The 72089-nt window shown below is 41.6% G+C and overlaps 1 protein-coding gene across 1 annotated transcript; it reads right to left on the bottom strand.

Annotated features, from left to right (window-relative positions):
* Positions 1-33416: 33416 nt before the first annotated feature.
* UBXN2B (UBX domain protein 2B) lies at positions 33417-52389 on the bottom strand. Its single transcript, XM_081111723.1, has 8 exons — positions 52296-52389; positions 48894-48997; positions 47220-47370; positions 45095-45178; positions 44177-44286; positions 41725-41862; positions 38353-38514; positions 33417-35538 (listed from the first exon to the last, which is right to left on the bottom strand). The coding sequence occupies exons 1-8, from the start codon at positions 52374-52376 to the stop codon at positions 35376-35378; spliced, it is 993 nt and encodes a 330-aa protein (XP_080967849.1). The 5' UTR covers positions 52377-52389; the 3' UTR covers positions 33417-35375.
* Between the last annotated feature and the right edge of the window lie 19700 nt (positions 52390-72089).

Raw genomic sequence — 72089 nt, 5'->3', positions numbered from 1 at the left:
CACAGCTTGGGAGGGGATGTAGTGGGGCGGGGTCTCAGCGAGTTCCCAGGGCAGGGCAAACAGCAATGGTGTCGTCAGAAACCCCCCCCCCCACCCCCAACTCCGACACTCCCCGAGTGCTGTGCTCCCCTACAGCAACACTGATCCCTGCGAGCAGCTCTGTGAGAAAGTCACCTTCGCTTTCCGACCCGCTGCAAGACAGTCCCATTTCTCCCCATAGGAGCCTGGACCCCAGTGTCTCGCCGTATATGAGTTCAGAGCTTGTCCCCTTCTGATTGAAAAAAACTGTGCACCCAGGTGCAGCAGCCTCGAGCACTCCCCGTACCTCTGTTCTTGGCGCCTCTCCCCTCCTACTCGGTCTCAATGCGCTGTTTTCTTTCCTTCTAGTTGTAGAACTTCCACTCAATCAGCTTTCCCGTGGTTCTGGATGATAGCTGTTTTGTCTTATAGTTGTGGTTTTAATGTTGTTGTGGGGGGCAGCACGTACAGGTTTGTACCTTATGCCACCATCTTGGTTCTCACAAGCTCACCCATTTGTTTGTGCTCTTGTCTAGGGCTGTTCTTGCAATGCAATCACAGTGGAGACCATGAGGTTGCAAAGCCTTTTAAAATATTTACTATCTGGCCCTTTACAGGAAATGTTTGCCAACCCCCGTGGTATAGCAATCTCAAAGCCTATTTGATGCTATAATTTTATCAACTTAAAAAAATGCATCAGTGTGTGAGATCTCTTTTCCACCTTTTAAAAACACATGTGAGAAAATGACATTAAAAAAGTACAACACATGATTTTCTTGTAAACAACTTAGAACTTTACTGAAGGCTGACCCATTTTGTTTAGGCAAGAGATCTCCATTTGAAACCAGGTCCTAAAATTAAGAAAAAATGGTAATAACCTGTTGTAGGGTCAACTAGGCCTCAAAGATCATATATATATATAAATAAATTTACTCAGGGTTACTGTGATCCAGGCCCAGGCTTACTAGTAAACGTTTTGCATGTGTCATCTCATTTGCTCCTTATGAGTCCTTGGTGGTGCCTGTCACTATTATCACATATTACTGAGGGGCGAGAGGGAACGCCAGAAAGGTTAAGTCAGTCACTGACCTAAGGTTACAGTGTTGGCAAGTGGCAGAGCTGGGAGTATTGGGATCCAGGCTGTTCTGATTCCAGAGCCAGCATTCTTCACTCTGTAGAAAGTCCAAGTGACACACTATCTTGACTCCCGTCAATGAGATAAAAATCCATGATGTCATTTCTGTCCTATAGTCTCCACTGCTTGGGAGCGTCATCTGGCCAGAGGGCGAGGACACCATAGCTGCCACACTCAGCTGCTCCCAGTTGCCAAGAAGCTGAGGACTCCTGCCTTGCAATGACTGTGAGCCGGTGAGGAACGAATGCATAATCAAATACAATATTGCAATGTTAAACTATAATCCACCCCTGCACACACACACACAGGAAGATACTCCTCTAACTCACCAATAATTTGGACTTGTAACTGTGGAATTAATAAGTCTTGTCCTTCTAGGATCAGTGTTTGATGTTTTGTTTTGTTTTTAAATATATTTTTATTTATTTCAGAGAGGAAGGGAGAGAGAGAGAGATACAGAAACATGAATGAGAGAGAATCATTGATCAGCTGTCTCCTGCATGCCTCCAACTGTGGATCTAGTCTACAACATGGGCATGTGCCCTTGACTGGAATTGAACCTGGGACCCTTCAGTCCACAGTCGAATGCTCTATCCACTGAGCCAAACCAGTTAGGGCAGTGTTGGATGTGTTTGAGATAGTTGGGATTATGGCTCATTGGGATTGGTCTCATTAACAGATAACAGAACACAAATACCATCCTCACCAGCCCCTTCCCCACACCACCTTGGCTGATACCAATTCAGACACTTGGATGTAGAGAGTGACATCAAGTTACCCCACAGCACTGAGGCTTCATGGAGGATCATAGGTCACTCAAAGTCATCTAGTCTAAGCCGTCATTTGAATTACAAACTGACATTTGGTGAAAGAGAAATGATTGTGTTAGAAAGGTTGCACAGCAAGTTCCAGGACAGGCCTGGCTCTAGAAACTTCCTATTTGCATGGCAAATACTATAACCACTGAATGAACTGGGGTACATTTAACGTTAAGAACTTCATCTTCCAAGCCAGGGGCATTAGATTTCACAGATTCCAGGAAGCCCATATCTTTATCTATAAGGTTATGTTGCAGGAGGAATTAATGGGCCAGATTTGCCAGACAGAAGTAGGAATGTGGTTCTCGCATGACCACAGAAATAGACACTTTTAGAAGCCCCCACGGGAGGGTGGGATGTAGAAAAAGGCTTTCTTTGCATGAAGTTACATTTTTGTGTTCCAAGCCAATCCTGAAAGAGGGGCAGCTGGGAGTTTAGCAAAGTCAAAAGCAAGGTCAGTGTCCAGAGTTTCTGTCTCATGTTGCAGCCAGGTATAGTTCAACATCCAAGCCAATGCAAGTCCATTAGTTCATATGTGGAGCTCCACAGGACCGTGAGCCATGTGGGCACTGCAGAGCGCATCCCCTGCAACAGGAGTCCCAAGAGGGCCTGGTGCATGTGAGAGAGAGAGTGTTGGTGGGAGTGTGGTTACAGAGAAGTTCCAGGGAGCCTGGTGAAAACGCGCACCGAGGCACTCAGCACTCCAAGTAACACAGTGTGTCTGCCAAGCTGGCTGTCCTGGAGATACCTGAGTAATCTGAGGCGTGAGAGCAGGTGTCCCTGGGTGTGCTTTGGCCACGAAAACATGACAATCAAGCAGAGTCAGCAGTCAGTTTCTCAGAAATTTGGCTGGAAGTGCTTTTACTTCATCACTTTCCTGGAGCGATTCCAGGGAATGTCAGCTCCAAAAGCAGATTGTTAGTGGTTTAGTCAATGCTATGGCCCACCAAAGCTCCTAATCGGTGTCTTACACATAGTAGGAGCTCAGACGCCTGAAGACAGCAATGAAGTAAATCAATGATCTGTGTGGAGGCGTTTTGCACTCTGGGGTCTCTGTTTTTCTTAGTCCAAGCTCCAACAAGTTGTCCATGTTTTATTTGGCTGCTTTGCTAGCAAACCTTTTTTGCTTCTCTCTATTGATCTCCCACGCTATTAAAATATTGAGAAAGAGTTACACTCAGAATTGAGAACACAGCTAGCCGGAGCCCAGGCCCACATTGCGTGATAGGGCAGTTTACTATTTGCTAAAATAAAGTGGAGGTGCAGAGGGTCTCAGCTCGGAGCACAGCTGAGCAAACTGCTAACAGATCTCAGAGAGACCAGTGAGGTGGGCAGTGTCAGACACAGGAAATGGAGCTGAGGCTAAGCAAGCTTCCGACAGAACTCTTTGTCCTTCTGTTCAGTCGTTAATTTACTGAATATCCTATATTTACACTCTATTTGGTTATGAAGTAAATTTCAGAAATGTTCAGCCTGCTGAGGGTCTAGGCCTATTTTTGGTTATAATCAAGCCTTGGCCTGTGGCATGATGAAGTCACCGATTCATAGTACAGTTTTCTAGGGCTAGAGGATGGAGCTGTGATGTCAGCCACCTCTTAGATTTCTGCTCCTATTATAATTAGATCAAGCTAGTTGTCTCATAATAACTAAAGCTGATTGCCAAATAGCATCAAGATTTATGACTTCTTTCAATTATACCATGTTTAGAAAGTCCCAATTTATAAGTAATAGTAGAGGCCCGGTGCACGAAGTCCTGCACATTAAAAAGAAATTAATTAGAAGAAATATTTTAGAGGCCAGGGAGGGACCACAGGAGATTGGCTCCAGGGAGTGTCCAGCCCATCTTGCCCAGTCCGGATTGTCTCACCCAGTCCCAATCGGCCAGACCCCAGCAACAAGCTAACATACCAGTTGGAGCGTCTGCCTCCTGGTGGTCAGTGTGCATCATAGTGACTGGTAGAACCGTCAACCGAATGGTCAGACACTTAGCATATTAGGCTTTTATATATATAGATGCTCCAAAGATTCTCTTGTGAATAAAATATTTAGAACTCAGAACATATTTTACTTAAGAAACTACATTTTATAAGTGGGATTTAAATGTCCAGAGAAACAAACAAAAGCTAATTTAATCTATAAGATCACATGGTGGAATATGAATATTTTAAATCAACTAAGAAATAATTCACCTTGAAAACAGATGTCTCAAAAGAGATGGAAGATGGAACATAAAGATTCTGGGGTTATCTAGGTACTTTCAAAGGAGATGGCTTAGAATCCTAGAGTCTCCAAGTTATGAATACTTACTTATTTTGCAGCTGAGAAAAAACAAGCAGCAGGTTATTTCTAATTGTACCTTAAAGCTTATTCATTTTATTTACTTTTCTCACAGCTGTGTCACTCACTAAAGGTGAGATGCTGCCAGGGAGAAGGCTAATGGCATGTAGAGAAGAATTTGAGAAAATGGGACAGATCCGAGTATTGGTTTTTTAGGGCTAAATACCACAGTCTGGGTGACTTCAACCATAGAAATTTACTGTTCAAGATCAAGGTGTGGGCAGGCCCGGTGTTTCCTCAGGCCTCCCTCAGCTTGCTGATAGCCATCTTCACAATGAGTCCTCACATGGTCCTCCTCTGTGCATGTATGTCCCTGATGTCTCTCCCTTTTCTTATAATGAATCAGTCAAATAGGATCATGGCCCAACCATATGACTTCATTTAAGCTTAATTACCTCTCTAAAGTCCCTATTTCAAATATAACCACATTCTGAGGTGCTGGGGGTTAGGGTTTCAACACAGGAGTTGGGGTGGGGCACAATTTGGTCTATACAAGTGAAAGGAAATCAGAAGAACGTTAAGGAGGCTGCAGTCCTGCCAATGAGCCAAGCAAACAAGGCAGAGTGCACAGAGCGATGGTTGGGAAGAAGAGAACTGGGAGCTTATGCATGGGGTAGATGGTGGAGTGGGGTATGGAACTTGGCCTTCTGTGTGTGTGTCGGTGGGGGGTGACTAAAGAGGCTCAATTTTCATTGCCATGAATTTTACTTTTTCTAGGGCCGAGGGCCCTAAATCCCAATGCCATCACACGCAGGCTCCGTGAAGCACACTTTTATCCTATTTTTTCACAAGCATTAAACAGGAAGCTAGCTGAGATGGCTGTGCAGCCCCCAGTGAGGGCACACTTCCTAGTGCCCATTTCAGACACGGCAAGCAGAGAGCAATGGTCAAGGGATTCCCTCCCAGACAGTGTGACCCAGGACCAGTCAAAGGGCTTCCCCAACCTACAGAAGGTCTTCCCTGTGTCTCACAGAGAATTTCAGAATGGCGGCAGGGCAGTGATCACTGAGTGTCTCCCAGTCTTTCGTGTTCTAAACGGGAGTATTTTCTTGCCTTATCCTACCCCTACTCCACCCTGGTTCATCAGCTGAACCAGTGTGTTCCTGTATCTCCAGATCAAGAGCAGGTGCTTCTGACTTGATGGAGTCTATGCCAGGGAGCCCCCATACTTTCTGCAGGATATGGGACAGATGGCCCCCAGGGGTGTCCCTTGGAAAGGGGTGTGTTCTGTCATTGAGAAGAAAGGAATCATTGTGAGGCGATGAGAGAGTGGATTGTTGTAGAGACAATGCTGTGGGTTCAGTGAATTCCATCTCTACATCCTCTTTCTAGAAACCTGGGAAAACTACGGTCCTGGCTTATTGTGCAGTTAGGTTGCAGCCAAATGACTGGGTTCTGCCTAACAGGATGAGGTCACAAGTGCTAGAAGCCACTCCCAGTGGGCCTTTATTTATTTATTTTAATATGTTTTTATTGATTTCAGAGAGAGAAAGGGAGAGGGAGAGAGAGATAGAAACATTGATGGACTGCCTCCCGCACACCCCCTACCAGTGACCGAGCCTGCAACTTGGTCATGTGCCCTAACTGGCAATCAAACTGGTGATCTCCTGGTGCCGGGGATGATGCTCAATCAGCCTAGCCACACCAGCGAGGCCCCCAGCTTGCCTCTAAAAACCTCCTTCTAGATCCGCCAGTTCTCTTTTCCCTTGCCATGATCACCTTAGATCATATATTGGAGACAAGCAGAAGGGCCTTCTGACTCGCACCGGATGTTGCATCAATGAGACACAAATCTGCACTATGTTGTCACTGAAATGTTAGCATACCCCAGCCTTTTTCTAATATTGAAACTGCCTCACTTTTTAAATGATTCTTTCCTTCTCTATTTCTTTTCTGATTGTCCTTGACATTTACTTTCATAAAGATTTTTTTTTTTTTACATCCTAGCAGGTTCCATGTGCTAACTCAACCCCAATAGTCCACTACATAGCTCGTTCTCCAAAACTTTGGAGCAACTTCAGAAGTGGATTACCTAAGGTTTGCTTCCCAGCCTCCTTCTCCGTGTTGTACTCCAGCACCATTGGAATAAAAATCAAAGTCAAACCGGTAGCCAGTCCATGAGAGTCACCCCAAACACTGAAATGCAACAACGTGAGGACAAGTGCATTTACCAAAATCCATCTCCGGCATTCTTTGATCAATTGTTTGTGGTGGAGGTAGGAGTGAGGCCCTCAGGGGCACATTCCAGGAATGGCTGGTGTTCGCTCAGAACTAGGAAGGAGAGGCTAAGAGCCCTTTCTCCCACTCAGTGCTTAGCTCTCCTATGAGAACATAGGCAACAACTTGGTTTGGTCTGATCCTGACCCTTGTTGCTTTGTGGTCAACTTACTCATTTGTTCACTCTAATCCAAGAATAAGATAGCGTAAATATCTATACATATCTACCCCACTCCTGTTTTCCACCGAGTAAGCAGGTGAGTGCAGGGCTATAGGGACCACAGAGCAAATCTCAGCTTCCTTTGGTACTTTGTATTTACATGTAGCAGTGGGTCCCTTAGAACCTAACAGGTAAATGCTGTAACTCCCCAGATCCTAAAGCGTTCACGCATCCAGTACGACCCCCACTGAACTGCAGGACTAACCCAACATCATTTTAGTCTGACTCCAGAGCAAGGCAAGGCACAATCATGAAGTGAGGCTTATTTTTGGTGGCCCCTTCCTCATCCCACAGTGTCCATCTTTCTTTCTTTTTCCTTTTTTAATCCTTACCCGAAGAGGATATTTTTCCATTGATTTTTAGAGAGTGGAAGGGAGGGGGAGAGACACACAGAAAGAAACATCAATGCGAGAGAGACACATTGAATGGCTGCCTTCTGCACACATCCTGCACACACCCCGACCAGGGCCAGGATTGAGCCTGAAACCATGGTATGTGCCCTTGATTGGAATCTAACCTGCAACCCTTCAGTCCACAGGCCAACAATATCCAATGAGTGAAACAGGCTAGGGCACAGTGTCCATCCTTCATTCACAAAGGAGTTAAGGGCTGCTGAGTGCTCAGGCTGCACTAGCCATGGTACATGGTGATTTATATAGACGAAAGTTCAGATTCAAGTTCAACAATTTGAAATCCCGGGAAGATCTAATTCCAATACCTCACATATCGAAGGGCAGATCTAAATAACATGATACCTTTTTGTGGGGTGGGGTGGGTATTCAAAATGTAAACTCTAAGTGCAGAATAAACAGACGTCATCCTGTATTAGAGGATTTCAAGTGGCAGGTGGTGATAGAGGGTGAGGATGTCTTCCTAAGACCCTGCAGTCAGGTCTGAGGACAAACGCACTTTAGAGGCTGCCCCTTCTACCTGACTGCTCACCTACAAAACACCAAGGATTGTTTTTCTGAAACTGTTTGCCTTATTTTCAAAACTCTTGCCCTCTTCAACCCTTGTGTGCCATATGAATCCTGCAAAACAACCCTAGTGCTCAGTGCTCCAAGCTATAAACTCGCATTGGATGTCTTCCAATGCTGTCTCACGGTGTTTGAAATTTTGGCAGGAGAATCAGAGTCAATAGTTGTTTGCAAAGCATTCACCTTGGTACCTTGGTTACCTCTGGTGAAATGGTGTACCCATCAGTGTGTCTCTGTAAGTCAGGTAGTCTTTGAATCTAAAGTCACTTAAGGGCAGTGGTAAGGCTAATCAGTAAGAATGTAAAAAAACCCACAAATCCTGATGTGACTGCCCAAATGTGGCATGTTTAACACACACACACTCACACACACACACACACACACACACACACACTCACACAATACTTTGCATTCATCTATAATAATAAAAGTGTAATATGCTAATTAGGCCAGATGCACTTCTGGACAAACTTCTGGATGAAGTCACAGCGGCAGGGGCCGAGGCAGAGGCGGCAGAGGCGGGTCGGGGCTGAGGCAAAGGCAGCAGAGGCGGGCAGGGGCCAAGGCAAAGGTGGCAGTGGTGGGCGGGGGCCGTGGCGGGGGGCCGAGCCCCCTGCACCAATTTCGTGCATTGGGCCTCTAGCATAAAATAAGAGGGGAAAAGTATTTTCAAATAATGAAAAATCTTCAGACTAGTTGGCAAACTAAAAAATGATGCAAGTCAAAGGACTCTGAGAAGAAGTAACAAGAGGGCAATAACAGCAAAAGATTAAGTAGCCCTGGGCACTTAAGAGATAAATACAACCGTAACATATAATTCCTCTACAAAATACACTTGCCACAAATAATTAAGATGTTGATGTTGGGCTGATGGCCTGGTGTTAACTCACTAGGTAAATGCCATGCTCCTGTACACAACTGTCAGTTGGCAAATCCACAGAGTACTAAGTGTTATGCATGGTGGGGAGACCTTTCAAAACGTCCAAAATTGTGCTGGCAAATCCTTAAAGGAGGATTCTATGGGTCCTCTCATGATTATGGGGCAAATACTTGAGGAAGAAAGGGTGATGACTCAGAATAAATAGCACCCTTGACCTCTATTTTTATTGAAGAAGATGTTAAAGAGGTTCCTATGCTCAAATTTATTCATAAAATGTACAAATTAGATGGACAAGATCATATACTAGCAGTTCAGTATTTCTAAGCTAAACTGATAAGTATTTGAAAAAAATGACTGAACCCAGATGAAAAGAATTTTGTATTTTTATAGAAATCTAGGGGAAAAAATAATCATGGTCAGAACAAGTTCATTTGTGCCAGATGAGAAGACTACAAAAGGATTTCCTATACAAGACACACACAGAAATACTCATGCACTTACACACTCACACACAGATAAAGAAGAAGTTAAAGTAAAAAGAGAGTGAAATAAAGATAGTGAAAGGACCAATTAGGGAAGGTAGGAGGGTAATTATGGCTAATACTTCCATACTGTCCACGCTGGGGTGTAGGTGGGAGCCTATGCTATAGGGCATGATTGCTCCCCATTAAACACGAGTTGTCCACATAATTGCAGTAAGGTATGCATGACACATGGATTTTTTTTGGAGAGGAAACAGATAAGAGAAGCAGTAAAGAGATTTAGAATTTCAGAAAGTCTTTGATAAGTTTAAAAAAATTAACCATCAGGAAATTGTTACAGAAATAATTCTGCTTGAACATAAAGAACTTGCTTGAAGTAAGCAATCAGCACACGTACCACGAACAGCGAAGTACCCTCACAAACTATAGGCCTTCTTAAGAAATGCAACTTTTCACTGTAATATAATGCATACTTTAAAACAAATAAACAGAAACCTAGCGGTATAGTTTAGTGGTTGTACTGTTGCTTTATAAGAAAATACCCGAAAACTTAGTGGCTTAAAAGGAAAAACATTAACTTGTGGTTTCTGTGGGCCAGGCATCCGGACATACTGAGCTGGTTCCTGTGGCCCCAGGTCTCTCCTGGGGCTGCAGTCATCTCAAGGCCAGATTGGGGCTGAGAACTCTGCTTCCAGGCTCACTCTGCAGTTGTTGGCAGACCTTGGAAATCTGCAAGATCAGCTGGGTGGGCATCTGCTCCGGGCTGCTTCACACCATGGCCACCAGCTACCCCCAGGTGAGTCATCCTGGACACAGCAAGAGGGAGTTTCCAAAATGGACCCTGCAGTCTTTTTATAACCTAACCTCAGAAGTACTATCCCATCACTCCTGCTGTATTCGAGTTGTTAGAAGCAAGTCAACAGTTTCAGCTCCTGCACGAGGCCATGAGCACCAGAAGGCAGGGACCATAGGGGGTCATCTTAGAGACTGCCTAACACACTGGCTAGGAGTCTGGATTCTGGAACTGAAATGCTAGCACTCACTTCTCTGCTCGCCCACATATGAGCCTCATGATCTTGATTTCTCTGTGCCTTGATTTCCTTACCTTTAAAAAGGTAATATTAAAGCACTGACCTCATGGAGCTGTTAGGAGTAAATGAGTGTTTAAAATGTTGCATAATATTAAGTTATCTTTATAGAAGTTTTAGTTATGATTACAAGTGTTTACTTTATGCTTTAGATTTCAGAATGTTATGGGGATAAAGATGAGAACTTTCAGTTCTAGTTTACATAGTTGGCAATATGTTTGTTAAATGCATTATCCATGGAGAGTTAGGACTGAAGGAAAAAGGAAATGGTTCAACATCAAGAGTGACAGAACTGCCCTAGCCCTGTGGTCGGCAAACTGCGGCTCGCGAGCCACATGCGGCTCTTTGGCCCCTTGAGTGTGGCTCTTCCACAAAATACCACATGCGGGCACGCATGTACAGTGCGATCGAAACTTCATGGCCCATGCGCAGAAGTCAGTATTTTGTGGAAGAGCTGGTATTTTGTGAAAGAGCCACACTCAAGGGGCCAAAGAGCTGCATGTGGCTCGTGAGCCGTGGTTTGCCGAGCCGCAGTTTGCCGACCACTGCCCTAGCCAGTATGACTCAGTTGGATGAGCATCATCCAGTACACCAAAAGGTCACCAGTTTGATTCCTGGTTAGGACACAAACCCAGATTTCAAATTGATCCCTGATTGGGGTGTATGTGGGAGGCAACCAATTGATCTCTCTCTCTTTTTCTCTCTCTCTCAAACCAATAAAAACATTAGAAAATAAAAATGATTGAGATAGCTTTCCTCAAAAAAAAAAAAAAAAAAAAAAGAAAATAAGGAAAGAATGGCAGAACTCTAAATCGCTGCCCAAGCAGAGCGCAGTCAGAGTTCCTCTTATGGCAGAGGCCTCAGATGAAGGAAACACTGGACTGGATGAACCAACAATCTCACTGTGCAAAGTCCTTCAGGTTTACCTTCTTAGAAACTGAGAAGCAGACGCTTTGTCCTGTTTCTGATGGTTCTGCCTCTCTTCCTAAGGAGAAAATAGGGGGTGGGGAACCTCTTGACTTTGCCCTTCAGAAAAAATATATTTGAGAACTGTCCATTTTAGCCCAAGGTTACAGAATTCTGCTAGAACTGAAGCCAAAGTAAATATATCTTTGCAAGTCATTATTGACTTTAGGGTACGGCTATGCCTCCCTCCCAGCCAGAAAACCATGCAATTGCCAGCAAAGAAAACATGGAGAGCGCCCTCATGATTTACCTGTGAGGCTGGACAGTGTAGGAAGAGAAGAAGCCAGAGACCCACCTCCAGCTTCTTAAAGACAATCATCCCAGAAGGCACAGAGGTACAGTTCCCAAAATACGACTTCTTCAAATCATTGCAGTATGAGAATGTTAAAGACTTTAAGACCTTCACTTCATCCATCAATCCATGTGTTCTGGAGAATCCTATATAATAAAAGCTTAATATGCAAATTGTCCCCTTGACTGGGAGTTTGACAGCTCACTATGATGTGCGCTGACCACCAGGGGGCGGTGCGGAACATGGTGGGCATTGGCCACGCGGCACTGGCAGCGGGCAGCAGTGGAGGCGCTCCCGGCCCCGATGGGCCCTTACGAGAGCGGGACTGCAGTGGGATGGTGGAGCAGGTGAGCAGGTGGCACCAGGTCAAGGCAGGCGCGAGCACCCCACCGACTGCCCCACAGACAGCGACCAGCAGTGGTGGCAGGGGATGGGGCCGTTGCCTGGCTCTCAGGCACTGAGGGAGCTGGGTTGGGTCCCAGTGGCTCAGGTGGAGGGGGGTGCCCAAGTGCTGCCAGAGCCCAAAGGTCAGCTGGGACCTGCCCTTCCAGGCCAGATGCTCATGCTTCGATCCCCGTCCAGGCACAGGGACTGCACCTGTGCATGAATTTCATGCACCAGGCCTCTAGTGTATATATAAATCACCTAGAAGTTATTGTAATTAATGAAGTTTTGTGATGGCAAGTGACACAGGAATTCTGCTGATTTTCATAGATTAGACCTCTTGATTTATTAAATCAGATGGAAGCCTCAGGTGTCTAATCCCATTTAATATTTTGAACTGTGACTACTAATAGTAGTAAACTGATTGCATGCTTGTTGTGTGTTAGACACTGTGTTGAGGGTTTTCATGTTTTGTCTCATTTCATCCTCATAACCACCTTATAACATTTGAGGAAACTGAGACTTAGAGAAGTTAAGTAACTCATGGCCAAGTAATGACCTGAACCCTGCAGGCCCCAATGCTAAGCCCTAAACACCTTCTATTGTTGTTGGTTTGAAAGGGAGAGCAGAAGCTGTTTAGTAACAGTTGGTTGTGGGATGGGAGCAGTTTTCTCTCCGAGGCAGGGCCTGTGTTGAAGACATACTATTAATTTTGGAATGTGTGGAGTCTCAGCAGGACCAGATGCCTAAAGACCAGCATTAATATGCTAAAGATATTGGAAAGCCAAAGGCTACACCTCAAGTCACTAGCCATTGATTAAATGAAGGAATTCTTTCTGAGGAAAGATCTGAGGTGTACACCAGCTGGCTTGACAAAACATACAGGAAGAAAGGGGGGAATGCTGTCTTTTGTTCCTGTCCTAAGCCATCCATGAAAACAACTGGGGAAGAAGGACAGGGGAGGGAGATTGGGACAAAGGGGTCAATGCAGATGGTCCCCCACTTACAGTGGTTCACTGTATGACTTTAGGATGGTGGGAAAGTAATATGCAGTCAGTGTAAACCTTACTTTAAATTTTGAATTTTGATTTTCACCTGAGATAGCGATAGTCGATATTCGGTAAGGTATGCTCTGGTGATGTTGGACATCGGCAGTTGCTGCAGCTCCTAGTCAGCCAAGTGATTACACAGTAACCAACCCACACTCTAGCAGGGGTAGGGAACAGCTTCCAGCCTATGGGCTCTTTAAGGCTCTCAAAATCATTTGGTCTGGCCCTATTTTCTGCCAAGGCATTAGGGGTGAGTTCATTGTTTGACCAAATATAGAAGGCAAATTTTTTAAGTTGATAATTTTGTATGGCCCATGAATGATGTTATAAATATCCAAGTGGCCCTTGGCAGAAAAAAGGTTCCCACCCCTGCTACAGTGTATCTGTTATGTTGGATGATTTTGCCCAACTGTACGCTAATGTGTGCTCTGAGCATGATTAAGGTAGGCTAGGCTAAGCCATGCTGTTTGGTAGGTTAATTAAATGCATATTCAACTTACGATATTTTAAACTTACGATGTGTTTATTGCAGCGGTTCTCAACCTGTGGGTCGCAACCCCTTTGGGGGTCGAACGACCCTTTCACAGGGGTCACCTAAGACCATCGGAAAACACATATATAATTACATATTGTTTTTGTGATTAATCACTATGCTTTAATTATGTTCAATTTATAACAACGAAATTGGGGGTCACCACAACATGAGGAACTGTATGAAAGGGTCGGGGCATTAGGAAGGTTGAGAACCACTGGTTTATTGGGACACATTGTAAGTGTCCCAATTTAAGCCAAGGAGCATCTTGTGTAGAGCTGCATGATTAAAGACACATAAGAAGTTGAGACCACGCAGAGGTTCTGCTTGTGTTAACTTCCTGCTGAGGACATGGTGAAACAAGGCTTGGGGATGATTGCAATAAAAACTCCCATTCAGAAAAGAGGAAGCCCAGCAGCCACTGCTCCACAGTGAAGATGGAATCACACAGTAGCAGGTACTATACACATAGAGAGAAGGCTGAGGCTGACAGAGAAGAGACAAATAGATATGAGAGAGAAAATCCTGATGACATTTGAGCTCACAGGTCCAGCTATTCATATGGTTCTAATAAATCCTCCCTCCTACTCCTTAGATTCTCTTTAGATGCTATAAGATACCAATTGAATCCTTGGCAACTTAGAGCCTTCACTAATCTAATCCTGTACTGAATCCAACCATCAAAGGTATTTCATTCACAGGCACTCAAGTGCTTTGGCCTGGACTAGAGTTCTAATAACTTTTGCCCCTTTTCAGTATATGACATCCATTACACATTGCCAAGGAAGATAAATCAAATATTGTGGCTGACTTATGAACGGATGCATTTACTTAAGAGGGCTAGTAAATAAAAATGAATCATAATATAGTGGCTTTTGCATACTCTGATCTTACTCCAGATGGTCAAGTAAGTTTGTATCAATAATAAAAACATCCGCAAAACATCAATGAGTTAAACAAAATGTGGTAGATACATGCAATGAAATATTATTCAGCCTTTAAAAGGAAGAAGCTTTTGACATATATTATAACACATATGAACCTTAAGTACATTATGCTAATCCCTGTATAATTCCACTTATATGAGATACTTAGTCAAATTTATAAAGACAGAAAACAGACTGGTGGTTGCCAAGGTAATGGGGAGCTGTTTAAAGGGTAAAGAATTTCAATTTTGTAACATGAAGAGAGTTCTGGAAATTGGTTGCACAATGTGAATGTACTTAACACTGTTGAACTATACACTAAAAATGGTTAACATGGCAAAGAACTTATATGCATACTAGAGGCCTGGTGCATGAATTTGTGCATGGGTGGGGTCCCTGGGCCTGGCTGGCAATCGGGGCCAATTGGGGCCATCTTGCCCAGTCCCTATTGGGGCCCACCGACTGGGGGGAGGGGCCATGGGAGGTTGGCTGTGGGAGCGCACTGACCACAACGGGGCAGCTCCTGTGTTGAGCGTCTGCCCCCTGGTGGTTCAGTGCATGTCACAGCGACCAGTGGTTCTGCTGTTTGGTAGATTTGCATATTAGGCTTTTATTATATAGGACTAGAGGCCTGGTGCACAAAATTTTGTGCACTCGGGGGGGAGGGGGGTCCCTCAGCCCGGCCTGTGCCCTCTCACAGTCTGGGACCCCTCAGGGGATGACCACCTGCTGGCTTAGGCCCGCTTCCCAGGGGATTGGGCCTAAGATGGCAATCAGACATCCCTCTGGCAGCCCGGCAGCCCTCGGGGGATGTCCACTTGCCAGTAGGGAGCAGGCCTAAGCTGCAGTCAGATATCCTTAGCGCTGCTGAGGAGGCAGGAGAGGCTCCCACCACCACCGCTGTACTGGCATCAGCCTGGCTTGTGGCTGAGCAGAGCTCCTCCCATGTGAGAGAGCCCTAACCACCAGAGGGCACCTCCTGCATTGAGCATCTGCCCCTGGTAGTCAGTGTGTGTCATAGTGACCAGTCATTCCCAGTCCTTCTGCTGTTAGGGTCAGTTTGCATATTACCATTACTATATAGGATAGAGGCCTGGTGCAGGGGTGGGGGCCGGCTGGTTTGCCCTGAAGGGTGTCCCGGATCAGGGTGGGGGTGCCTGGCCAGCCTGGATGAGGGGATGATGGCTGTTTGCAGCTGGTCACACCCCCTTCAGGGTAGGGGTCCCCACTGGGGTGCCTGGCCAGTCTGGGTGAGGGGCTGAGGGCTGTTTTCAGGTTGGCGGGTGACTGAAGCTCCCAACCTCTCTTTTCTTTCTTTTTTTTTAATTCTGGGATTTATTTACCTTCTATGGCTGTCACTGGAGCTGAGAGCCGGCTTTAGCTCTGAGGCTCGGCTCCAGCTCTGAGACCTTGGCTGCTGAAAGCAGGTATCTGGGCTTTGTTTAGCTTCTATAATTGAAACACTGTTGCAACTCCAGCTCTGAGGCCCGGATGGCTGAAAGCAGGTTTCTGGGGATTGTTTAGCTTCTATAATTGCAACATAGTTGCTTAGAGTACAGCTCAGAGCTGGGCGGTGGCAGGCGGGGAACCTTGGCTTCCTCCATCACTGGAGCAAGCAAGCCTCCTGTTCGCTTCAGCTGCCTGGCTGCCAGCCGCCATCTTGGTTGGCAGTTAATTTGCATATCACCCTGATTAGCCAATGGGAAGTATGTCGGAGATACAGTTAATTACCATGTTTATCTATTATTAGATAGGACATGCATAACCCCTGGACACAGACAATAGTGTGGTGAAGGCCTGAGGCAGAGGGCAAGGTGGGGGCGGGGGTGAGGGTGAGTGCAGGCTAGAAGGGAACAATGGAGGAAAAAGGCGGACATCTGTAATACTTATTGTTAAAGATAAATTTTAAAAAATTGTTAAAAAGGGAAATTTTATGTTATGCACATTTTATCACAATTCAAAAATATAAACAGGTTAGATAAAATGTTTGGAACCTTGCTGTTGTTAGAAAACACATATATTAGTTATAAATTAGTCTAGCTCAGGGGTGGGCAAACTTTTTGACTCAAGGGCCACAATGGGTTCTTAAACTGGACCAGAGGGCCGGAACAAAAGCATGGATGGAGTGTTTGTGTGAACTAATATAAATTCAAAGTAAACATCATTACATAAAAGGGTACGGTCTTTTTTTTTTTTTTTTTTTGTTTTATTCATTTCAAACGGCCGGATCCGGCCCACGGGCCGTAGTTTGCCCATGGCTGGTCTAGCTATTAGAATAGATGACCGTCCAACCTGGATACTTAAAATTTTGATGATAGCTGTTAGCCAGGTGAGTGGTTCTTAAATTTTCCCCGTCAAGGTACACATAGAAAATAATTCTATTTTAGGCACATGTGGATAACTGGAAGGGCCTGCTTGAGGCTGGAGGACATTGGTCCATGGCCTCTGGCTGTTCTAGCATCCAACTGCCTTGCCAAGTGCTGACTATCTGCACTCTCGTCATCCATTCCTGGCACACCTGCTCGGAAGCTCCCACTAGGCATCTGTTCATGTGATAGTGACGTCAGTCAAAGCTGGCAAAGCAAGTTTATGTAACCTGCAGCTCTAAAAAGATGGAGCAGTTCTGTTCAGGTTGTTCTGGAACTTGCTGCTTTTACCTGCAAAGCCTAAACATTACAGGCGATGCAGCCGTTTAACTGCTATTAGATGGTCCTCAGATGTTAGTTAAGAGACTAGGTTGAAAATAAGAATAAGCACTAGTTGTTTATTAATGCAGATAAAGCACCACTACCAGACCCTGAGAGATTATTTGTAGCATTCAGTATTACTTTTGGATATGAATACAAACATTAACCACTCTTGATAGGGCTAATTTTTCTCCCTATCCAACCACCCACGACTTCTAATGACATAACTTATCCTAACCTGGAGAGGGTATTTTCTGAAGGCATATCATTAGGAAAATAGATCCCCCATATAAGACATTACCATTGTGCTACATCATTACATATTATGTCTGGGTACCCTTAATTCCAAAATAAAACAAGAATCTTCCTGTATCTTAGATCAAACACTGCCTATGTTGTTATTAGACTCTATGTTGACTTTTTGAAATGTCATTTTAGGTAAAAATGAGAGTGATGTTTCTGGAAAATGAGACTGTGGCAGACTAAAGGTGAAAGATAGTCTTCTCTTTCTTTTTTTTTGGGGGGGGGGGTGATTTCCCCTCCCCTTGAGTCCGCCTGGACGCTGTAACTTGTCTGATTGTGAATGATGCTGCATTATATAAGGCTAGGTTAGCCCTAGCTCAGCGGTTCTCAACCTGTGGGTCGCGACCTTTTTGGGGGTCGAACGACCCTTTCATAGGGGTAGCCTAAGACCATCGGAAAACACATATTGAATATATAATTACATATTGTTTTTGTGATTAATCACTATGCTTTAATTATGTTCAATTTGTAACAATGAAAATACATCCTGCATATCAGATATTTACATTACGATTTATAACAGCAGCTAAATTACAGTTATGAAGTAGCAATGAAAATAATTTTATGATTGGGGGTCACCACAACATGAGAAACTGTATTAAAGGGTCGTGGCATTAGGAAGGTTGAGAACCTCTGCCCTAGCTGGTTTGGCTCAGTGGATAGAGTACTGGCCTGAGGACTGAAGGGTCCCGGTTTTGATTCCCTCAATGGCATGTACCTCGTTGTAGGCTCAATCCCTGGCCCTAGTCAGGGTGCATGCAGGAGGCAACAAATTGATGTGTCTCTCTCACATAGATGTATCTCTCTCTGTCTCCCTCCCTCCCACTCTCTCTAAAAAGACAATAAGGTGGTGAAGGCCTGGGGCAGGGGATGGAGATGGGCTAGAAGGAATCAATGGGGGATGAGGGGGAGGGAAATATGTAATACATAAAAAATTACTTTAAAAAAATCAATGGAAAAATATCCTCGGGTGAGGATTAACAACAACAACAACAACAACAACAACAACAACAAAGGTAGGTTAGCAAAGCCTGGCCTCACAGAATTCTGCTTTCTGAGTAAAACGGGTTAAGTCCAGCTTGGATATGCTTAAACAGTACTGACTTCCAGAGACTAAGAATTTCGTCTAGAGATCAAAACTGAAAGAGAAAAACACATTTTAGACATCTCTCACAAAGTGAGGAAAATGGGGAGAAAAGCATAGATGGAGTTAACCTTAGCTAAATATAAGACAGATAATTCATCCAATGAAAAATTCAAGTAATACTTAACTAAGAATATAAATGACTAATATGCTGCATCTATACTTGTTTTACCTCTTGGCATTCTGGTCACAAGCCCCCAGAAATCTTCAAAGCATTCCAAAATTGAAACAATCTTCACAAGGACCCATCAACATTGAGTTCCTGTTTTGGTTGAAATAATAGGCTTCTCAATGAGCATATTATCATTACGATTAAATGTTGAGAGGAGTTTTGGGAGATGATTCTAAGAACAATAGTGACTTTATTTTTCATCACATTTCAAATTTTGTAGTAAGTACTATCTATACCTTTTAAGATGTAAACAAATTTTAGAACTAAAAGAAATGATCCCTATTTCACAGTCAGTAGTGAGTCATGCAAGGATTGCCTTAAATCAATCGGTGAGAGGTGCATAATCATTTATTTTGTTGTATAACATTTTACAGAGGTGAAGTGACTTGTCTAAGGTCTCACTGATGCTAAATGGTGGCATAAGGAATAAGATCCAGGTTAGAGTCATTTTCTTTCCCCAACTAGGGGTGGGGAACCGTTTTTCTGCCAAGGGCCATTTGGATATTTATAACATTGTTCGAGGTCCATACAAAATTTTCAACTTAAGAATTAGCCTGCTATATTTGATCACACATTTAATTAACTCACCCCTGATGCCTTGGCAGAGCCAGACCAAATGATTTTGTGGGTTTTATACGGCCCATGGGCCAGACGTTCCCCACCCCTGTGCCTAAGCCAGTGATGGCGAACCTTTTGAGCTCAGTGTGTCAGCATTTTGAGAAACCCTAACTTAACTCTGGTGCTGTGTCACATGTAGAAAAATTTTTATATCTGCAACCATAATAAAACAAAGATTTATATTTTTGATATTTATTTTATATATTTAAATGCCATTTAACAAAGAAAAATCAACCAAAAAAATGAGTTCGCGTGTCACCTCTGACACACGTGTCATAGGTTCGCCATCACTGGCCTAAGCCATGCTGCATTTATATACTAGTACTACCTTGCTCCTAGAGAAATCTATAGGGGACACAGGCATTTGAGAAATAAACAACTTCAAAGATGTAACCTGATTAGCTCATTGCCATGATTTTTAAAAAATGTGTTTTTACTGATTTTGGAGAGAGAAAAGAAGGGAGAGGGAGAGAAGGAGAAACATTGATCTTAGAAACATTGATCGGCTGCCTCCTGCATGCCTCTATGGGGATTGAGTCCACAACCCAGGCATGTGCCCTGATGGGGAATAAAACCAACAACCTTTTGGTATATGTGACAACGTTCAACCATCAGAACCACACCTGCCAGGGCTCATTACCATGATTTTAATCTACTAAAACTTAATTGAAAAACTGGTACAAGCATGTGACATGACGGGCCATGCTGTTTTTGTTGGTTGGTTAACTGAAGCTCAAAAACAGACAGCAAGAACTTTCTCTACACTCCAGCCTCCAGTTCACCTTGGTTCATGTTATATTGGCCACACATTAAGTTCTATGACTTAAAAAAAAAAAAAAATCTCAAATAAAAGCAGGAGGAATCAAAATTCGTTCTACTGAGATGGATTAAATTTATCTCCCACCTTTTGCTCTGCTTACCTTTAAGTGGCATATTTTTCAAAACTTATAAATAACAGATTTATACAAAAAGGTATCAAACTCATAACTGTATCAACAGGACAAGGAAATATCAGCAGAAATGAAGTGTGCATTTGTGTGCATATTGGAAAGCTTAGAAATGGCAAGCGTTTCCTCACTGAAAAGCTGTAAAGCCTCCAAAGTCAACATGCGCCAGTAGGTTCCATACAGAGCCTGCTCAGCTCTGGACCCAATAGCCAAGATCAAGGCCAATTACTGGTAAGAACAGACCTTGAACAGTATTTATCAAGGTCCTTTTTATTTTTTTAAGGCACCACAGCTGTTTGGAACATTAAAACCAAACTACACTTGCATAGAGCCTTGGTTTTTTGGGTGTCCTACTCTTTATGTTTAGGCTGAGGTAGTTCTCCTGTCTTAGATCTCTAAGCTCTAGAATAAATGACATTAAAAAAACCCACAAATTGCAATACCATTACCACACTGTCACTAAAAATCCAAACCATGATGTAATGGATGGGAAAAATGCTATTTACAATTTCTAAGGTAGGCAAATCCTATTGAGTGAGCTCCCCACCTTTTTCTACTGAAGACCTCAGTTGGTTTGACTAAGGGCCTAAGTTTATGATTAGAGTCAGAAAAGAGCTCTACTTAATAGGAAGAATTTGGAATTCTAGGAAGCACCAACCTCCAAGCACAGAGCATGGAGTTGGTGCAATGACATAACCTGGGGGAGCAGCAGAAAAAGGTCAAGGAAAACTCTCTAGGGCTGAACAGCAGGGCTTTTGAAAATAGAAATGTGTAGTGTCCTATTATAGTTGTATTTTGTTTTTTTGCTGAAATATTTCTTTCTCTTCCTATGCAATAAAATCAGCAGCCGAAAGGAAGAAGTTTTGTTTTTGCTGGGCTTTGCATTTTTTGGGAGGGGAGGAAACCACAGAGTGCTCAAGTTCGACATCTGTGTCAATGTGCCAGGTTAATAATGCGGTGTACCGGTTAATAATGCGGATTTTGTAATCAAAGAAAACACTATAATTTCAAGAGAAACATCAAAAGTGCTTTATTCAAAGTAATGTCCATCGCTAGCTACACATTTCCCCCATCTTTCAGGTAATTTGTGGATACCGTCCCAATAGAATTTTTCTTGTTTTGAGGCAAACCATTAAGAGACCCAATTTTCCACTTCATATGTTTTGAAGTGCTGCTCAGAAAGTGTGTGTGCCATCGACTGGAACAAGTGGTAATCGGAAGGAGCAAGGTCTGGTGAAAACGGCGGGTGGGTTAATACTTCCCAGGCAAGATCTTTTAAAGTGTCTTTAACTGGTTTTGAAGTGTGTGATGGTGCGTTATCATGAAGCAAAATTACTTTGCCGTGTTTTCTGGCTCATTCTGGTTGCTGCATGATCAAAGTGTGGTTCATTAGGGAATGTTATATTTCTATTTTTCATTATCTATAGTAGCTGCCATTTTTTGGTAAAGTATAGCTTTCACTTATCAACTAGGGTTACTGGTTGCTCAGAAATACAGGTCTTACTAGAAAGACAGGATAAATACATACTTTTCTCTACCCATTTCAAAGAAGTGATTTAATGGCTACCTCAACAATGACAAAGAAGTAAATCATGAAGAACTTATGAATTTTTACAGACTTGATTTCAGTAACTATCATCTTGATGCTGAAGTGGTATTAAATTAGGCCAGTGGGGACCTCAACCTGGCTTCTGTGCCCTTTTGCATGACTCCACTGGTCTTTAAAACCATCTGTACTTTCAGTCCCAAGATAATCTGTGCTCATCTTGTATTTCCCTTTCCCAAATCTGGAATCAGTCATTTCTTCCAGGAGTCCTGGCTACTTTGAGTGAGGAATTATAAAAGACCATAATTCTGGCTAGAAATGATAAGCAGGTTTTTGTTGTTGTTGTTTTTTAAAACTAGACTTTTAATCCTATGGTGAATCTTTTCTAACCTGACTTCACTGTTATTGTGAATTTCTTTCACATCATTAAATATTCTACTAAACATTTTAAACTGAATAGTGTCATATGAAGGACTCTAATAAAATTTTTTAAAGCTACTAAAAATTTGGCCTAAGAAAATTGTATTGGCCTGCAAAACTTTCATTGACTATTCTACTTGTTAATGCTATCCTTTACCAGCTATTCCACATATATTAGATTGAAAATATTTATTTATTAATTTATTGGGTAGGCATCGGTTAATAAAATTATACAGGTTTCAGGGGGACATCTTTTTTAAACTATATTTTTATTGATTTCAGAGAGGAAGGGAGAGATAAAAACATTAGTGATGAGAAAGAACAATTGATCAGCTGCCTCCTGCATGTCCCCTACTGGGGATCGAGCCTGCAACCAGGCCATGTGTCCTGACCAGAAATCAAACTGTGACCTCCTGGTTCATAGATCAATGCTCAACCACTGAGCCGTGCATGCTAGGCTTAGGGGGAAATATTTTTAATAAGAATTCTCAAATTCTCTTACTAGTAGATAGCCCCAGAAAGCCAACTCAATGGAAAGAGAACTAGCAACAAAAGTTATATTTTTCTCTGGATTTTTTTTTTGGTTTCTGTTGTATCATTCGTCTATCTTTAACTCCATCATAATATCTTCAGGCATGTTGTGTTGATCAGTGCTTAATTTTCTGACAAAGAGTCAGAATTAAGAACTGAAGGACCATGTTCTAATCTTGCTCTGGAGATGAGAAAATTGGGACCTGCAGAGTTGGTCCTAGAGCAGGCGTGGGCAAACTACGGCCCGTTTGAAATGAATAAAACTAAAAAAAAAAAAAAAAGACCGTACCCTTTTATGTAATGATGTTTACTTTGACTTTATATTAGTTCACACAAACACTCCATCCATGCTTTTGTTCCGGCCCTCCGGTCCAGTTTAAGAACCCATTGTGGCCCTGGAGTCAAAAAGTTTGCCCACCCCTGTCCTAGAGGAATGATGAGGAACTTAGGGGATCCAACTTTTATGCAGGTGCTCCATTTTCATTTTACAATCGGCCACTCATGTCTCTATTAGTGGACCTGATGATTGTAAAGTTGCATGCACAATTTTGAAAGAGGGAAAAGTAAAGATCAAAACAGAATTCACTGTGGTGAGAAGTGGTGACTGCAAAGATATAAAAGATCTAAGAAGTAAAATCTGAGTAATCAGAATTTAGCCAAAACAAGAAAAATGGGGTGGAGGGAAGAGTTCAGGAGTAATTTTTGGCAGTGCATAAAAATGAAGAACACATAATTGAAGGAGTTGAAACACTAGTGGGGTGATTTAAATAATTTCCAGGGAAAATTATCATCAGTGGGCAATACACCGAAGTGATAAACATCTGAGCAATGTTGGGTAGTATCACACTGAAAAAACCCTAAGGCCTATAGTACACTGACACTATCAACGCTTTTACAATTAAACATGATTACATTTCTGAAAATGCTAGTTTTATTTATTTTTAATTGAATTTATTGGGGTGACATTAATAAAATTATACCGGTTTCACGTATACAATTCTAATACATCCTCTGTATATTGTTTTCACCACCCCAAGTCTCATTTTATTACAATTTGTCCCCCTTTTACCCTCTTCTACTTCTCCCACCCCTGCCCCTCTGGTACTCACCATACTGTTGTCTGTGTCTAAGAGTATTTTTTTTTCTTTGCTTAATCCCTTTACATATTTCACCAAGCCCCCAACTGCCTTCCCCTCTGACAGTGGTCAGTCTGTTTCCTGTAAGAAAATGCTAATTACATTTAGCCTAGTGTTCCTTATCTATACTGCAGGAGGTCAGGAAAAAGCAGGGCTAACTGATACTGATGTCTAGGTAATTCCTTGCTCTATCGGAACAAGTAACTTTTATCCTCTTCCTTTATTTTATTAAACCTGCTAAGGAGAAGCTAATGATGGACATCCTTTCCCAGGGCCCACCACACCCTCTGGTGGAGATGATAAGTAATCAAATTCCCACACACCGCTGTCCTAATTGTTAACTTGGTAACTCCAGATTTTGTTTTTCTATCAGGAGCTTCTTCATCTTCGTAAAGATTAACAGGGCCTGTGGCCTTCAGCATTTATTTCCAGATGATGACATCTGAAAAAAATCATTGCTGTTCCCTCATGCGCCTCCCCTCCATATATACATTTTCGCAAGTGAAAATCCAGTTTTTGTCATATTACACTCTAGACTGTTGTATAAGATTGGAGTCCTTTTATGAAAGAAGTTAAATAATAATCAAAAATAGCATTTTTTATATTGTTAATTGCTCCCAAGCAGTGATATTTGCTATAGTAATCTCTTTTCTTATATTAAAAATAACCATCTCCTCCCACCCCAATGTTTTAATATATGATTTTTAAAAGGTTGTATTAAGAACTTTTCAGATTTCTAGGTTTATTAATAAACTTTCTGGCTTACAGTTGATTAAGAATGCCAGATTTTTGCACTAAATCAATGTAAAAAGAATCTGATATTCATATCTCCAGTTTTTTTAAAAAAAGGACATAATATTCTTGTAGAGATAGTGCCAGACCCTTTCAAACACTGATTTTTCTGCCACATCATTTCGGATGTATTAAAATTGCAAGGAAGACAGCAAACATTGAGGAAAAATGTAACAAAACATTGAACTGCATTAGAGTAATCCATACAAAAATGTTACATAGGACCAATATTATCAAATCATCGTAAGTTAACATTTCACCTGAGGATGTTTTTGGTGGTGAAGCTAAGAGTTACCATATTTGCTGACTATACTTTAAAAAAGGACTTAACCTTTCATTGGTAATCTATGAAACCAGTATCCATATATTTCTGTGTGTACACTTCAAATGAGCAATAAGAAATGAGATGCTGGTTACCCAAGCACTGCAGGGTGATGGGAATGGAAACACCCACGAAGAAGGAGACACTGACGTCCACTCTACTCAAAATGTGATTGTTCCAAGGCATTTTACCTTTGTTCCTCATGAAGATCATGGGGATAACATTTATCTGTTTATCTCCCAGGTTTCTCAAGGGCTTGCCCTTCCTCATCCTGTTCACATGTGGCCCTTCTCCCTACACATTTTAGGAAGGAGAACTTATTGTTTCGAGAAAAGTTCCCAGTAAATCAGAAAGTTTGGGAAGTAATATTTAGAAATACATAGGGAACAAAGAGAAAAGAAAGAAAAGAAAGGAAGAAGAATGGAAGTAAAAGTTTATGTATTGGTTGGAGGCTGTGTTGGTTAGATAACAAACCTATCCCATTACCCCCAACCCCCACATACATATAATACAAAAATGGTAACTTGGCAGATAGTCTATGAGTAAAAGTAAGTACCATTATTTATAACAGAAAGAATAATGAGAAAATAACCCAATGAACTTTTATGTACTTAATTATTTAAGTAAAATCTTAACTTTGATTGGAGAATCACCCATAAAAGTGGAATTAGGGGACCTATTTTCAGGTATGAAATAAAAAACTTAAGTGATAAAATTTAAAAACCTAGAAATGCAAACACCTTTTATAATTTTATTTTCACTAAGAGATTACATTTTAAAAATCTTATTTTAAAAAATTTAGAAAAAAAATACATACAGTTTGTGAATCATCGGTGGTCCTGTGCATCTGAGGTGAGATCAAATGAATGCATGCCAAGCACTCACTGAGGCAAGGCGTGGCATGCAATTTAATCTAGCTTCTCTGCTATTTTCCTTATATCTAAAACAAAAGGATTATGGTGTCTCAGGTATAATTCTGCATTAAAGTAACTTCTTATTTGGAGGACTGCACATAGAGAACTCCTGGTCTTTTATAATTGTAAGCTCTGGTGCCATTTTCAATGTCAAATGTACTTAAGATTTGTGCTTATGTTTTAAAAATGAAATCTATGCAAATTAAAGAAGTACTAGTTGAGTATTTTAACATACATAAAAGGTTGCTATTAAGGAATATCAAAATTAGGAGAATTATATAACATCATTACGTTTCTGAAAAATAAGAACATTGAAATTCATAGATGTTTGCAGATATCCTTGTCTGTTTAAAAGGTTATTTGGAAATCGGTTACTCCAGGTCATTTCTGCCTTCTTTGCTTGCGTGGAAGATTGGGCAATGGCGTTAATTTAGAGAACAAGAACAATATCTAATCACTAGTGAGAATTTTCTTTATAAGTTCAGCCAAACTGAGAGTGCAGCCAAAGTCAACATCTCCTCAAACTAGTGTGATTTCAAAGGCACGAGTGGTAGGTGATTAAACCTCCATTATCATCTTTCTGTGTCTTTTTAGTTCACAAAAGTGTTTACATATATTTTAGCATACTCCCAATTTACTGTGATTAAATTTCATTAAATCAACATTCACTTTTGGGGGTTATCAGAACTAAAGTAAATAAATGAGGAGGTATTATAAAATAAAATTGTAATTATAAACAATCAGATTACATGACGAATGACCGGCATACTTTTCTGAGTAATCAAATACTGCAGAACTTACCAGGTTGAGTCTCCATCATGTCTTCATAGAACAGTGTTCTTCCTTACCCCTACACTTCTAGACTCACAGCACCTTCCTTCTTACTGAGACCCAGACAATCCAGGCATTTCACATACTGTTAGCATCTCAGGAGCGCATTCCTTATCCCTCTTCACCCACCTTCCACCATTGGCAACTACCAGGACCATTCACTTACAGGTATAGGTGCTACCATGCCTGGAAATGAGCCAAAGCTGCCACTTCTACAACACTTCTCTGCTTCTTCCTTTACAACCCAATCAAAACGTACAAATATTTTCTACCGCCATTATTTATTTTGTTGGCACTATTCGGAATCTCCCATTTTTAAAACACAAATGTAGCCTTGGCTGATGTGTACAGTGGTTAGAGCACTGGCCAGCACACTGCAGGGTTGTAGGTTCGGTCCCCGGTTGGGGTGTGTGCGGGAGGCAACCAATCCATGTGTCTCTCTCACAAAGATGTTTCTCCCTCCTTCCCTCCCTCTCTCTCTTCCACTCCCTCTAAAAAAAACAAACAAACAAACAAAAAAAAACTAAAGGAAAAAATAATCCTCAGGATTAACAAAAACAAAAAATACACGAATGCATATATTCCAATGCTCAGAAGGTCCCATTCTTAAGTCATTGACTTACTACTTTTAACCATTTACTCAGTGATTCCTACATTGAAGATACTGCTCTAGGCTCTAAGGATACAGCAGGGATAAGAAAAACCAAAGCTCTCACAAACTCTCATTCTGCGAATCTCGGTGATCAGGTTTAAAACGTATATTGGGACTCACAAAATGGAGGCTGCCCCACATCACAAATCTAACCCCAAGTCGGCTGCATTTATGGGAAAGACCTCTCAAGGAAACCTAATCTCCACCAACCACAATCCTCGACCTCAGCTTTAGCCAGCTCACCTTGCCCTAGAAACAGGACCTCCTAGCTTTACAAGGAAATTCTTGCCCTCCTAGCCAATCCAGACCTGTGCCCGAGTTGCCTCTTCTAATGCTCTATAAAACTCACTTCTTGCCCCAAATTCTTTGTGAACAGTGCTCCACGCTTGTGAGGCACCATACCCCCCAATTCACGGATTATTTTCCCCTTGAGTGAAGGACATCACTGTGTTCCTAAATTGCTTTGGCACATGGCAGGAGGGAGGGACGGGGAAGATTGGCTCCGTGTGACTGAGAGAGACGTGGGGATGATTTCAGGTGGGGCATCAGGGAAGGGTCTCTGAAGAAATCACATTTACGCTTAGGTCAGAATGACAAACTGTGACGCTGACCATAAGCAACAGGCTGCTGCCAATACAGGATTCTGCTCTTTGCAAGCCCTCAATAAATGTGAAACTCAAGTAGTTATCTCTAAGATATGTGTTCCTTATTGTAAATAAATCACATAATGCTTCATATTAAAGAATATATAAAGTCAGATTAGTTTGCGTTGCCCTAGAACACCTATGTAGACAATATTTCAAATAGTAACATCTACTTACATCATAAATATTTAAAACAGGTCTCAATGGGAAAAAGATCTCCTACTCTTGATGTTATCATTTTATATGATGCACATATAAAACATTTATTTGCATACAGTTTTACCACATTAATAAAATGTTATGGGAATGTTAAACCTGACACTGATTTGTAGAAAGGAAAAGCATTTCTTTCCATAAGATTTTACTTCATCCTACCACCTACTATGCTCAGAAGTCCCGGCCCAACAGAAGATTCCATGCTGCTGGGAGCAAGACTCCACTTGTACTCAACCATGTTCATGCTTTCACATTTACCCACTGATGTTCTGAATATTTGTACTTGTTGTTCCTCTTTAAATAACAGATTCTGATAGAAAATTCAAAATTATACTTTTTACTATTCCCGATCCTAGGATAAGAATAATAAAACCTGTTGACATTAAAAAAGACAAGCCCTGACCACTGTTCAAAAGTAACAACAAGCCCCAAATGGAGTCACTTGTGCTATGCAAGCCAAGACTTAACACCTAAGCTAACAGGGCTTCCACTTCACACAGGAGTGTCTTCAGAACGGGTCAGTGTGAAGTGAAATCTTTCGGCCATCACCAATAAGGTCATCTGCCACATAGGCCTTTCCCCGCCCCTCAAAGGAATATAGAGGAAAGATCATCCAAACCTATAGGGAAGTTTTGTAAGAGTTTATTTGAGCCAAATTTTACAACATGCCTGGAAGCAAGATCTCAACAGACTGAGAAAATGCTCCAGAGAATGGCAGTTCTGCAGTCTCATTCATGCACTTAAATTCAAAGAAAAAAAACATAGGGAAGGAACATGAAGTCCATTGCTGGTACATTAGAGACAGGAGAAAGCAAAGCGGGGAATTTCTAGGACTGGATAAAAGGCAAAATGGAGAAACACATACTTCTACATTGGTGGGTAAAGGGTAGTAAATACTTAGCATTTATGGCACATAGAGATGGTATGCGGGGAACAAGACAACAATGAGGGCTTCTGTGGTGTGCTCTGGTGGGCGCTTGTGCTCTGCAGTCTATAAAACGAAATTACTCTAACATTTCAAAGGTATGTTATCTTAGATTCATAAGAACAATGGACATGGCTCACTTAAGGTAAAGAATGGCTTTTGCTGAGAAAGTGATAGGCCTGGGCTGTGCCTACTCATTGTGACCTAGCCCGTTAGGAAGATGTGATCAGACCGCCCTGTGTGGTTACTATAGGTCAGGCTTGTAGCCTGCCAAGTGGCCTCCTGAGCTTGTCAGGTTTACTACACAGCCCCTCATTTAGTTCACAGGAAGATAAAGTAATCTGCCACAAACCCTTTCTGTCCCCCATAGATATGTTACCTAGACCTGAAATAACTTTTTTTGTCCTTGCCTTGCCTTTAAAAACTGCCCCTTTCTACAGCCCTGGATGCTGCCTGATTCATGAAAAGCTCAATGAAGCCAATCAGATTTTCAATTTTACTCCACTGAATTTTTTGCATCACTGATCAGGGACAAAAAGTCAAGGGGAAAACATGACACACTTTATCAACAATATATGTTGTGACAGGTTTTCAGAAATCCATGGTGGCAAAAATTTGCACCTTTATTTTTGTGGGATAAAAATAGAAACAGTAATGGGAAATTAAGATAACATTGCTCCAATTCAGGGTCTTCTCTGCCCATTAAAAGCTGTACCACAGGAAATGTTACTCATGCTTAAAAGACTCTATTAAGCCACTCAAATAAAACTACAAATCAAGAAAAATTTGAAAAGGATTTTCAATGAGTTTCAGTGAGAACATTCTTTATTCGTCAGCAAACACTTAAAAACTTTTTGATTACACACATCATGCAAAACAACTGACTTCACACATGGTTGTCTAATTGTGACATATTCTCCTTTGAGATGATTATAGATTTTAAAAGTTACAGTGACTGTAGTAAGTAAAAATAATCAGGAAAATGACTCTAAATGAAGCAAAATACTATGTAGTTCATGGAAAAGTCTTGTTCATCCTTTCTAGATGTGTAATTTTCTCTCCTAATGAAAATCTGTATATTTTTGAAGACTATTATATACAAAACTGGCAGCTGTTTTATATGTGCGAGGCACTCTACATAACTGATAAAAAGAAATTGCAAGGCCCTAACCAGTTTGGCTCAGTGGATAGAGCGTCGGCCTGCGGACTGAAGGTTCCCAGGTTCGATTCTGGTCAAGGGCATGTACCTTGGTTGCGGGCACATTCCCAGTAGGGGGTGTGCAGGAGTCAGCTGATGGATGTTTCTCTCTCATCGATGTTTCTAACTCTCTATCCCTCTCCCTTCCTCTCTGTTAAAAAAAAAAAAAATCAATAAAATATATTTAAAAAAAAGAAATTGCAAGAATAAAATTTCAAATATTACAGGGTCTGGTTAATTTCCCCCTGGTTTTGGTAATCCAAAACAGGAAAATGCCCTTTTATTTAAAATGCTCATTTGTTTCAATAGATTATTTCCTTAGAAAGATGATTTTGCTCCTGAGACAGTGTAGTGTATGCCTGGACATCTTTTTGAACTAAGAGTGCTTCTTTGAACTAAGAATGCTTCTTTGAACTATTATTTATATATTCTCCAAGTTGTTTTCAATGAGTGGAAAGAAACAGGGCTTCCTATTCTGAGGGGAAAACAGGAATAATCTTCTTACTCTATGTATGACACTCAGAAAAAGTTTTCTTTGTGGTGGTGGGATCAACACTTCTATCTGTTCATTTCTGGTAGCACTCTCAGTATTAGAACCCCTAATACAGGCAAATTCACTTCCTTAAAATAACCAGAGCCCCCACCTGGTCAGTATGGCCAAGTGGTTGAGCGTGACCTATGAACCAGGAGTTCACATTCGCTTCCTGGTCAGGGCACATGCCGAGGTTGCGGGCAATCCCCTGTAGGAGCGTGCAGGAGGCAGTTGATCAATGATATTTCTCTCTCCTTGATGTTTCTATCTCTCTCTTCCTTTTTCTCTAAGAATCAATAAAAACATATTAAAAATAAGTAAGTATCCAGGGCCCCCTGAGAAAAGTGAATTCTAAATCTCCTATTGGCACATCAAGTCAACTGGCAGCGAGTTGGCACAGAACACATTTTTAGATCCCTGAAAGTGGGGTGCTGCCACAGCAAACACCTGAAAATACAGAATGGCTTTGAATTTGGGCAGTGACTAGAGCAGGGGTGGGCAAACTTTTTGACTCGAGAGCCACAATGGGTTCTTAAACTGGACCGGAGGGCCGGAACAAAAGCATGGATGGAGTGTTTGTGTGAACTAATATAAATTCAAAGTAAACATCATTACATAAAAGGGTAAGGTTTTTTTCAATAGTTTTATTCATTTCAAACGGGCCGGATCCGGCCCGCGGGCCGTAGTTTGCCCACGGCTGGACTAGAGGATGAGAGAAGTTTTAGGAGTATGACAGAAAAAGTCAAGATTTCCTTGAACACTGTTAGTAGATATATGGATGAATGCTCGTGAGGGCTCAAAGGAGGTAAGCAGCATGGTAGAGAATGGGTAAACTGTCATGGAGAATATCTAAATTGTCGTGAGAAATAAGGACATTAAAGGTACTGCCAGTGAGGGCTCAGAAGGAAATGAGGACCATGCTGTTGGAAACTAAAGAAAGAGAGACTAGAGTTATACGCTAGCAAAATCTTAGCTGAAGTGTGTCCTGCGGTAATGTGGAAAGCAGAACTTTTAAGTGATAGACTTAATATATTTAGCTAAAGAGATTTCTAAGCAAAGTGTGGAGGATGCAGTCTGCTTTCTTCTTGCGAATTATAATAAAACTAGAGGCCCGGTGCACGAATTTGTGCATGAGTGGGGTCTCTCAGCCTGGCCCACAATCGAGGCCTGGGGGGGGGGGGGGGGAGCCGGCTGGGGGAAGGGACCCTGTGAGGTTGCCCGGCCAGCCCCCCTGATTGGAGCCTATGGGGGGGCGGAAGAGGTGGCCAGCAGGGGCAAGGGACCGTGGGAGGTTGGCTGTGGGAGCACACTGACCACCAAGGGAAAGCTCCTGCGTTAAGCATCTGCCCACTGGTAGTCAGTGTGCATCAGAGCAACTGGTTGACTGTTCGTTCCGGTCGCTCGGTCGTAACCGTCACTTAGGCATATATATATATATATATATATATATATATATATATATATATATATATATGGGAGGAGACAGATAAATTGAGAGAACAAGTGCTAAATAAATATAAAGAAAATAGGACTTGATAACTTGGAAATTCTCAGCCTACTCAGATGGAAAAAAGACATTAAAATGAAGAGACTCAGGCCTGGCTGGTGTGGCTTATTGGCTAAGCGCTGACCTATGCACCAAGAGAACATTGGTTCCATTCCCGGTCAGGGCACATGCCAGGGTTGTGAGCTCGATCCCTAGTAGGGAGCATGTAGGAGGCAGCCAATCTATGCTTCTTTCTCATTGATGTTTCTATCTCTCTATCCCTTTCCCTTCCTTTACCTCTAAAATCAATAAAAACATTTTTTTTAAAAAATGAAGAGATTCAGGAAAGCCTTCTCTAGGGAAAGAGATAAGGGGATAGTTGTACAACTTTTGCTAATACTCAAGAAAGATAAAAAAGGCCTGAGTATTTAGTCACACAAAAGATTCTTTGAAGAGATTAGGGGTATGACTTATAGACCCTCCAGCCATCTCAGAAAAAGTCAGAAAGAGTTGGGATTATCCAGGAAAAATATGTGGAGGAGCCTCTGGTCTACAGTGAATCCCCATAACATAAACAGAAGATCCACATGTTTTTTGAGAATGTTATACCAGCAGACATGGCCATCTTAAATGGAAAGGTATAGAGAGTGTGTGAAATGAGAGATGATCAGACCTCCCAGAATTCCACAGGTAAGAAATAAGTTGACAAAACTACTCAGCTGCACACATGTGCTGCCTTTCATGAAGAAGTTACGACTCTGAAAGGATGTCCTCTAGGACAGTGGTCGGCAAACTGCAGGCCCTTGAGTGTAGCTCTTCCACAAAATACCACGTGTAGGCGCGCACGTACAGTGCGATTGAAACTTCGTGGCCACACTCAAGGGGCCAAAGAGCCGCATGTGGCTCGCGAGCCGCAGTTTGCCGACCACTGCTCTAGGATATCCACAAGCCTAGAGAATGGTGCTGCCAGCCACAGAAGGCTATGCCCGGGCTTTGAAACCCAACGGAGTGTGCCTGGCTGATTTTCTGAATTGCCTGGCACTGGTAGCTCCTTTTTTCATTCCATTTTCTGATTCTTTGAACAGGAATGTCCATAACTGTTATTCTATGCCTGTCCTATCTTCATATTTGGGAGAAGATAACTGGTTCTAGGTTCACAGATGGAGAAAAAGTATCTTTCAGGAATCACACCCAAATCCTTACTCATACCTATCTTAGATGATCAAACTGAGATTTGGAATTTTTGAGAGGGTGAAATTCAGATAAGATATTGCATTTGAAGTTGATGCTGTAATAGTCTGAGACTTTTGAGCACCTCTGGATGGGGTAACTTTATTTGGGATGGATGTGAACTTTTTGAGGTGGGAGTAAACTGTGATAGGTAGAATGGCCCCACAAAATGCTCATGTTCTAATGCTCAAATGTGTCCATTTTGCAGATGTAATTATAGTAAGCATTTTGAGAGATTATCCTGGATTATCTAGGAAAACAAAATATAATCACAAGGATCCTTGTAAGACAAAAGCAGAATTAAAGTTGGGACTAAAAGAGGTAAGAAGAGAAGCAGAGACTGGAGGGATACAGCCGTAAGTGAGGGGATGCCAGCAGCCTCTACAAGTTGGAAGAGGCAAAGAACAGATTCACCCCTGGAGCCTCCAGAAGGAATCTGAGATGCTACTTTACATGGTAAAAGGGACTTTAAAGATGTGGTTAAGGTTACTATAGACCTTAAGATGAGGAGATAATCCCGGATTACCTTGTGGGCCCAATGTAATCACATGAGTCCTTAAAAGCAGAGAACCTTTCCTGGCTGTTGTCATAGAAATATGATGACAGAACCGTCAGAAAGATACAATGTTGCTGGCTTTGAAGATGGGAACAGAGGGCCACAGGCCTACCAATGCAAGTGGCCTCCAGAAGTTGAAAAGGCCAGGAAATGCTTCTTCCAGAGTCTCCCGAAAGAATGCAGTCCTGTCAGCACCTGACTTTAGCCCAGTGACACTAGTTTAACCTATAGAATTAGAGGACAATAAATCTGCTGTCATGAGCCACTACGCTTATAGTAACTTGTTATAGCAGCAATAGAAAACTAACCAGGAGTGGGCGACCGAAGATGAAGTGGCGTCTGGGAAGAAGAACAAGCTTTTCTATCATTCCTGATGTACCTGCCTCACTCATGAAACACCTGGCTTCAGCAGGAATGCAAACCTTTCCACTGGTCTTTCTTCAGATCCATTGGGCCTGACAGAACTGACATTCCTGTATTTCTATACTAGTTTTGTTCTGAAGTAGAAAACATTCTGGCTTTGACACTGAGAACAGTTCAGTATCTATAGTGGGCCCCTAGAAAAATGAGTTGACTGAATAAATGAATGTGATCAAGGCAAGTTCTGGGAGGGACTATAATTCCTCTTTTTTAAAGTGCTGTTTACCACATCTCAAGAATAGCTGACCTTTATGTTTGTTTCAAGTTTATAATGTTCACAGTTCCATAAAATACAAGGTTGAACAGTAATATAGCTAAGTCAGTAAGTAAAAAGGATGTATAATATCTTAATAGGAGAAATAATCATTGCATGATCAAAGTATTTCAAAATCAGAATAAAGATACTCTTTAGTATATATTATAGATAAATTTTCAAAACATTTGATCAGAAAATTCCTTAATGGCTCTTGATCAATGCATCATCAAGAAACTTTACTGCAAATTTTACCAAATTTATCAAAATGGAATTGTGTTAATTTTCTCTGCCAACAAATGTTGTTACATGAACTCTGGGCATATAACAAATTGGTTTGTGGATATTTAAAAGCTATCAACATAAACCAGCCCTACAAATAATAATTCAAAGATATTTATCTCAAGACCTACTCCTAGTCCAAATTCATCTATACTAAGGCTGGAGGATAAAATATAAATAAAACCAAAATGCATCTGTGTAAATTATAAAAACAATCTGGTACTTGTGTAAGTAAGTTTTCCTTATTAATATGGCACATCATCTCTCCTTTGTGTTACTACATGAATAGGAGCAGCATTATTTCAGTTGCTGGAGAATCACAGTGTTAATAATACCTGCTTCTTGTAGTGTCAGGCTTTCATCAGTTAGCTCTTTGCTTGGAAATGAAGTTATAAGAATAAAGTCAAGATTTGCAAATTCAGGACGGGACTGTATAATGAAGTCCCGAACATCCAGGATCCTGAGAAATAAGATAAAAATAATTTGTGATACAGAAATCTTATTACCATGTAAGCTTTTAGCTAAAATTAGATAATAATAAAAATCACACAATTCTAATCCTTATTTAAATGTGTTGTAATTTTCTTTAATTTACACTATTTCAATGGATGGATTTATTTTAGCTGTAAGACACAATATGAGGATTAACTTTGGAGTGTACCTAGTATCTACTTTTACTGTAAAAAAGAGACAATCTTCAGATGAGTTATGCACAAAATAAATGCCAACCATGTTATTATAATGAAAAGTGCAGGCCCTACTTTTATCAGAGTATAAAATATTTTAGCAGTGCTCGATCCAGAAAAAGAAAGGTACCTCAAATTGGCCTCTGTCAAAGTGAGTCTGAAACTATGAAAAGTGTAAGTCATAAGAATAGTTTTTAAACATTACTTTCACACAGGGCTTCTGGTTAAGATGGTGGTATCAGTATATGCCATACTCACATTCTCCTACAACTACATCAAAATTATAACTACAGAACAACCACAATTCAGAACCAACTGAAATCTAGCTGAACAGAAGTCCTACAATGAGAATATAAAGAAGTCACATTGAGACTGGCAGGAAAGGCGGAGACGCAGAATGGGGCTGGTCCCACACTCATATGTGGCAAATAAAAGTGGGAGGGATATCTTGGCTGCGGCAGCCCCCCTGAGGAGTGAAGGGACCCAGCTCCAAATCAGGTCCTCCAGCCCAGGGTTCCAATGCTGAGAAGTCCCCATACCTTCTGGCTATATAGACACCAGTGGGGATTGTGGATGTGTGAGACAGAGGGCCTCCGGAGTCCCAGGCAGGAGAGAGAGAAACATCAGTTTGTTGTTCACTTATTTATGCATTCATTGGTTGATTCTTGTATGTGCCCTGGTGTATGGGGATGAGGCTCTAACCAACTAAGGGCCACAGGCAGTTCCTCCTAAAGGGCCCGTGCATGGACTTACTTGAATGCACTTCCTCAGAGCTCCAGCACTGGGGCAGCTGTTTGAAAGCTACCAGGGACATAGTGAGAAGAACTGACTTGTCTGACATGAGGTGGGGTGGCAGCAGGAAAAGAGCTGGAGGGGTAGTTTTTCCCCGGAGAAAAGTGCTGGCAGAGGCCATTGCTCCTTTCCTGAGCCCTCCCCCCATAGAACTGGCAGGTGACTGCCACATCTGAGTCTCCACCAAATTGGCTAACATTGCTAGTCCTGTCCTGGTGATTTCCTGAGACCAGCCCCACCCACTTTGCAGGCCGACCCAACTTACAGGCTTACCCAAGTGATTCCAGTGGCTTTTCCATACAGCCTGTCTTGGCTCATGCTTCACACATTCCTAAAATCTTTCAAATGAGTAGCATCTGGTTTTGGCATGCCCTTTACCTCTCACTAAGTGGCCCCAGGCCGGACACTGGTGGCATCCAGCCTTGGTCCACAGCTTGCCCTCTCCTGGGCACCTCCAAGCCCAGCACACGTAGCAGCCATCAGCAGACTGCTTTGTAACTCATTCCAGTTGGCCCCAGGCAAACACAGGGGGTGGCTAACCTTGGCCTGAACCTCCCAGGAGGTCCCACAGCCAGCACAACTGATGGGCAGCTTTAGATCACATAGAAGTAACACCCAACTACCTCCACAAGTGACAAACTCAAATGGCAGACTCAGCAGGCAACAGAGCTGCACTGAAGTAAGTCCTACTCTGTGGGTGGGTCCCTGCACAGCTGATACTCCATGGTGGTCCCAGCCAGTCCTCGCAGTCTATCAGCTGGGGGTAAATCCCTCCCATTGAGGTGCCAACAGCAATCAACTACAAGAGGAGGGTGTACACATAGGGGAGGCAACTGGACTGCCCATCTCTGGTGAAAATGAACGATAAAATAGCAATAAATACATATCCACCAATAACTGAACCTAAAAAACAAATGAACAAGCAGAACAGAAACAGACTCATAGATGCAGTGAACATTTTCACGGTTGCCAAATGCGAGGGGGAATGAGTGAAAAAGGTGAAGGGATTAAGAAGTACAAACTGGTAGTTACAGAATAGTCATGGGGATATAAAGTATAGCATAGGGAATATAGTCAATAATATTCTTATAACTATATATGGTGAGAAATGGGTATGAGATTTATCAGGATGATCACTTAGTAAGTGATATATGTCTAATCACTGGATTGTACACCTGAAACTAAAATGATACTGTATATCAACTGTAATCGAAAAATAAAAAAATGATTTAAAGTAAAAAAAGAATTTCTTTCACATATACACAATACTCAACTTAGATCATAAATGTATCCCTGCAAAGGCATATAATAAACAAAAATAATCGTATTAGCACAAGTGTTAATTTACAAGTGAATGGTGAAATGGCATTTAAAATGGTTTATTTGAAGTACTTGACAAGCACAATTAAACTTTACAGTATAAGTTTATATTACAAAGTTAACCCAATCAGTACTACCATAAATTTTTATATGAGTAAAGTCCAAATAAGGTTTTAATATTAAATTAAATCTGATTCCACTTTATGTGGTTTTAGCAACAGTGCAAAACTGCAGCTTTTAATGATTTTGTTTTTTTGAGTAGTACCTGGATTTGCATTACTATTTGGAGTTTACAAAGGATGTTTAATTACTAAGTATTTCACTTCTTACACATAGCTATTACCCTTGTAAAGTTTTTTTCCCCTTTGTCAAAAACTTACTGCATATCTAAAGAATTTCATATTCTTCATTACTCCAGTCACATTCAGTTTACACAGATCAGTAACCCTATGTGTGAGAGTAAACTAGAAGTTTACCTGTGTGTACTATTGAATCTTTGTATCAAACGACTCCCATCTGCCAGCCTGATTTGAATTTTTGTTGTTGGCATTGAATCATCAATCAGAACAGCTGCATTAAGTATTGACTTCTCCTCCTCTTCTGGGGAGGAAGGTGTACTGACAATTTCAGGGGTAAGGCTATGAAATAAGAATGAAAGAGTTAGAAAACAAATGCAAACACATAAGACACGTAACAAACTGAAGACAGTGGCATAACCACCGAGGCTGATCCCTGACTCTCCAGCTAGCCCCTCCTCTGGCTTCGGGACTAGCCAGAACATGGCCCCTTTGGTCTCCTATACTTCTTCCAAGCTCTTTCATTATATTACAGTTATTCTGGACCCTATGATTTTGATTTAGTTTATCCAATCTCTTTAAAAAGCCTATTTGTGTACTCCTTCCTTCTTTATCCCTTTGAAGTTTCATGAAACTAGCAAACACCGGCCTTTAGTCTGAAATCTGAGCAACTTTGAGTTAACATCAAAGAATGACTAAGAGCACAGACAGACTTGGTTTCAAATCTCAGCCATGTTTACTGTGTAAACTTAAGTAAATTAATCTCTTTGAATCCCAGCTCTGTCATTTGTAAAATGGAGGAAATATTGGGGTACAAAGGTACATTATACAGGCATATCTCAGAGATTCAGGTTTGGTTCCAGACCACCACAATAAAGCGAGTATCACAATAAAATGTGTAACACAGTAAGGCAAGTCGTAATCTTTTTTGCTGGTGAAGAGTCTTGCCTTCAGTTTGTAAAAAAAATGCACCATCTATGAAGCTCAATAAACTAAAGTGCAATAATACAAGGTGTGCCTGTACCAGTAAGTCCTAGAACACTTTATCAAACAAAATCTAATTGCTGGGCACTGAAGGATGTGCTTGGGTCTTTAAAAAAGGCAGGTTAATATATGTATTTGTATTTCCTACATGTCTCAGAAATCAGTCTCTAAAAGAGATGGCATTGTAATTAGGTAGTTATTAATAACTAGAGGACCGGTGCACGAATTCGTGCATGGGTGGGGTTCCTCAGCCTGGCTGGCGATTCGGGCCTATCGGGGGCCAGCCAGCCAGGGGGAGGGGCCACAAGAGGTTGGCCGGCTGGGGGGAGGGGCCGCAGGAGGTTGGCTGGCTGGAGGGGGAGGGGCCATGGGAGGTTGGTTGGCCAATTTGGGAGGTTGGCTATGGGAGTGCACTGACCACCAGGGGACAGCTCCTGCGTTGAGCGTCTGCCCCTTGGTGGTCAGTGCATGTCACAGCAACTGGTTGACCGGTCATTTTGGTAGTTCCGGTCGTTCGGTTGTAACGGTTGCTTAGGCTTTTATATATATAGACAAGAGACCCAGTGCATAAAATTCATGCATGAGGTGGGTTCCCTCAGCCCAACCTGCACCCTCTCCAATCTGGGAGCCCTCAGGGGATGTCCTACTGATGGCTTAGGCCCACTCCCTGTGGTTTTCTGCTCTCTGCAGGGCCCGCTTGCCTGCTCGCCCAGTCGCTGCAGCAACCTGCAAGCAGGCCCTGCTGTCTGCTCTCTGAGGGGCCTGCTTGCCGGCTAGCTGCCAGTGGGACTGAACGGACTGGAGGACTTCTGGGGGCAGGTCCAGCTGCGCCACCTGCCTCTGCTCCTCCAGCGGAGCTGAGGGGCCTGGGTGCTGCCATTTTGTGATGGAGTGATGGTCAATTTGCATATTCCCGCTTTATTAGATAGGCTAGGAAAGCTGAAAAGGGAAGGCTAGACATTACAGGCATGTTCCCTGCAAAACACTGGGGAGAGAGGACTGGACATAGGGAAGATAGACTCATGCCCAGTAAAGCTGGGATGACAAAGGAAAGGTATTTGCCAGTCAATCACACCTGGTGACAGAGATGGTTGGCCAGAATGAGTGTGGCCACTGCAAGTGCATGGAAATTTGGGATATATAATCCCCTAAACAAAGAAGCTCATTCTCTTATGCTCTTGGCACACTTGGCTTCCTTGCATTCTCCCATGTGGCCCACGACCATGTGGACCCCTACACACAATGGACTAATGGACTGCAACTAGCTTGATACTGAACTGGACCCGACTCCAACATGGAACAAAAACTCTGGACCCTGGCTCTGATTTTAGCTTTACTGAAACCCCAGCTATACTCCTTCTATGACTGGACTAAGGGAAATGGGACTTTGGAAACTGAGGGGTGTAATTCCATAGAAATAAAGTTTTCTACTATATCTCGTCCTCCTGTGGAAGTCTCCAGAAATGCTCATTCCAGCGGTACCTCAATAACCCCACTCCCACTAGTGATGGGGGAAGATGAGAAACGTTTTTCTCCAATAACAAAAGCAGAAAATGATAGAGAAATGGAGACTCGAGATATGAAAGACAAGGATAAAGAACCAGTACTGAATTCTTTCCTATTTTGAGGAGAGGGGAATAGAGAACCAGTGTGCCCAATGCAAATGAAAAGAACTTGGAAGGGAAGGAATTATATGAAAAGGAATAAAACATGCACAAAAGGGTATGTGGGACACATGACTGATGCATCAATTCCACAGGTCACCTGTAGTGATAATGTGGACAAATAGAGGATAACCTGTACTAACTTATTTTACAAGATTTATGAAGAGTCTTTTAAGCCAGGCTGTTATAAAGGAGTCCACTCATACACTATACCACGCACATTGGTTTCTAAATTATGCTCAGCAGAATCCAAGGGGTCCTTGGGAAATGTCTGAGATAATTCCTCCTTCTCTTACAACCAGAGGAACTCAGGTTTCATATATGTTTTAAATACATATTGGGCTTCCGTAACTTGAAGAAAGACTTTGGCTGCTTAAAATGTATTGAGAAAAACCAACTTAAGCACACTGCTTTGCTGCAAGAGCTCAGTGGAACCTAAGCATGCTTAAAGCTATGATCTAAGATATCTATTGTTTTATCTAATCAACAACCCCTTCCAATATCCCCCCCTTTGACACTATGTAATTAGATAGAGACAAGATGGTCTAATGGTAAAAGCACAGACTCTGGAGCCAGAGTTCCTGGTTTGAATCGTACATGCTCATCACTTCCCACCTCAATCAATGTGGGCAAAATACTGCATCTGCAAAAGGAGGGATAACAGGGTCCACAGGGAAAAGTGGTGTGAAGATTAAATGAGTTAATGTATGTAAAGTGCTCAGAGGGCCAAGAATGTGGTAACTGCTATGTAAGTATTAGCTACTAATATTGACACCAGATTTGCATATCTAATTCCATCAGCAAAGTTTTAGCTTTTACTTTCTAGATTATTTTGATATATTTTATTCCCAAAGGAAATTCATGTTGAACACACACAAGTATTTTTCTCATTTTAGGATTCTACCTTCCAAGTTTTTGTCCATCTCCACTAAAAGCCTTGAACTTCAATCTGGGTTTTATGTATTCTTGATCCTGATGATCCTCCATATCCAAGTTCACTTGGCCACCATGAACCAGTCGCTGAAGCTCTGGGGGAATTTCTCTTTTAAAAAAGGGAAAAAGGTTTTAGTTAACTTTTGGAAAAAAAAGAAGAATCTATAGTGTTGATATTGATATAATCAAGTTGTGAGCTATACTGGAAAACCACAATTTTTGCATAAATTTGTAATATAAACGTTTCTGTGATGATTGATATTTTTTTATCTATAGATATTTCTTTCTTGAAGTTGCATCACATCATTCCTTAGAGATTCTCAACATAGAGATTTTTTGTTGTCATAGTGATCTTGGAGTGCTTCTGATAAATTGCAAGGCAGCAATTCTTACCTAAATTAACACTAGGAAATTCCTATGAGGACATAACAGTTAATGCAGATACTTCTTTCCAAACTCCTGGAAGAGGTTTTCAAAATGATAGGGATATTTTTGATTGTTGTGTGGCTGCTGAGTGCTGCTGCCCAGTCAGGGCGGGGGATGAATGATGCTCTGACATGGGGGAGCCATCTTGCACAATGAAGACTTGTCTCGGGTTCCACAGAACCACTGAATACCCTGCCAGAGAGTCATATGATGACGAATGACACTGTTTATAATGTCTGAGCCTAAAACCCAAGGCTTAGGCTCTGTCTTACATATAAGCAAAACCTCAAAACCTGTTTTTGTGTGTGTACTGTTTTAATATGCTTTGCAATTTCCATCTTCCATATAAACGAGGGAAGACTGCAACTTCTTTTGTTTAGAACAAATCCCTGTCTGCACTGCCACTTATAGTAATGAAGTTGCCAACTTCCTATACCTCCGTATTCTGTTTTTATGCCTGTCACATTTATGTGAGAAGTGCTCGTCTGCACATAAGTGCAAATTATCTGGCTGCTTGTTGTATCTTCTGGTGTGGTCATACTTGGGTATTTAGAAACTGAAATATGTATAATTTTATGGTAAATTACTTTCTTTTAGTCCCTCAATATTTGTAAGATAAAATTTACTTTAATTTTTTGGAAATAATATACATAGATTTATGAATTTTTCTTTGGAGATACTGAAGATGTATTACAAAGTATTTGTTATAAAAAGGGAACAACAATTACATAGCTGACAATCACTGTCTGATATCAATCACTGCTTTCAAGGAGTCTTTTCTAAAACTATTCTTGATCATAATTTGTTTGAGAATATGGTGTGATTCAAATTTTTTAAAAAATTAGTATATCATACTGTGTGAACAGTAGCCTACAAAGTTTATACATTATTTTCACTTAACAAATAAGTTTTCATCTATAATACATTCGTCATCAATAAGTTCTTTTCTTCTACCATCTTGAAATAAGCATCAATTTCAACTGTACTGCTGATCTTCACTTAGCAGATGAACCCTTTCCCTACTCATCACTCCCATCTCTTCCCAGTGACTCTGCAGGGTTCCCAGTCCGAAGCATTGACTTAAACCATCATATACTGCCTCCCAGGTCAGCCTCCCACCTTTCTCAATGACTTCAGCATACTGCCTACAGCTTACAGCATTTCTTGCCTTTTTTTGATATCCTGAATTATCTCTGATGAATTCAAATTCAAAATTCATGCTAATTAACGTTCTAAAATACCCTTTCTCCAGAGTGTTCTTTCACTATCTCAACTCCAATGAGTTTCATCTCTACTCCACTTGGATATATTTCATCACTTGGAAAAGCCCTGTCTTCAGTTCCTGGGTGGAGTATAACCTCCTACTCCAGTCCCTTTACTGCTACTTAAATTTCCCAGTTCATCACCAATATCTCAGTAAAATATCTTATTCTTCAGTAAGGGCTAGTGAGCTATGATGTTCTTAAGGCAGGTCAGAGTACTGTATATTGGTTTACTTTCATAAATTATAACTTCAAACTAACCTTTTGAAATCTTCTGCCAGCAGTAATGCCACTTTAAAAGATTTCTAATATAAGCTGCTGAATTTCAGGCATACATGCAATGAGTCACCCTGTCAACAGTAAGCAGGACAGTGGCTTAGTGGATGGCAACTACATGCTAATCAATTAATTGATTATACTGAGGTGGTTCTTCTTAGAGTTGGGACCATAGATAGCTTCATCAGATTTTTAAAGGGACGATGTCTTACTGCTTTCCCACTCCCCACAGGTGAAAACAGTAACTTATAGACAATAATATATCCTTTATGTACTTAGAAATACCCTTCCCCCAGGAGTCACTTACATAATCCAATTCTTAGATACCAGTAGAGTCCTACTGAATGGCATTCTGCTTAAAAAACAAAAACAAAACAAAACAAAACAAAACAAAACAAAACAAACAAAACAAAAAACTCCCACCCTGAATAACAAATAGAACACAATAATACAGCTTACCCTCTTTTAACAGACTCCAGAAATTGAGCATTCACTGGATCATTGTATGGTCTCAATTCTCCATCATCTAAACTGAAACCATTGCTCCACAACTTAAGCAAAATCTGAACCTTTTGAGCACAGAAAAGAAATAAAGATAAAGAAAATACAAAAATCTATTTGCATCAAACAATCTTAAGTTTTAAATGTAATTTTAAACAACTTACTTAGTTTAAAATATGGAGTTATTTGTACTCTCCTTATTCACAGTTAAAATAAAGACATACGTGAAACCATTTGTGTCTGCTAAGCAGATCTGTAGTTAGCTTAACAAATGGACCATGGCTGAAACACCAAAGGTCCCACAGGTCCCATACCTGGGCCCTGGCTTCAAGGCACAATTATTTCTAGTTCATTGAGGAAACAAAAGCAATGAGATCATTCAGCTGTACTCTGCACCCACCTTCTCCTTCCGTGTCCATATTTTCTAATACAGAACTTAAATATTCATTCCAAGGTGCAAGACAGAATTTCTAGGGACCCGCCAAGGCTAAACTACATGTTTAAAATAAAGTTATAACTCCGAAATTTCAAAAGGTAAATAAAATAATGACTTAGGTATTGCTATGTTTACAACTCTGCTCATTCTATGTCATAACTACACCATTTATAATAATCATCATCATACATATATAAGCTTATTTTACAGTGAATCATACAATTCTTTCAACAAATAGTTATGTATCTCTAAGTGCAAGGCACATTAGGGATACAAAAGATAAAATTTGAGACGGAAAACTTACAAATTAGGCCTTTTAATCTGCTTTACAAATTAAGAAAACAAAAAGATATTTATATTACCAACTTTTAATTTTAAAATAAACAGTAGTAACTAGAGGCAAATATCTATTAATTTTTCACTTTGATTACTGTACCTACATCTTGCATCTGATTTTCTCCATAGATATATTCAGACTGTTTACAAATGGAATTACCCAATCTGTATCCTCCACCTGTAAAGGACTAAAATACAAAGCAAGTGAGTTAAAAATTCTGTAAGGCTTATTAAGCAGTATGTTGCAATAATCCTATATAATAAAGGCCTAATATGCAAATCAACCGAACGGCAGAACTACCAGTCACTATAACGCAGTGACCACCAGGGGGCAGATGCTCAATGCAGGAGCTGCCCCTGGTGGTCAGTGTGCTCCCACAGGGGGAGCGCTGCTCAGCCAGAAGCCAGGCTCACCGCTGGCGAGCACAGCGGTGGTGGCGGGAGCCTCTTCCACCTCCAAGGCAGTGCTAAGGAGCAGCAAGCCCAGCTTCTGACTGGTAAGCGCAGCAACAGTGGTGGGAGCCTCTCCCACCTTCTCTGCAGGTGGGCGATAAGGAGTGAGGGGTCCCGGATGGCGAGAGGGATGTCTGACTGCCAGCTTAGCCTGGGGGATCGGGCCTAAGCTGGCAGGCGGACATCCCCCCGAGGGGTCCCAGACTGTGAGAGGGCGTAGGCCGGGCTGAGGGACCCCACCATGTGCTTGAATCTCATGCACTGGGCCTCTAGTGTGTGATATATATTTTAAAACTAAATTAACTATTATTAGTCAAACCGGTTTATATTTTCCAGGAAAACAGCATATTAACATTAAAGTCTTATGTTACAACACAAAGAGGTATATTCAAGTAAGAAGTTATGTTTTTTGCCCTGGCCAGTTGACTATGTGGTAGTTTAGGAAACCTCCCCAAATGATTTGACAAGAGAAATCAGGTTGGGAAATGTTAATTATGAGGACACTAGAGGTCGGATGCACAAAATTTGTGCAAGAGTAGGCCTTCCTTCCCTCAGCTGCTAGCACCAGGTTCCCTCTAGCACCCGGGACCCAGGCTTCCCTCGCAGCCCTGACTTTGTCCGGAAGGTTGTCCAAAAGGATGTCCAGTCTAATTAGCATATTATGCTTTTATTATTATAGATATGGCAATTACACACAAAAATAAACTTTAGTATACCAATACTGCATCTAGAAAGTTTTGCAGAAACTGAAGAAGGTACAAAAATAATCCAATGAAAGAAAAAGAGCCTTTCAACATGGTGGAGCAATTCGTCCTCTGCACAAGTAGAAATAAGAATCTTGACTTAAACTTAATCAAAATCAACTCAAAATGGGTCACAGGTTTAAATGGAAAACTATAAAACTTTTCTAGATAACACAGAGAAAATCTTTGGGACCTAAGGTTAGGTGAAGAGTTCTTAGACAAGATACTAAAAGTATAATTCATAAAAAAAAAAAAAAAAAAAAGATAAATTGGACTTCATCAAAATTTAAAACTTTGCTTTATAAAAAACCCTGGTACGAGAATGAAAAGACAAGCTACAGTCCAGGAGGAAATATACACACAAAAAAATAAAGAACTCTCAAACAATTTTGTTTATAACAAATAATCCAATTTGAAAATGGGTCAAAGTAAAGAAGAGACATTTTACTAAAGAGGAAAAATAAAGAGAGTGGCAAATAAGCACCCAAGAAGATGTTCAACATTATAGGCCATTAGGAAAATGCAAATAACATCATTAGCCATTAGGGTATTGGGGAAAACTGGGTGAAAGGTACACAACACCTTTCTGTATACCTTTTGCAAATTCCTGTGAGCATAACTATTTCAGGTAAATAGAGAAGTTGCATAGAAATGCAAGAAACTGCCTCAACTGTCAATCATCAATAGAAAGATTATAACCTTATAAAAATGAGTCAAATATTTAAAGGAGAAATATACAGTTAGAAAAATAGTGTTATATAATAATATAAAAAACTATAGCCCTGGGAGAGTAGCTCAGTTGGTTGGAGTGTCTTCCTGAGATGCTAAGATTGCGGGTTCAAACCACAGTCAGGGCATATACAAGATCAACCAATGAATGCATAACTAAGTGGAACAACAAATCTCTCTTTCTCTCTCTCTCCTCCCTCACTCCCTCTCTTCCTTCCTCTCTCTCTGAAATCAATTTTTAAAAAACCTATAGAGGAGATCAAATATATAAGTAGCATCCTTAGTTTTGAAATTGAGCATTTACCTTAGTTTTGTCATCACCTGAAGCTCTTGTGGCTTCATGTAGAGGGACAGCCCCATGTTCCTTTGCCTCTTTGAAAAGTTCATTCACTATTTTCCCAGTTGAAGGTCGAACTAGATGCAATCCACTGTATTCATGCTCACTTGAATAGAACCTTTAAACATTACACTTTGTGAATAAAACTTAGAATACAGACATAAACTACTTTAAAGTAAAAAGCTACAGTCTTAGAAAAATAACTTTAATGTAAAAAGAATAATTTATACGCCTTCTGTGAAAATATTTAATTTTAAAAATAGGATTAAGGAATAAATAGTGAATAGTTCATATCATTTCTCGTGGAGTTTGCAGAGATTCCTGTAGCAAGCTCAGCATGCAGCATGAGAACCGGTTTGGTTCTTCCTCCCTCATTCTTTGCAATCACTTATAAATGCGCTTTTGGAGTGTGGTGGGGAGAAGTGTTGGCAACCAGAAGCTAAGTCTTTTCCCTGAGGAATCTACAATCACTAGGGACTTCGTTAGTGAAGAGACCTTTAGAGAGAGTGAACACCTAAATCTAGACTGCAGAGCTACACATAGAGGGTTTACTCCTAAGAGTTCTCTGGACTAAAAAATTATAACCCTGTGTTAAAGGTAAATAATTTAGACCACAAACAAGTTTTTTAGTGTATTAACTATGTAGAAACTGATTTCTACTCACTCCAACTTCATAACGGTCTTCCAGAACATAAAATTGCCTCTACATTAGTATCCTATTTTATCTTTTAAGATTTTTTCAATCAAGAATAACAGATAATATAACCTATGAAATATCAACATGGAGACTTCAAGTATAAGGTGATAATCAGAGTTCATGTTTTTAACTACCCATTCCCCCCAAATCAGTTTCAAATCTGCACTGAACTGACCCACAAAACAAAAAGTGGGCAAATTATATCAGCACTAGAGACAAAGAATGAAGGTCACCTTCAACACTTTCTCCAAAATTAGTATGTGCAAAACTGAACAGAGAGGGAAGGGCAGACCAGCTCTCAATTCACTGTAAGTGAAGAAAAAGTCCCCCTGGAGAACCAGTGGATACTAGCAAGCAGACCCTACTAACGGAAGCTAACATAAGGCTGGCTCACACAGCTGAGGGCAGGGGGGAAGTGGAGGTGGGGTTGCCTCCATCCTGCTAGAGCTCCGGGCAATACACTGAGGCCCAGGTTACCCCAAGCAGGAGCCACTGGAAGCTTTCCTGCCAAGCTTATACTGAGGGTCCACGTGCTACCATAGGTGGCTCTTTTTTCTTTTCTCTTTTAAATTTTATTTTTAAATTACAGTTCATATTCAATATTATTTTGAATTAGTTTCAGGTGTATAGCATAGTGGTTAGATAATCATATACTTTACAAATTGATCCCTCAATACCTCCAGTACCCATCTGGCACCATACATAGCTGGCTTGTAAGACAAGCGTTAGTATTAGGAGCTGTACAACAGAGAGGTAGCAATGAGAAAGGAAGATGAAGAGAAAGGGAGAGAAAATGATAAAGAAAGGAAGGGGTATTGGTGAGGAAGACCTCACTGAAAAACCTAGATAATGTTTATTTTTAAAAGATTCCAAGGCCATTTAAATAATTTGGGATTAGTGAACAAAAAAGGGATAAAATTTTTAAAAACAAGAGAAAAACTTACCTTTGAGGTGGTGTTCGTGGGCTTTTAAAGACTGAAGCTTTAGGTCTATCAGTTTTGGAAGATTTGCATTTCACTTCATCTTTGTACAATTCTTCCAAGGCCAACTATAAAATAACAGATTTGTTATACAGTGTAACACTAGAAATAAACTCTCCCACACACCTAGAAATTGTGAGTAGAACATTAACTTGTAAGTGCACAGTAAAGAGCTCCAATGAAGGCCACTGCTTACTCTCTTTCAAAATAAAACCAATGCATACTCTTCTTTTATAAAACTAACCAAAATGCTGCAGATATTAGAATAAATTAAAATTATTATTTAATTATTTTCAAATAACTATGCAACAGTTTAAAAAACAATATTTGGTGACATCATTTTCAAAGCTGAACCTAAATTCTACAATCCTTTTAAAGATGTTTCACAACCTGCTCTCATCAGATGTCAAAAATTATTTCCTTTAGCTGTTCAAGTTTTCAAAATCCAAACACACAGAATAATTTCTAAAGTATTCTTTTTAAAAGTCTACCAGACATATTAAGTGTCATAAAGTTTAGGAAATTAAGCCGCTGGAAAATGACAGACAATGAATTACATAGATGGTTTATATCACTTTTAGAAAGCAATACTACCAAATTATGCATTATAGATATATGGATGGCTATCTGCAAAATGAAATAAACAAAACATAGTTCTTGAAATTGGAATTTTAAATAGTTAACCAAATATTTCAGTATTAAGTTATTTTGTTCCCCCTTTTGATATTTTTGTACAACTCGAAAAACTTTCCTTAATGCCCTTGTGGTTATCTATCTATATAATAAAAGCTTAAGCGACCGCTATGGCAGAATGACCAGGATGACTGGTCACTATGATGCACATTGATCACCAGGGGGCAGACGCTCAATGCAGGAGCTGCCCCCTGGTGGTCAGTGTGCTCCCACAGGGGGAACGCCGCTCAGCCAGAAGCCAGGCTCACAGCTGGCGAGCGCAGTGGAGGTGGCAAGAGCCTCTCCTGACTCGGTGGCATCACTAAGAAGCAGCCAGCGAGATGAGCGGTAAGGAGCAACGAGCTGGCAGGCAGTAAGGAACGAGGGGTCCCGGACTGCAAGAGGAATGTCCAACTGCCAGCTTAGGCCTGATCCCCCCTGGGGAGCAGGCCTAAGCCAGCAGGCAGACATCCCCCGAGTGGTCCTGGACTGCGAGAGGGCACAGGCCAGGCTGAGGGACCCCCCACCACCACCACCACAGTGCATGAATTTCGTGCACCGGGTCTCTTAGTGTATGTATGTATGTGTGTGTGTGTGTGTGTGTATGCACCTAAGCAACCGCTACAATGGAAAGACCAGAATGACCTGTTGCTCTGATGCGCACTGACCACCAGGAGGCAGACACTCAATGCAGGAGCTGCCCCCAGCCCGCGGGGCCCCGATCGCCGATGGGGCTTGTCGGCCAACCTCCTGATCCCACCCCCTGGCTGGCAGGCCCCGATCCCCTAATTGTGGCCGGGCCCCCAGGCTGGGACAGGGAACCAGGGGTGGGTGGCGGTGGACACGATCCCTTTCCTAAGGGGGCCGAGGGCTGGCTCCCTCCTCAGGGCTGGCTCCCTCCTCAGGGCTGGCAGCCAACCTCCGGGCCCCTCCCCCTGGCTGGAAGGTCCTGCTCACCAGGTAGGGGCTGGGCCCTGGGCTGGGATGGGGAACCAGGGGTGGGTGGTGGCGGGTGGCAAGGGGAGGAGGAGGTGGGGAGGTAGGGAACCTAATCAGCCCTGATGTCCGGCCAGGCCTAGGGACCTCACCCATGCCCAAATTCATGCACCGGGCCTCTAGTTCAATTATAATTGGCATGGCCATAATCTTTGAGAGAAAGAAAAAAACCAAAAACCAAGAAACAAAACAAAAACACACAAAAAACAGGGAGAGGGTGCAGGCCGGGCTGAGGAGACCCCCCCCCCCACCAAGTGCACAAATTTTCATGCACCGGCCTCTAGCTCATAAATAAATAAAACAAAAACCCTATCTTCTAATTGATGGTAGTAGCACTATCAGAATATCTGATCATTAATCATGTGTGAATCCACTGGATTATTGGTAAATTTGCCAAGAATCAGGTGATCAATGATCAATAACATCACCCCTAGCTTATAAATAAAGACACTGAGCATGAGAGAGGTTAAGTTCTCCTAAGGTCACCCAACGGCTAAGTGGCAGGACCAAGATGCTAACCGCAGTTGCCCTGACCGGAATCTCCATTTCCCCCAGCATCATCCCACGTTGCCTCTTGGTGAGGGCGGTCTACAGGAGAAAGTAAGATAGACAATAGCTTTGCTATTCCTCGATGCTCTTTACTCCTACTGAACTGACTTATGGGCACTGGTTCATCTCCTAACCTGACCTCACCATTCTCCAAGTCCTCATTTCATGCACTGCTTATTTTGGAACGCCATCATATGCCATCTTAAATGTTGCCCAAAATATATTCATATCTTATTTCTGTAAAAAAGAAAAAAAAAAGGTAGAAATGTCCTTTCCCATTGTATCCCTTTCAACGGAGTCCAGCACCAACCGTGGGTGTGATGCCCTACGCGTGTACCTCGGCATCGCCAGAGCTCGGCAGTGTGCTCCGTGGCAGGTGGCCAACCTTTGTTCAGAGAAGTAGAGAAGGAAGGTGGGACTATAAAGTAATAGAACTTTTCTACCAAGGCTGTGCGTTCAGCGTCATTCATGCTTCATTAGGTAGCTCGCTATAGGCGGCCACTTGTTGGATTTTATCAATGATCTCATAAGGAGGCCGAAAAATAAAAATTAAAAAAAGCCTAAAATGAGCCAAGTCGCGTGAAGCATCCGATAAAGGAAGGCAGAGTCCGGTGCAGCCTGCTGAGTAGCTGCCTCCCGCCCGCGTCCTACAGCTTCGCGCCGTTTCCACTCCCCATCTCCCAGGTGCAACGCTGCACAGGTGCCACTCCCACCGCCAGGCTGGGCAGCCCTGGGGGGAAAGCCTTCAGTTCCTCCCTTAAAAGGGAAAAGCCACCTGATCAGAAAGCACCGTTTCTGTCTATATTCAAGACAGAAACAGCCTCCGGGACGCAGATCCAGCCCGCACACCTGTTACTCCTTCCTAAGCGCGCGCCGGTTCCCCCTCCCCACCGTCCGCCTCCCCTCCGCGGCCAGCGCCCCGCCACGCCCGCCGCAGACCCGCTCAGCCGACCCCACCACACGCCGCTCTGAACGGAACGGGGCCTTCTCACTTTGCAAGCGGGGCGCAGGGGAAACGGACACTTGATCCCGCGAACACCCGCGGAGGCTGCGCCGCCCGAGTCCCAATGCGGTCCCCAGGTCGGCCTCCCACACGCCCCGCCCGCGGCCCCGCCCGCCGCCAGGCCCCGCCTCGGCTGCTCGCTGCACCTGCAAGTCCCGCGCGCTCGGGGGTCTCGGCCCAGAGGGTCGGTCCGGCTCCCCCGGCCCCGCATCGCCGCCTTCCGCCATCTTGGACCCGCTCGCAGGTGCCAGCGCCTGCGGAAGAGGTGCCTCCCGCAACTTCCGGGCCGGTTGCCCGGCAACGGGGGAGGCCGTCCCTGTGCGTCCGGCTTCCGCGCGCGACCCCGCTTCCTCCTGCGCCGGTGCGCGCCCCTCCTTTCCGGCGCTACCCCACCTGTCCTAGCCCCCTTTTTTCCTTAAAGGAGATTGGCTCCGTTTCTCCGTGGAGAGGCCTCTGCAAGGGCTTCCTGTACCCCGAGGCATCCCTGCAGATTCTGTAAGCCGCCAGAGGGGGCAGCAGAGACTTGCAAGCTCTTTGAACTAAACAATGAGAACGTCCTTTGGATGTTTTTCTGAGCAAAACTGCCTCCTTACTTTCCTAGCGGACTGGGTGGCATGTCGCCCCAAAGCATAAATTGGTGTTGCGAATAAAGAACATCATAAATGCTCTTTGCAGTCAGAACTAGACTCTACTAAACCCTCCCCGTTCATCTGAGGTTTATTTAAACCCTCCTCTTAACCCTGGCACTTGTATGCCCCCTGGATGCAATGGTAAAACCTGGTCCCACTCAATATAAAACTCACCATCTAGTGGGGAAAAGAATAATGCGAACAGATAATAAAATGCTATTTGCAATAGAGCTTGCAGGCAATGTTATTGTTACCAGACAGTCCCCGCTTAATGGGAGGGGGTGGAACTGTCCCCTCTTTGACTATAAAGACACTGAGGATGGATGAGAGAGCTTTTATGCCAGTTTCTGTTGAAAGACACTTTATTTAATATATATTCTTGGTCCATTAACACTGAACTCACAGTCAAAAGCACTATAACTCATGCCTGAACAGACCTCATCTAACACATATTTTCTCTGCAAGGCACATCACAGCCTTCTTGTGCTTAGGAACTTGGACTTGCAAACAGCAGTTCTGTGTTATGCTTGGGGCCATTTTCAACAGCGAGTTTACCAATAAAATGCACAAAAAAAATGCAAAAATGATGACATAAATAGACTGCGCATTTATTTACAATACAACAGCTGAATCAAGAAGGTAGGACATTTTCTCATTTACCCTCAGCTGGGAATATTCTCGTTGGGCAGTTCATTTTCTTTGCTTCCGTGTGCATGTCTGTGAATGACCACTAAAGCCCTAAGAGTATTGACTTGGGGTTACAAATGAATTTTATTGGGTAGGTGTATTTGCAGATATGGAATCTGCAAATAGACAACTGACTGCTTTTAAGATTTACAAATCTATTTTCCAATACCTACGTCTTGACATTCATTTCCAATTGTCTTTTTAATTGTTATTTTCATTTGGGTGTCTCAAACGCAAACTCCTTTTTTTCTCCAGTGCATTCCCCTAGAACAGCCGTGGGCAAACTACGGCCCGCGGGCTGGATCCGGCCGTTAGAAATGAATAAAACTAAAAAACAAAACAAAAAAAGACCGAACCCTTTTATGTAATGATGTTTACTTTGAATTTATATTAATTCACACAAACACTCCATCCATGCTTTTGTTCCGGCCCTCCGGTCCAGTTTAAGAACCCATTGTGGCCCTCGAGTCAAAATGTTTCCCCTCCCCTGCCCTAGAATGACAAGTGGTCAGATGCTCCAAAGGTGAGAGAAAGAGAAAAATGGGTTTCTTCTGCTTGTATCCAGGAGAAAGAGGCAACTGCCCGGAAGGAGGGAGACAGCCTTTGCTTCCTGGAGATGGATGGAGAGGGTGCTGGGCTCCCTCTCGCATTGTGTGGAATGTAAATATATCCCTCCAAGGGCCACGGGAGCCTGGTGTCTCTTTCACAACCTGGAGATGTCTCCACAGTCCTGGGCCTCATTTTCCCTTGCCATGCAAACACATACCGTGAGGCCCCCCGCAGTTCTCTCTGGATCTCTCACTTCTATGAAGTTGTAAATTAACTTCCCGAGACTTGCTCTTAGCTCAGAATCAGACCATTATTATTATTATTATTATTTTAGCAAAATGTCCTCAGAAAGCCCCAACTCTGTAGAAACACAAAAGGATGTTCTCTAAGCTCCACAAATAATTGACTGACTGTGCCAAAGCAGATGCCATCCTCTTTGACTCACACCTTACTCTCCTCACTCCTTAAAAATGTCAGGGAGGTTCACAGCCAAGCTCGAGGTTTATGTCTGTTATATTTTCTTAGGTTTATTTCAGAGGCCACTATTTTTCTGTCTTCTCTGCTGAAGGCTTGAAGGGTTTAGGGAAGGGTTTGGCGTCTCAGGTTACCCAAAGCGGGTCACTCAGACAGTAGTTAGCATGTTTTTTCTGTGGCTCCTACTCTAATATGCAGCAATGTCCCCAGGGTGAAGGTGGAATGTCTCCCTCTCAAATTTCCAAATCCAGATTCCCCATGATTTATCAATCAGAACAAATGTTTTAAATAATTATTACTGAGAAGTCCCTTGCTGTTTTATCTGCCATTCCAAGCTATTATCAAGCCATTACTTTTAACAAGTTCCTCTAGGAGAATTCTGGTGAATACAATCAGTTCAATCTTATCAGATTCAGGCATATTTGATCATGCAGCTATTTTTTTGAGTTTACTTCCTGATTGGTCTTGGCTTTATGAGATGTTTCTTGGCCTATGAATGAAGTGTTCCTGCACTAAAAAAGAAAAAAAAAGTATGTGCAATGCAAAAATGGTTCACCAGAGGGAGCACCAGCGCACAGACTTCCACTGTAACTGGAGCATCCAGCTCCAGCTTCACACTCTTCCCAAACTTTATAGAACAGGAGAATACAGTGTTACATAAAATATACACAAGAGAGGATTAAATATGTCACTGTGATTGTTATCATGTATAAATGTAAAGTTGAATTTGGTGACAGCGAGAGAATGAGATACTGATGTGAAATTCCCCGGGGATTATTTCCATTCATTTCATAATAGCTCAAGAAAGAAAGTTTTAAAAAATTATTTAAAGCAACTAGTATAACAATTTTATTAATTGCTTTGATTGCAAATTTTAGCCAAGTTATTCCTTAAACCTTCATCTTTTTTTTTGTGGGAAGCACACTCCCCGGAGATTTAACAAACATCCAATGTTTTGCTTCTCCATTGCCCTGGGCCCTTCCCAACTCCCACCCTTCACTCCTCTCCCTTGGCCTCAAGACAAATACTCCCAGTCCCCACTCTCAGAGTGAAGGACAAGAATTAGGGCGGTAAATATGAACAACAAAAATGCATTATGTAAAATTTCACCCTAGATTAACTATGAGACCAAGATCCTCCATGCCCAGAGAAGTGAGCCTGACAGTTGAGTTCACAATTTATAGAGCCAGTAAGTTATTCTTCATTGTCATAGTGCAGCATGGATCTGAAAGGGAAAATCTCTGAGAGAACTGTGAGGTAGAAGACTAAGACAAAAATCGTATTCTTAACTAAAAAGAACTCTCTAGCTTTTGAAATTGGGCGAGGCTCATTTGGGCCTGTTGCTATTTGACTCTGACTGCAGCCAAGAAGAGACGAGGTCAGGGTAAACAGCCTTGGTATTATTCCCGTCTATGCTTCTTTGCTCTTTACAGTGGAGAAGATAGGGGAAGCTTTCGCTGGTTCCCTCTTTTAACTTTAAAAAAAATATTTTTTAATTGATTTCAGAGAGGAAGGGAGAGGGAGAGAGAGATAGAAACATCAATGATGAGAGGGAGTCATTGATTGGCTGCCTCCTGCACGCCCCCTACTGGGGATCTGGCCGAAATCCGGGCATGTGCCCTGACTGGGAAGGGAACCTTGACCTTCTGGTTCATGGGTCGATGCTCAACCACTGAGCCACACCAGTTGGGCTTCACTTTTTACTTGTCTTCTATTTCTTGCCAAATAACATGAATTAATCTGATCAAAATACTTGGCCTCAGGCTCTCATTATTCTCCCGCCATCAACAAAAGCATCAGCCAGTGCCCTCAGACTAAGCACAACTCTGTAAACAGTGTCTGCCCTGGGACGAACAGCCTTAGACAGAGGGATTAAAGGAGCACGTCTATTAAATAAGAAAATATGGCCAGGGTAAGTGGATGCCTTTAGGGCTGCACAAAGCAGCAGTAATGGGTATTTCCATTGTCCAGGCACAAATCAGAGACTTTCAAAGAGCATCACTGACTAGAATGAGATATCACCTAGGGAGCTGAGGGATCCATAATTAGTTCAGGTCATCATGCTAAGCGAAATAAGCCAGAGACATTTAAAAGACAAATACTGTTTGGTATCTTATATGTAGAAATTTTTTTTAAAAAAAAGGGTGAACTCATAGAAACAGTTGACAGTAGCTGGTGGAAATGGGGAGAAGTTGGCAAAAAGATACCAACTTTCAGTTGTAAGATGAATAAGGTCTGAGGATCTGATGAATAACATGGTGACTATAGTTGATAATACCATATTGTATAATTGAAGTTTTTTCCCAGGGCTCCCACATTGTCACTTTTTTCAGGATGTCTGACTGGTGTGGGGCCTGACGCAGCTCAGGGATTGGACACAGGCTAGATTAGAGGGATGTGATGAGGAAGGAGCAGGAGGGGAGGGCGTGGTGGGCTTGGCTGTCTGGGCCCCTGCTTCTGCAGGCAGGGTGGGGGCTTGGGGTGGCACTGCCATTCCAGATGCCCAAAGGGGCTGATGCAGGACACATGGAGCAGCTTAGGGGTTGGAGGTGAGCAAGGCTTTTGACTTATGCAGTGGCCCCAATTTTTATCTCCATGTGTATTATAATTTAAAAAATTTGTACATACACGTGAATTTAATTACCTGCTAGACCTTCCAGATGGAAATATGCACTAAATGGATGAAAACAAGGGTCATAAACTTAAGAAAGAGACAGGCATTTTCAGACCAGCTTAGGTCTAGACATTCACCAGACTGGACTTTTTTTTTTTTTTTTAAGATTCAGCAAAGCCTCTTTACCACAATGAACCAAACAACACATTAAAATTCACTTCCAGAATTATCCAAATTATTTTTTAATACAAGTTATTTTTTTTCACATTTTTAACTATCAAATTTTCTTGGACAAATTTACCTAAAAGAGCAAATGTTTATTTTAGAGCTTACTTTATATTTTTATAACAGAATACTCTAAATTGATGTTCACAAGGTTAGCTTTCTCTAAGCCCTAATGGCTTATATCGTCCCTTAAACTTACTTGTCATCCTCAAAGATATTCTGGAGAAAAAAAATTTGAATGAAACACTTATAAAATCTTCTTCATTTCTGTTCTCATGTAGCAATTCATCATGGAACCCACAGTGGTCTGTCAACTGAGTAAAGAGCTTCTTATTCTCAGATATGCCTGACTGCAGCTCTCAGAGTACCAGCCGACTAAGCTTCTCCACATCTTTAACAGCTGTAAAGGAAACAGGCCATTCTTTTTTTTTTTTTTTATTAAATCTTTATTGTTCAGATTATTACATTTGTTCCTCTTTTTTTCCCCCATAACTCCCCTCCTCCCACTTCTCACCCCACCCTCCGCCCTCACTCCCCACCCACTGTCCTCATCCATAGGTGCACAATTTTTGTCCAGTCTCTTCCCACATCCCCCACACCCCTTTCCCCACCAAGAATAGTCAGTCCATTCCCTTTCTATGTCCCTGATTCTATTATAATCACCAGTTCATTCTGTTCACCAGATTATTTATTCACTTGATTCTTAGATTCACTTGTTGATTGATGTGTATTTGTTGTTCATAATTTGTATCTTTACCTTTTTCTTCCTCTTCCTCTTCTTAAAGGATACCTTTCAGCATTTCATATAATACTGGTTTGGTGGTGATGACTCCTTTAGCTTTTCCTTATCTGTGAAGCTCTTTATCTGGCCTTCAATTCTGAATGATAGCTTTGCTGGATAAAGTAATCTTGGTTGTAGGTTCTTGGTATTCATCACTTTGAATATTTCTTGCCACTCTCTTCTGGCCTGCAAAGTTTCTGTTGAGAAATCAGCTGACAGTCGTATGGGTATTCCCTTGTAGGTACTGAGTTTCTTTCTCTTGCTGCTTTTAAGGTTCTCTCTTTGTCTTTTGCTCTTGGCATTTTAATTATGATGTGTCTTGGTGTGGTCCTCTTTGGATTCCTTTTGTTTGAGGTTCTCTGTGCTTCCTGGACTTGTAAGTCTATTTCTTTCACCAGGTGGGGGAAGTTTTCTGTCATTATTTCTTCAAATAGGTTTTCAATATCTTGCTCTCTCTCATCTTCTGGCACCCCGATAATTCGGATGTTGGTACGCTTGAAGCTGTCCCAGAGGCTCCTTACACTATCTTCATATTTTCGGATTCTTTTTTCATTTTGCTTTTCTGGCTGGGTGTTTTTTGCTTCTTCGCATTTCAAATCTTTGATTTGATTCTTGCACTCCTCTGGTATGCTGTTGGGAGTCTGTATAATATTCTTTATTTCAGTCAGTGTATGCTTAATTTCTAGTTGGTCCTTTATCACGACATCGAGGGTCTCACTAGATTTCTTGAGAGGCCATTCTTTGAGTTCTACGTTTTCACTAGTTTTAGCCTCTGAAGAAAGTCATTTTTCTCCTGTACCTGTTTCCCCAGTTTGCATTTAATCCTGGAGTGGGAAGATTCCCCTTCACAGTATCATGTTGGATATCACTTGCAGGACCCAGGATCAAGTGATTGAGATCACGTGCACTGATATTCTTGAAGGTATTTTTCAAATATGTCCTTTCATCCAGTTCACTGTCTGTGTGTCTAAACGTTGTGTGCAATTCCAGTTTCCTTCTGTGGAAAAAGCTGGTTTCTCGGAAAGATTCTGATGGCTTTCTTCCTTCTTCCATTCTAAGATGTTTTGTCCCACTGGTTGAAGGACAATCAGGTTATCCTTGGTTGTCCTCTAGGTGTCGCCCTCATAGGTTATTTTCATGAACTGTTCGTTTGGGGAGATGATGGACTGGTACAGGCCTGTGGGGTGCTGGGTAAGGCTGAGGCTGAAAGTGAAATCTTGAAAGTGAAATTTTGGCTTACCTCCAGAAAAGGGAGTGCTGCACTCCTCAGCCACAGCTGACCCTGGGGATGGCTACATGTGATTCCTTCTGCACAAAGTCTGGCAGCAGCCGAGCCCTGAGAAGTCTCATGGGGGGGTGGGGGGGGGGGCATGCAGGTGGCATCCATAATACCTTCGCGCCCCAGGGCTGCCATGACAGATTATTGCAAACAGGGTGGCTTAAAACAGAAACTTAGGCTCTCACGTTTCTGCAGGCCAGAAGTCTGAAGTCAGTCTGTCCCCAGGATTGGTTCTTTCTGGTGGCCTGAGGGAGAGTCCATTCCTGCCTCTGTCCCAGCTTCGGGCAGTGGCCCTCAATCCTGGGCATCTCTTGGTTTGTAGATGCATCACTTCAACCACGGCCTCTATAGTCACATCACCTTCTGCTCTCTGTCACCAAGTCTTCTGCTTTTCTGGCTCTTTTAGGGAAAGTCCTTGGGTTTCGGTCCCACCCTAATCCAGGGTGATTATATTTTGAACCGTACCTTAATTACATCTTCATAGAACCTTATGCCAAGCAAAGTCACATTCTCAAGTTCTGGCTATACACGAATTTTGAGGGGGACACTATTCAACTTAGTACACCACATCCTATCTAATAATAGACAAACATGGTAATTGTTGTACCTTCGCTACGCCTCCCATTGGCTAATCAGCATGATGTGCAAATTAACCGCCAACAAAGATGATGGCTAATTTGCATACTGTAGGCAGGGCAGGCCAGTGTGAGCCACCATCTGGGCCCTCGTGTGCCGCCTATGCCACGCCGCCAGCCGGGACCCCCATGAGCGGCCCTGGGCAGGGGGACTTGGCAGAGCAAACAAGCCACCTAAGCCCCGCGGAACCCCTGTGTGCGGCTCTGGGTGGGCGGGGCTTGGCAGCGTGAATGAGCCACCTAAGCCCCGCCCACAGCCGGGACCCCTGTGTGTGGCCCTGGGCAGCAGGGCTTGGTGGCGCGATCGGCCCGAGGAAGCCCTATTCTTGCAGGAATCCTCCTGCAATGGGCTTCTAGTGTATTATATATTTCTGCCTGCTTAGGGCGCATGAATCCTTTTTTGGGGCATCCAGATGACTTTGAGGGTGACTGCTGTAGCAAGGCACATGCCTTTTTGCAAATTAGAGGTTATTTAAATTGTGCAATAAATGGTATGGAAATATTTAATTAAGTTGGGAATTCATTTGCATCATCAAATAAATTTTAACATTACAGCTATCAATGACAGAAAAGGAAAACCTATTCAATTAAAGATAGGCTCTCAGCTATGTGACAATTTTTGCATGGTTGTAAAAATTTTTTTATTGTATAGTAGTGCAATAAAGCTTTTTAAATCAACCATAGGTATCAAAAGTTAGACTAAATCATTTTTAAAAGTCTTGATTAGGAATTACATGTAGCCATTTCAGGAGTAAAATTATATATGTATTAAAATTATATTAATTGTAGCAAACTTAGAAGTACTTTAATATTTGACAACTTTTGAAGCTTAAATTTAGCAATTAATGTCTTTCCAAATACTGTATAGATTTTATATTAATTTTGAAACATAGAAAAAAATCATGTGTTTGGGGTTTTTTTTGTACCAAGCTCCACGCAGATGTTCCTGAATCCCCTCCAGTTTACCCCAGAGTGTAGGATAATTTTTTGTTATGAATCATAACTTGAAAAGATGGAACATGCCTTAGAGACCTTCCTAGGCATAAACAAATGCACTTTTGTTTATGTGTATATACATTATCATATATTTATAAAATTATATTTATGTAAAACCATATTTTAATATGTATTTATTGTAAATATAAAATTATATAGTTTTACACCAGTGGAATGATCGTACACATATAACTGGCTTTTTTTTCTTTAAACATAAGTTTACCCTTCTTATAAGTACCCATAGAATTATGTCATGTTAAAAAATAGCTGTAGGTATTTCATATAGTATGGCTGTATCAATGACCTGTAATTTACCTTATCAGTTTCCTGTTAATAACAGGTTGTCTCCAGATTTTTTTACTTTTGATATCACCAGTAATGTTACAATTGATATTTGTAGAATAAATTCCTAGAAGTGAAAATGTGGCATCAAAGGTTATTTGATCTAAATTCTTGATAGACACTGTGAAATTACTAGCATCCTTTAGCACCATTTTATTCTCTAATATACAGTTTCAGAGATGGCCTGCTTTCCCACACAATTTCCAGTGGTCTTTTAAATTGTCAATCAGAGAGTTGGAAAGTACTATTTTCTTTCTTCAATTGTGGGTGAGAAAATAAAAGAGAGATAGGAGAAACTAGATTGCTCATACTAAGTAATTGTTCAATGCATATCTGCAGGATACAACATAAGAACTTAATAGAAATTTAGCTCTTAATATGGGAAATTTTGGTAAGTAATTTTGATAGGAAAACCAACTTTGCCTTCACTTCACGAGTGTTTTAGCCAGTATTATAATGAACACCGTCTGTCACCCTGGAAAGGCAAATTATAGAACACAGATAATGGGAGTGAGAACTAGTAGATGTGCATCATAGGCTTATATATCATTGGTCTTATATAAACATTTTATATATAACTAGGGGCTCGGTGCATGAAATTCGTGCACTGGGGGGGGGGGGTGTCCCTCAGCCCAGCCTGCCCCCTCTCACATAGTGGGAGCCCTTAGGGGATGTCCTACTGACGGCTTAGGCCCGCTCCCTGCTCCCCTTGGGGAGTGGGCCTAAGCCGCAGTCTGGCCTCCCTTTGTGGGAGGCAACCGGGCTGATCAGCGGAAGGCACCAGCCCCATCACCCTGCTGCTGCAGCCACTGCCAGTCACCGCAGCCAGCAAGGTTTTTTCATCAATACAGACTCCAGTCCCTTCACCATGAAAAAATGACAACTTTCTTTAGGCATTTTCAAGATGTGTCTTTCATAGGATATGACATTTCTTTATTATTATTTTTTTAATCCTCATCTGAGGATATGTTTCCATTGATTTTTAGAGAATGTGAAAGAGAAAGGGAAAGGCAGAGAGAAACATCAAAGTGAGAGGAACACTTTGATTGGTTGCCTCCTGCATGAGCCCTGACCTGGGCCCGGCTAGGGAGGAGCCTGCAACCTAGGTACATGCCCTTGGTCAGAATTAACCCCAGACCCTGTGGTAGGCAGGCCAAGACATTATCCACTGAGCCAAACCAGCTAGGGCAGGATATGACATTTCTTAGCCCTCCAGCAGCGGACCTTTGTTTTTTTCTCCAGGAGTGTGGTGAAAAACCCTAGATCACCTTTTTGGATTCTTATTACCCAAGTTACTAAGAATATTACCAGTGGCATACGGGAAGCTTAGCCAATGAGCGGTCAGAAAAGTTGTTTCCTCTGTGGTTCACACTGATCTGCGGCTTGGCCCCCCACCTAGACCAGATGCCTCAGCCAGAGGTGTCGGCCCCCATCACCCTCCGATCGCCAGCTCCGCCCCCTGCCCAGGCCGGACGCCTCTGGCTCAGGCATCAGGCCTGGGCAGGGGACCCCCAGACCCCTCCAATCATCCTCCAATCGCCGGCTCCACCCCCCGTCCAGGCCTAACGCCTCTGGCCGAGGCTTTAGGCTTGGGCAGGGGCTCCCCTGCAGCTCCGATGGCCGGGTCTGCCCCTGCCCAGGAGCCCCCTGGCTCAGGCCCTTCCTACACTGCTCAGGGCCCACACGGGGCCTACCTCAGAGTTCCCTGGGTACCAATGATGTTCTCGGAACCCAGGCCGCTGGGCGCCTATATCTGCAAATTAACCACCATCTTTGTTGGGTTAATTTGCATACTCATCCAATTGGCTAGTGAGTGTAGCGGAGTGACACCAATTTGCATGTTTCTCTTTTATTAGTGTAGATTAGTGGTGTGATTTGGGGCAAATCATTGAACTGTTTAGTCATTTCGTGTCTATTTCCCATATTTATAAATATAGGGTTTAGGACCTTAACACGTTAAAAAATGTTATGAATCTAGGAATGTTTAATTCAATCAATACTGCTGTTGATGAGGATTTCCAAAGTAAAACCTTCTGATTTTAATTCTCCAGTAGGTGGTGATATTAAAACACCCAAAATAATTGCTGATCTCGTAACTGACAGCAACTCTCCTCTTAGGATTCATTCTAGAAATACCTTTGTCATTATAGTAAAACTAGAGGCCCAGTGCATGAATTAATGCATGGGTGGGGCCCCTCGGCCTGGTGATTGGGGCCGATCAGCCTGTCTCTCCCAGTCTGGGGGGAGGGATCATGGAGGTTGGCTGTGGGAGCGCACTAACCACCCAGCTGGCTGGGGGGAGGCACTGCAGGAGGTTGGCCGGCACTGGGAGTTTGGCTGTGGGAGCGCACTGACCATCAGGGTGCAGCTCCTGCATTGACCGTCTGCCCCCTGGTGGTCAGTGTGCATCATAGCGACCAGTCAACTAGTTCAGTCTCTTAGGCATATGTATATGTGTGTGTATATATATATATTTATATATATGATAAAAGGAGTACATTTATATAATTTAATTATATAGAAAATCAAAGACATCAACCAAAACATTGGAAGTTTAAAAAGTTGCAAGATTTTAAATGTAATATTTAAAAAAATCAATTGCAGCCCTAGCTGGTTTGGCTCAGTGGATAGAGCATCAGCCTGTGGACTGAAGGGTCCCAGGTTCTATTCTGGTCAAGGGCATATGCTCAGGTTGTGGGTTCGATCCCCAATAGGGGCATGCAGGAGGCAGCCAATCAATGATTCTCTCTCATCATTGATGTTTCTATCTCTCTCTCCCTCTCCCTTCCTGTCTGAAATCAATAAAAATATACTTAAAAAGATCAATTGCACACTTAGATTAATGACATGTAGTTAGATAATGAAGAAATAAATGTGATAACAAAAGCAATAAATCGTGATTTATCTTGAAACATAACATATATATTAACAGAATGTAATAAAACCTTAGTAGGGAAATAAATTAAGATATTCATCATTACAGAGATTAAATATAGTGCATATAAAAATACTACTTATGCTGCAAATAGATGAAATGCAAATATACATTAAGAGTCCATATGAAACATTTTAATACAAATTGACAATAGTAAAAACCTATTTTCCCAATAGGAAAAATCAGGAAGCAAGTACATAAGATAATTTTTTAACAGATAATAATAATGATTGACTTACTCTATAAAATTTCCAAATATTTTACTTTTCTTAAAATTAAATGGTAATTGGAGAACAATGGAAAAGTGGTCATTAAAATAGAAAAAAAAATTTAGAATAGATTATTTTGATGAAGATTTTTCACTGCCAAAATATAATGTTTACAGATCCTTATATAAAATATGTATGTTAATATAAAAGAATCAACACTGATGCATGCTACCAATGCATAACCAAATAGTAGTTATTAATATGCAGGTTAGAAGATTTAAGTAGGGTATTTTGTGCTATTTAGAAAATTTATTTGACATTTTGCTTATTCTTAAAAAAAACCCCACAGAAATATGTAGATTAGGAATTAGGCATCACTTACAGAGAGGATTGTTACATGTTGTTTCCTTGGCAAGACATGCAATCTTGCTGTAGAATTTTTGAATTGGACAGGCAATAATCTGAGTTGATTTAGGAGGTGTCTGAAATGAAGAATAAGGGATAATCTCAGAGGCACTGCAAATTTCAATTTCCTTTCTTTAAAGAAAGAAGTGATACATTATCCTACCTCTCAAATCTCTTCCTATCTGAACACAGGAACCTAATCGACTAGGATAAGTGCTAGCTGCATTCTCATCATCTGGACTCAGGAACAAAACTGAGGAAGGTAATATGGGATACTTATGTGTTATTACAGATTAAGCAAAACTGAAAGGAGAAAGGAGCCTAAGAAAACCAGAATCTCATTTTGTCAAGTGCAGAGCATCCTTCTGTCTCCTTGGCACACAGGGGACCATTGATCCCAGCTTGCCTTGAAGGGAGGGGTGCCACTTAGGTGCAAGTGAGTTCAACCCTCCAAACCCGGCCCATAAAAACTTCCTGTGTGCTTCCTCCTCACACTCTTGCTCATCTCCCAGCCAAATGCAGAGGAAAAAATTGGCCAAGCACTCACTGCATGGCCCAGGGGATGGTAGAGTCAAAGATGGGAGGAACTTGTCCCTTAGCTGATGTTTACCTGAAACATTTGTAGTCAACTTTGCATGAGTGAAAAGTAAACTTTCACTATGAAATAGTGGGGCTTGTTTTTACAGCAACTTAGTGCTACTTACTCTAAGTAGTACCTGTTACTGAATTTTTAATGGTCAAATTACGTATTTCGTTAGTTGAAATTAATGTATACATGATATTTTATCTGTTACTTTCTTTGTTAATATTTCCATGGCCGAAACCGGTTTGGCTCAGTGGATAGAGCGTCGGCCTGCGGACTGAAAGGTCCCAGGTTCGATTCCGGTCGAGGGCATGTACCTGGGTTGTGGGCACATCCCCAGTGGGAGATGTGCAGGAGGCAGCTGATCGATGTTTCTCTCTCATCGATGTTTCTAACTCTCTATCTCTCTCCCTTCCTCTCTGTAAAAAATCAATAAAATATATTTAAAAAAAATATTTCCATGAACTGATTTTTGTATGTAAAGAATGTTGACATGGTAGCAATTTTTAACACAATATCCATTTGTATTTCATATTGTTAGTATTCTCTTGTATTACTTATCCAATTTCAAATGTTTGGCCTTAGGTTTCTAGCTTTTGTTGTATTGTACCCCGCGAATCACACAATTAAGGAGCCACATTTATTTCAAAGCCAGGACTGCGAGGGGGCAATTTGCTCTCCAAATCTCGTAGTGCCCTCTTGGCTGAAACATCAGACTTATGTAGGCAAATATCACAAAGGTATTGATTACATCTCGAGGTTTGGAATGAGGAACCTGGTTTGCAAAAAGCAGTTTGTTACAGAAGCTTAGATTGAGCAACTTAGTTACAAAGATTAATTATAGTTTTGTGTCTTGGGACCACTGAGTCAACGGAAACACATTATCTGGAGCCACTGAGGCCATTTAGAGTAATTGTGCTGTCATGGTCTCCAGGTGCAGAGGAATGTGTTTCGAAAGACCAGTAAGATCACTGTCCATGAGGGTATTCAAACCACAATCAATGGAGTACTCAATAGAATGAGATAACTTATATAAGTTCAGAAAATCAAAATAACGTTCCTATTATTTTAGCAAGCACATAATTACAGAAGCCAAGTCAGCAGGGTGAAAATATTAAACAGCAATTTTTACCCAAGTGTGGTTGCTACCATGCTTCACTTTTCACCATAAGTTATGCTACTGAGTATCTCTACCTATTATTTTGGGGACTTTATTCAAAATGGAATTATCTGATCAAAGGAATGAGTGGTTGAAAAGGATAAATGTGGCCAGTGGCTAACACACAGTCTATGAATTCCTAAAAATCACCGAGTTGTGCAAAATTGTGCATAACCACAGAAAAGAGAAAGGGAAGTTACACTTACTGGAAACTAAAAACTTCTGCTCTGTGAACGACACTATTTAGAGAATGAAACCAGATTTTGAGAAAATCTTTACATATTTGATACAGGACTGTATCAAATATACAAAGACTGCCGAAACCGGTTTGGCTCAGTGGATAGAGCGTCGGTCTGCGGACTGAAGGGTCCTGGGTTCGATTCCGGTCAAGGGCATGTACCTGGGTTGCGGGCACATCCCCAGTGGAAGATGTGCAGGAGGCAGCTGATCGATGTTTCTCTCTCATCGATGTTTCTGACTCTCTATCTCTCTCCCTTTCTCTCTGTGAAAAATCAATAAAATATATTAAAAAATATATATACAAAGACTTCTTAAAATGCAACAATTAGAAAAGAAACAACCCAATTAAAAAGTGTCACTAGGAAATTGCAATGAAAACAATAAACAATTACAATACCACACAATTATTAGAATGCCCAACCTCCAAAACACTGACAGCACCCAGGGCGGCCAAGGGGGTGGAGCATCCGGAACTCTCACTCATTGCTCTTGGGCATGAAAAACGGTCCAGTCCTTTGGAAGATGCTTTGTGGTTCCTTATAAAACTGAAGATATTCTTACCATATGACCCAGCAATCATGTTCCTTAAATTGAAAACTGCACTCAAAATGAACTGCAAACTTATGTTCACACAAAAATCTACACACACTTGTTTATAACAGCTTTGTCCATAATTGCAAAGACTCGGAAGTCACCCGGATGTCCTGCAGGAGGTGATGGATAGACAAACGAGTGCATCCATACAATGGAAAATTACTTAGTAATAAAATGAAACGAATTATCAAGTCATAAAAACACATTGTAGAATATTGAGTGCCTATGACTAAGTGAAGTAAGTTAATTTGAAAAAGCTATATACTCTATGATTCCAACTATGTGATATTCTCTAAAAAGCAAAACTATGGAGACAGTAAAGAGATGAGTGATTTCCAGGTGTTGGGGGGGTGGGGGGGGGGGCTGAACAGGCGGATCACAGAGGATTATTAGAGCTGAGAAACTATTCTGAATGATACTGTAATGGTGCACACATGTCATCCATTGGTCAGAACCCAGAGAATGCACAACACAAAGAATGAACTATGGACTTCAGTTAATAATAACGTGTCAATATTGGCTCATTAAATGTAACAAACGTACCACACGTTTGCAAAATATTGATAATAGCGGAAACTGTGTATTGGGAATGCTCTGTGGTTCCTGCTAAATTTTCCTGTAGAACTAAAGCTGCTCTAAAAAAGTCTTAGTGAGACAATAAACCAACAAATGCCACAGGCCAACAATGAGGTTTGGGACATAATACTCAAATACTTCATCAACGACATACAATGATTAGGAAGAAAATCCTATTTTAGAAATACTTTAGTTAAGAGCAAAACTTACAAAAACTAAAATTGTCAGTGTTGGTGCAACAAAGAAGGACCGTTGTACTTATTTATTGCTGGTCATCTTTATGCATAAGAGGCCTACATAATAAGGGCTGTGGATGCATGTGGCTCATACACATGGTGCGTGGAGGGAGCTGGTAGATATTTGAGGGTGTCTGTGTGTGTTTCGTGTATTCCAATCTCAGCTGGTGCTAACTACCGCTAACTACCTCCTAGTATTTGTTGCAGACGAAATTGCGCATAAGGAAATGCGAAATTTACGGTAAGCTCAAGTTGTTCTCAAATCAATTAATTGCACTAGAAAGAAATTGATTTTCAAAGGAAGCATTATCACAAAGCTGACTAGAATGGAAACATTTCTAAAAACCAGCAGTCCTCTACTCCACATTTCTCCTTCACAAGCCCAGCCTCCAGTCACGACTTTCCATTCCTTTTGTCTGTTTCTTCATGTAATTAGGTCCATATTTATTTTTTAAAAAATGCTTCAATTGCTATTTCATTAGTTACAATGTTAGAAATTAACTACTGCAACCACTTAGCTTTTGAAACTGTCAGGCCTGCCTCCCCCACTCTGCATGTTATGTCCATGGACACTCTATGTTATTATGGCTTCATAAATATTGTTTCACATTCAGTCAAGTGGTTTACTGTGAATGTCTTCCCTTCCCTGCAGAATTTTTGTCTTTAACATTTGACTCTTATTAGTAGTATTTATTATGGTTGGTTTCACAGCTGTGTAGTGGTAAGTGAATTTTGATTTACATTTCTTTTCTAATTCCAGTGAAATGTGAGCATTGACATTATTTGTATCTGTTCTTTATATGTTTGGAATTTGAGACTTTCATTAGTTATGTTGTCAGTTTGGAATTTCATCACTTTCTTTTTAAAACATTTATCCATGTCATTTTACAAATGTGTTTTCTATTTTTTTCTGACACATATAGTTTTTAGTGTGTTTTACACTTTAATTTATTATGGTGTATGATGTGACATTTGGATCTAATTTATTTCTTCTTCTTACCAATATCCAATATTCTAGATGTTCCTTTGCCAGTAATTTTCCTCCTCATTGGCCTTGCACTATTTGTTAGTTTTTAGAATTATGTTCATGTCATCTGTTCTCTCAAGACCTGCACTATTCTCATAGAAATTGGTGCTTCTTCTACAATGTCTACACTGGGATTCCCTTTGTATCCTGTTGAACTTTATTTCCTTGAGTATTTAGTATTGCTGGGCTCTATTTCCTCTATAATCTCTATTATTTGGTGGTTGGATTGCCCCATCTCTCTCTCTCTCTCTCTCTCTCTCTCTCTCTCTCTCTCTCTCTCTCTCTCACACACACACACACACTCACACACACACACTCACACACAAGCATCATCTGTTGGAAGTGACTTTATTGTGCTAGTATACCTTAAACACTATTCCACTACTATGGAGAGCATTTACACTTCCTAATCTTGTGCTCTTTTTGATCTTTTAACCTCAGGGAGGCAAACATTTTAATGTAATTTTGGTTAGTTGGTTTTTTTTTAAACAGCCATGGTTTTTTAAACATTCAGAGTTTGTTGCTTTTAATATATTTGTTGTTGGATTTAGCTCAGAATAAGCACTGTGATTATTCATTCAACGTCTGTTCAGAGGTATGAATACACCTCCCACACTCTGTGTATTCTTGAGGGAGGTTTTCGCTTGGTCCTTGCAAATTAGGAGGGAGACACTGAAGTCAAGTGAATAGAATAGCTTATTAATTGATTTTTAAAGAATCATATGATCAAGGAACTTGCCCAGGGCAAATACTAGAATGTAAAGGACTTGCTTTTGACAACAAGGCTCAGGGTCACTTATCATCCCCCTCTGCCTGGGAATAGTCAGCGACCTCCCTGGCTCCAGGTAATCTTCTGAGGCACAGCACTTACTGTCTGTGCCACCTCCCGGTCATGTATATTCCGCCTCTGAGAGTTGTCATCTTTCTACGTGTTAGCGTTTTTGGCCCAATTAAGAGATAAGTTAGCTCCTTAAAGGTGGGTCTCTAATAAGTTCCTTCTCTTGTATGCCTTATGGTGTCGAGATCAATTCTTCACATAAAGTAGATGCTCAAAAATATTGATCTCAATTAGTCGGTAACTATTGATTGTAGAATGCCCTAGTGTAAAATTTTGCCAATAAACTATATTTTTTTAATGTTCCCACACACACACATCTCTTTTGCTTTCTTGTCAGATATCTTTGCTGACACATTAGATTTTGTGACTCCTTATTGCCAGATCATGTGTGACACAGTACTGCTAACTACCACCTAAAAGGAAATGTCAGAGGGTCGTGAACAGCATGTATCAGTTGCACAGCTCTCTCACCCTTTTCTGTTCTGCAGGATTGTACTTTTAGGGATGTGTTTCTTCTCACAGCAGACACACAGGAAGTTCAACAATACATTTGTAAATGTGCTTCCCCGAAAATGTTTTGGCACATAGGTTTACTGATTGGAAGCAGGAGGCTCTGCTGACTTCAAGAATATCCCGGTTCGATGCCGTTATTTCCTTTGTGGCTTAAATAACCATATATTTATCTGAATTCGAAACCATTGGTTCCAACCTCTTTTTAAGTTGCTAGAAATTGCTGACCACTAGCTTAGTAACAGGGGTAGAGCTCAAATTGTCTTTCATTCTTATGAGGTTGCAGAATAAATGAAACCTCAGAAACAAAAGATAAATTTGGCTCATGTGGCAGTGACTGACAGACATTGTTCAACCCAGTGATATCAGCAAAAATACACAGGCAGGAAAGTTCTAACTGAATGTATAGCTTCACAACATGAAAAGCTTACGGGGTGAGACCACAGCCTCCTGAGCATTCAGAAGCAGGATTATATTTATAGGGAGTCTCTAGTCGTTGTTATTTTAAAAATGAACATCTGTTGGCTTAAAAAAAATCTAATTATTAAGCAAGGTCTTTGACATTCTGAAAGGAAGATCTTATCACAATGTCTCAAAGAAATAGACTCCTCTAAGACCATTTTGTAAATCAATTTTATAACTTTATTGAAATCGACAGCCTGCACTTAGTGGGGAGTGTGTATTTTAATGGATTAAATCATCCTGAATTAGATTCAGAATCTTTAAGGTTTAATGCTATGCCTTTAAAACAGCTGTTCCATTTGACCGAAAAAGACGGCAATACTATTGTGAAGTGTTTCATATGTTTTAAATGAAGCAGGATTGTCTATTGTTTAGTAATTTATTCTTTTGATGGTGACGAGAAAAGAGAGAGCTGCCTGCTTTCATTGCTAGCAAAGCCCTTCATTGCGGGAAGCCCTGAGTAGCCTATTGGTGCTTAGGTCTGGGATATTGCTAACTTACAGGGTAGGCTGTGTTAAGCTTGAAATGTGAACACTAAAAATGTTTTAATGGGAAGCATCATAATGATCCCCCTCTCGTAAAATGCCCCTTTCTCTCCGTTCTCCAATAACAGACCCATCCCTTCAGGCTTTCTCCAGCCAAGCTGTCACTGGCACCCGGGAAAAGTTCCACAAAAGGGGCAGAAGGATGGAAATTCATTTAAATGGAGTCATTTTGCTCATGTGTAAATATCGCACCCATCCATTTTGTCATGAAGATGGCTGGCAAAGGAAATAGTGGAGAGATAAGAAGAAGGAATGGTGGAAAGCTGGATTTTGGCACTTCCATGTGAGTGAGCATCTGTGTAGACCATACGAGAGGCTTACACTTGGTGAGGGTTATCCATGGAGTTTAGAGGGGAATGCTTTCTTGTGGGAGAGCAGAAACCAAGGAAAACTCTAACCACAAAGTTCTT

This window comes from Myotis nattereri (genome assembly GCF_964212035.1).
Source record: "Myotis nattereri genome assembly, chromosome: 17".
In the NCBI taxonomy this organism is placed as follows: domain Eukaryota; kingdom Metazoa; phylum Chordata; class Mammalia; order Chiroptera; family Vespertilionidae; genus Myotis; species Myotis nattereri.
This window is presented reverse-complemented; position numbering and strand designations above follow the sequence as displayed.

What these genes read in the sequence shown, in the direction of transcription:
- UBXN2B (XM_081111723.1), bottom strand. Translation starts at nt 52,376, where the DNA reads ATGGCGGAAGGCGGCGATGCGGGGCCGGGGGAGCCGGACCGACCCTCT. An exon ending in CTGGAGTCTGTTAAAAGAGG is followed by an intron (nt 41,863 to 44,176) that starts GTAAGCTGTATT and finishes CTTTTTTAAAAG; the next exon opens with AGAAATTCCCCCAGAGCTTC. An exon ending in GATGGACAAAAACTTGGAAG is followed by an intron (nt 38,515 to 41,724) that starts GTAGAATCCTAA and finishes CTTATTTCATAG; the next exon opens with CCTTACCCCTGAAATTGTCA.